At 36.3% G+C, this 72,089-nt stretch overlaps 1 protein-coding gene across 1 annotated transcript; it reads right to left on the bottom strand.

The window, feature by feature from the left end:
- Positions 1-33,711: 33,711 nt before the first annotated feature.
- LOC142351183 (uncharacterized) lies at positions 33,712-62,120 on the bottom strand. Its single transcript, XM_075403305.1, has 8 exons — positions 61,562-62,120; positions 53,801-54,034; positions 52,971-53,331; positions 48,998-49,501; positions 44,240-44,505; positions 36,490-36,743; positions 36,078-36,241; positions 33,712-34,484 (listed from the first exon to the last, which is right to left on the bottom strand). The coding sequence occupies exons 1-8, from the start codon at positions 62,090-62,092 to the stop codon at positions 34,126-34,128; spliced, it is 2,673 nt and encodes an 890-aa protein (XP_075259420.1). The 5' UTR covers positions 62,093-62,120; the 3' UTR covers positions 33,712-34,125.
- Between the last annotated feature and the right edge of the window lie 9,969 nt (positions 62,121-72,089).

Genomic DNA, 72,089 nt, shown 5'->3' with positions numbered 1-72,089 from the left:
TAGGAAAAGTAGAGAGTTCTTCCTGCGCGTCAACAATATAGACAATTTTAAAAGAGGAAGCTCTATTTTTAAGCCCAACATCCCGTTTCAGCCAGCCAGCCAGAGATTTTTGAGACAAGCAAGCATGGGTCAATTTCTAGCCGAAGTTTTTAGAAAAACAGATGTAAGCTTTTTGTAGCTCGGCAAAATGAAGTTTGATGGAGCAACATTTTCATAGCTTTGAGCGTATTAAAATGGTTGCCAATAGATAATACCAATTTTTTTTCAAAAAAATTTTCCCTGATAACATTTTAAGATATGGGAAAGATGAAACTAATTGAAAAGTTGGGTAATTTCTGCCTCCATTCTGAAAAATCACTTAGGCAGCGGAGAACGAATAGCGCAATAATTTTTGTTTTTTTTCCAAATTATTGAAAAACTAGAACTTGTATTCCATCTAAATTAACAGCTATAGTTCATTCTAGACCAATAAGCATTGACCGCAGCTTGGAGACAGCAAGGAGAGAGAGAGAGAGAAAACTTTCTTCACTTGGGAAACGATTGACAAGCAAACATTTAGAGAATTCTATACTAGAGATAATGTTTCAATAACTACACTTGACGAAACATTGACATTTTGGCGAAAACCCAGCCTTCCAAGAGTTGAGAATATTAATGGTCGCTTACCCATGATACCAGTTTATACTGACTGTGACCTGTTACTCAGGGAATTGATATCTTTACGCAAGAAAAGTAGGAAAAGTAGAGAGTTCTTCCTGCGCGTTAAGAAAATAGACAATTTTAAAAGAGGAAGCTCTATTTTTAAGCCCAACATCCCGTTTCAGCCAGCCGGCCAGAGATTTTTGAGACCAGTAAGCATGGGTCAATTTCTAGCCGAAGTATTAAGAAAAACAGATGTAAGCTTTTTGTAGCTCGGCAAAATGAAATTTGATGGAGCAACATTTTCATAGCTTTGAGCGTATTAAAATGGTTGCCAATAGATAATACCAAATTTTTTTCAAAAAAATTTTCCCTGATAACATTTTAAGATATGGGAAAGATGAAACTAATTGAAAAGTTAGGTAATTTTCTGCCTCCATTCTAAAAAATCACTTAGGCAGCGGAGAACGAATAGCGCAATAATTTGTTTTTTTTCCAAATTATTGAAAAACTAGAACTTGTATTCCATCTAAATTAACAGCTATAGTTCATTCTAGACCAATAAGAATTGGCCGTGGCTTGGAGACAGCGGGGAGAGAGAGAAAACTTTCTTCAGTTGGGAAACGAATGACATGCAAACATTTAGAGAATTATATAGTAGAGATAAAGTTTCAATAACTACAATTGACGAAACATTGAGATTTTGGCGAACACCCAGCCTTCCAAGAGTTGGGAATATTAATGGTCGCTTCCCTGGGACACCAGTTTATACTGAATGTGACCTGTTTCTCAGGCAATTGATATCTTTACGCAAGAAAAGTAGGAAAAGTAGAGAGTTCTTCCTGCGCGTCAACAAAATAGACAATTTTAAAAGAGGAAGCTCTATTTTTAAGCCCAACATCCCGTTTCAGCCAGCCAGCCAGAGATTTTTGAGACAAGCAAGCATGTATCAATTTCTAGCCGAAGTTTTAAGAAAAACAGATGTAAGCTTTTTGTAGCTCGGCAAAATGAAGTCTGATGGAGCAAAATTTTCATAGCTTTGAGCGTATTAAAAAGGTTGCCAATAGATAATACCCATTTTTTTTCAAAAAAATTTTCCCTGATAACATTTTAGGATGTGGGAAAGATGAAAATAAATGAAAAGTTAGGTAATTTTCTGCCTCCATTCTAAAAAATCACTTGGGCAGCGGAGAACGAATAGCGCAATAATTTTTGTTTTTTTTCCAAATTATTGAAAAACTAGAACTTGTATTCCATCTAAATTAACAGCTATAGTTCATTCTAGACCAATAAGAATTGGCCGTGGCTTGGAGACAGCAGGGAGAGAGAGAAAACTTTCTTCACTTGGGAAACGATTGACAAGCAAACATTAAGAGAATTCTATACTAGAGATAAAGTTTCAATAACTACACTTGACGAAACATTGACATTTTGGCGAAAACCCAGCCTTCCAAGAGTTGGGAATATTAATGGTCACTTACCCATGATACCAGTTTATACTGACTGTGACCTGTTAATCAGGGAATTGATATCTTTACGCAAGAAAAGTAGGAAAAGTAGAGAGTTCTTCCTGCGTGTTAAGAAAATAGACAATTTTAAAAGAGGAAGCTCTATTTTTAAGCCCAACATCCCGTTTCAGCCAGCCAGCCAGAGATTTTTGAGACCAGTAAGCATGGGTCAATTTCTAGCCGAAGTATTAAGAAAAACAGATGTAAGCTTTTTGTAGCTCGGCAAAATGAAATTTGATGGAGCAACATTTTCATAGCTTTGAGCGTATTAAAATGGTTGCCAATAGATAATACCAATTTTTTTTCAAAAAAATTTTCCCTGATAACATTTTAAGATATGGGAAAGATGAAACTAATTGAAAAGTTAGGTAATTTTCTGCCTCCATTCTAAAAAATCACTTAGGCAGCGGAGAACGAATAGCGCAATAATTTGTTTTTTTTCCAAATTATTGAAAAACTAGAACTTGTATTCCATCTAAATTAACAGCTATAGTTCATTCTAGACCAATAAGAATTGGCCGTGGCTTGGAGACAGCGGGGAGAGAGAGAAAACTTTCTTCAGTTGGGAAACGAATGACATGCAAACATTTAGAGAATTATATAGTAGAGATAAAGTTTCAATAACTACAATTGACGAAACATTGAGATTTTGGCGAACACCCAGCCTTCCAAGAGTTGGGAATATTAATGGTCGCTTCCCTGGGACACCAGTTTATACTGAATGTGACCTGTTTCTCAGGCAATTGATATCTTTACGCAAGAAAAGTAGGAAAAGTAGAGAGTTCTTCCTGCGCGTCAACAAAATAGACAATTTTAAAAGAGGAAGCTCTATTTTTAAGCCCAACATCCCGTTTCAGCCAACCAGCCAGAGATTTTTGAGACAAGCAAGCATGTATCAATTTCTAGCCGAAGTTTTAAGAAAAACAGATGTAAGCTTTTTGTAGCTCGGCAAAATGAAGTCTGATGGAGCAAAATTTTCATAGCTTTGAGCGTATTAAAAAGGTTGCCAATAGATAATACCCATTTTTTTCAAAAAAATTTTCCCTGATAACATTTTAGGATGTGGGAAAGATGAAAATAAATGAAAAGTTAGGTAATTTTCTGCCTCCATTCTAAAAAATCACTTGGGCAGCGGAGAACGAATAGCGCAATAATTTTTGTTTTTTTTCCAAATTATTGAAAAACTAGAACTTGTATTCCATCTAAATTAACAGCTATAGTTCATTCTAGACCAATAAGAATTGGCCGTGGCTTGGAGACAGCAGGGAGAGAGAGAAAACTTTCTGCACTTGGGAAACGATTGACAAGCAAACATTTAGAGAATTCTATACTAGAGATAAAGTTTCAATAACTACACTTGACGAAACATTGACATTTTGGCGAAAACCCAGCCTTCCAAGAGTTGGGAATATTAATGGTCGCTTACCCATGATACCAGTTTATACTGACTGTGACCTGTTAATCAGGGAATTGATATCTTTACGCAAGAAAAGTAGGAAAAGTAGAGAGTTCTTCCTGCGTGTTAAGAAAATAGACAATTTTAAAAGAGGAAGCTCTATTTTTAAGCCCAACATCCCGTTTCAGCCAGCCAGCCAGAGATTTTTGAGACCAGTAAGCATGGGTCAATTTCTAGCCGAAGTACTAAGAAAAACAGATGTAAGCTTTTTGTAGCTCGGCAAAATGAAATTTGATGGAGCAACATTTTCATAGCTTTGACCGTATTAAAATGGTTGCCAATAGATAATACCAAATTTTTTTCAAAAAAATTTTCCCTGATAACATTTTAAGATATGGGAAAGATGAAACTAATTGAAAAGTTAGGTAATTTTCTGCCTCCATTCTAAAAAATCACTTAGGCAGCGGAGAACGAATAGCGCAATAATTTGTTTTTTTTTTCCAAATTATTGAAAAACTAGAACTTGTATTCCATCTAAATTAACAGCTATAGTTCATTCTAGACCAATAAGAATTGGCCGTGGCTTGGAGACAGCGGGGAGAGAGAGAAAACTTTCTTCAGTTGGGAAACGAATGACATGCAAACATTTAGAGAATTATATAGTAGAGATAAAGTTTCAATAACTACAATTGACGAAACATTGAGATTTTGGCGAACACCCAGCCTTCCAAGAGTTGGGAATTTTAATGGTCGCTTCCCTGGGACACCAGTTTATACTGAATGTGGCCTGTTTCTCAGGCAATTGATATCTTTACGCAAGAAAAGTAGGAAAAGTAGAGAGTTCTTCCTGCGCGTCAACAAAATAGACAATTTTAAAAGAGGAAGCTCTATTTTTAAGCCCAACATCCCTTTTCAGCCAGCCAGCCAGAGATTTTTGAGACAAGCAAGCATGTATCAATTTCTAGCCGAAGTTTTAAGAAAAACAGATGTAAGCTTTTTGTAGCTCGGCAAAATCAAGTCTGATGGAGCAAAATTTTCATAGCTTTGAGCGTATTAAAAAGGTTGCCAATAGATAATACCCATTTTTTTCAAAAAAATTTTCCCTGATAACATTTTAGGATGTGGGAAAGATGAAAATAAATGAAAAGTTAGGTAATTTTCTGCCTCGATTCTAAAAAATCACTTGGGCAGCGGAGAACGAATAGCGCAATAATTTTTGTTTTTTTTTTCCAAATTATTGAAAAACTAGAACTTGTATTCCATCTAAATTAACAGCTATAGTTCATTCTCGACCAATAAGAATTGGCCGTGGCTTGGAGACAGCAGGGAGAGAGAGAAAACTTTCTTCACTTGGGAAACGATTGACAAGCAAACATTTAGAGAATTCTATACTAGAGATAAAGTTTCAATAACTACACTTGACGAAACATTGACATTTTGGCGAAAACCCAGCCTTCCAAGAGTTGGGAATATTAATGGTCGCCTACCCATGATACCAGTTTATACTGACTGTGACCTGTTAATCAGGGAATTGATATCTTTACGCAAGAAAAGTAGGAAAAGTAGAGAGTTATTCCTGCGTGTTAAGAAAATAGACAATTTTAAAAGAGGAAGCTCTATTTTTAAGCCCAACATCCCGTTTCAGCCAGCCAGCCAGAGATTTTTGAGACCAGTAAGCATGGGTCAATTTCTAGCCGAAGTATTAAGAAAAACAGATGTAAGCTTTTTGTAGCTCGGCAAAATGAAATTTGATGGAGCAACATTTTCATAGCTTTGAGCGTATTAAAATGGTTGCCAATAGATAATACCAAATTTTTTTCAAAAAAATTTTCCCTGATAACATTTTAAGATATTGGAAAGATGAAACTAATTGAAAAGTTAGGTAATTTTCTGCCTCCATTCTAAAAAATCACTTAGGCAGCGGAGAACGAATAGCGCAATAATTTTTGTTTTTTTTTCCAAATTATTGAAAAACTAGAACTTGTATTCCATCTAAATTAACAGCTATAGTTCATTCTAGACCAAAAAGAATTGGCCGTGGCTTGGAGACAGCAGAGAGAGAGAAAACTTTCTTCAGTTGGGAAACGAATGACATGCAAACATTTAGAAAATTATATAGTAGAGATAAAGTTTCAATAACTACACTTGACGAAACATTGAGATTTTGGCGAACACCCAGCCTTCCAAGAGTTGGGAATATTAATGGTCGCTTCCCTGGGACACCAGTTTATACTGAATGTGACCTGTTTCTCAGGCAATTGATATCTTTACGCAAGAAAAGTAGGAAAAGTAGAGAGTTCTCCCAGCGCGTCAACAAAATAGACAATTTTAAAAGAGGAAGCTCTATTTTTAAGCCCAACATCCCGTTTCAGCCAGCCAGCCAGAGATTTTTGAGACAAGCAAGCATTTATCAATTTCTAGCCGAAGTTTTAAGAAAAACAGATGTAAGCTTTTTGTAGCTCGGCAAAATGAAGTCTGATGGAGCAAAATTTTCATAGCTTTGAGCGTATTAAAAAGGTTGCCAATAGATAATACCCATTTTTTTCACAAAAATTTTCCCTGATAACATTTTAGGATGTGGGAAAGATGAAACTAAATGAAAAGTTAGGTAATTTTCTGCCTCCATTCTAAAAAATCACTTGGGCAGCGGAGAACGAATAGCGCAATAATTTTTGTTTTTTTTTCAAAATTATTGAAAAACTAGAACTTGTATTCCATCTAAATTAACAGCTATAGTTCATTCTAGACCCATACGCATTGACCGTGGCTTGGAGACAGCAAGGAGAGAGAAACTTTTCTTCAGTTGGGAAACGAATGACATGCAAACATTTAGAGATTTATATACTAGAGATAAAGTTTCAATAACTACACTTGACGAAACATTGAGATTTTGGCGCACACCCAGCCTTCCAAGAGTTGGGAATATTAATGGTCGCTTCCCTGGGACACCAGTTTATACTGACTGTGACCTGTTTCTCAGGGAATTGATATCTTTACGCAAGAGAAGTAGCAAAAGTAGAGAGTTCTTCCTGCGCGTCAACAAAAGAGGAAGCTCTATTTTTAAGCCCAATATCCCGTTTCAGCCAGCCGGCCAGAGATTTTTGAGACAAGCAAGCATGGGTCAATTTCTAGCCGAAGTTTTAAGAAAAACAGAAGTAAGCTTTTTGTAGCTCGGCAAAATGAAGTCTGATGGAGCAAAATTTTTATAAATTTGAGCGTACTAAAAAGGTTGCCAATAGATAATACCAATTTTTTTTTCAAAAAAATTTTCCCTGATAACATTTTCAGATATGGGAAAGATGAAACTAATTGAAGAGTTAGGTAATTTCTGCCTCCATTCTAAAAAATTACTTAGGCAGCGGAGAACGAATAGCGCAATAATTTTTGTTTTTTTTTCCAAATTATTGAAAAACTAGAACTTGTATTCCATCTAAATTAACAGCTATAGTTCATTCTAGACCCATAAGCATTGGCCGTGGCTTGGAGACAGCAAGGAGAGAGACAAAAATTTCTTCAGTTGGGAAACGAATGACATGCAAACATTTAGAGAACTATATACTAGAGAAAGTTTCAATAACTACACTTGACGAAACACTGAGATTTTGGCGAACACCCAGCCTTCCAAGAGTTGGGAATATTAATGGTCGCTTCCCTGGGACACCAGTTTAAACTGACTGTGACCTGTTTCTCAGGGAATTGATATCTTTACGCAAGAAAAGTAGAGAGTTCTTCCTGCGCGTCAACAAAATAGACAATTTTAAAAGAGGAAGCTCTATTTTTAAGATCAACATCCCGTTTCAGCCAGCCAGCCAGAGATTTTTGACACAAGCAAGCATGAGTCAATTTCTAGCCGAAGTTTTAAGAAAAACAGATGTAAGCTTTTTGTAGCTCGGCAAAATGAAATTTGATGGAGCAACATTTTCATAGCTTTGAGCGTATTAAAAAGGTTGCCAATAGATACCAATTTTTTTCAAAAAAATTTCCCTGATAACATTTTAAGATATGGGAAAGATGAAACTAAGTAAAAAGTTAGGTAATTTTCTGCCTCCATTCTAAAAAATTACTCAGGTAGCGGAGAACGCATAGCGCAATAATTTTTGTTTTTTTTTCCAAATTATTGAAAAACTAGAACTTGTACTCCATCTAAATTAACAGCTATAGTTCATTCTAGACCCATAAGCATTGGCCGTGGCTTGGAGACAGCAAGGAAAGAGAGAAAACTTTCTTCAGCTGGGAAACGAACGACATGCAAACATTTAGAGAATTATATACTAGAGATAAAGTTTCAATAACTACACTTGACGAAACATTGAGATTTTGGCGAACATCCAGTCTTCCAAGAGTTGGGAATATTAATGGTCGCTTCCCTGGGACACCAGTTTATACTGACCGTGACCTGTTTCTCAGGGAATTGATATCTTTACGCAAGAAAAGTAGGAAAAGTAGAGAGTTCTTCCTGCGCGTCAACAAAATAGACAATTTTAAAAGAGGAAGCTCTACTTTTAAGCCAACATCCCGTTTCAGCCAGCCAGCCAGAGATTTTTGAGACAAGCAAGCATGGGTCAATTTCTAGCCGAAGTTTCAAGAAAAACAGATTTAAGCTTTTTGTAGCTCGGCAAAATGAAGTTTGATGGAGCAACATTTTCATAGCTTTGAGCGTATTAAAATGGTTGCCAATAGATAATACCAATTTTTTTCAGAAAAATTTTCCCTGATAACATTTTAGGATGTGGGAAAGATGAAACTAATTGAAAAGTTAGGTAATTTTCTGCCTCCATTCTAAAAAATTACTCAGGCAGCGGAGAACGAATAGCGCAATAATTTTTGTTTTTTTTTTCCAAATTATTGAAAAACTAGAACTTGTATTCCATCTAAATTAACAGCTATAGTTCATTCTAGACATATAAGCATTGGCCGTGGCTTGGAGACAGCAAGGAGAGAGAGAAAACTTTCTTCAGTTGGGAAACGAATGACATGCAAACATTTAGAGAATTATATACTAGAGATAAAGTTTCAATAACTACACTTGACGAAACATTGAGATTTTGGCGAACACCCAGCATTCCAAGAGTTGGGAATATTATTGGTCGCTTCCCTGGGACAGCAGTTTAAACTGACTGTGACCTGTTTCTCAGGGAATCGATATCTTTACGCAAGAAAAATAGAGATTTCTTCCTGCGCGTCAACAAAACAGACAATTTTAAAAGAGGAAGCTCTATTTTTAAGCCCAACATCCCGTTTCAGCCAGCCAGCCAGAGATTTTTGAGACAGGCAAGCATGGGTCAATTTTTAGCCGAAATTTTAAGAAAAACAGATGTAAGCTTTTTGTAGCTCGGCAAAATGAAATTTGATGGAGCAACATTTTCATAGCTTTGAGCGTATTAAAAAGGTTGCCAATAGATAACACCAATTTTTTTCAAAAAAATTTTCCCTGATAACATTTTAAGGTATGGGAAAGATGAAACTAATTGAAAAGTTAGGTAACTTTCTGCCTCCATTCTAAAAAATTACTTAGGCAGCGGAGAACGAATAGCGCAACAATTTTTGTTTTTTTTTCCAAATTATTGAAAAACTAGAACTTGTATTCCATCTAAATTAACAGCTATAGTTCATTCTAGACATATAAGCATTGGCCGTGGCTTGGAGACAGCAAGGAGAGAGAAAACTTTCTTCAGTTGGGAAACGAATGACATGCAAACATTTAGAGAATTATATACTAGAGATAAAGTTTCAATAACTACACTTGACGAAACACTGAGATTTTGGCGAACACCCAGCCTTCCAAGAGTTGGTAATATTATTGGTCGCTTCCCTGGGACACCAGTTTAAACTGACTGTGACCTGTTTCTCAGGGAATTGATATCTTTACGCAAGAAAAATAGAGATTTCTTCCTGCGCGTCAACAAAATAGACAATTTTAAAAGAGGAAGCTTTATTTTTAAGCCCAACATCCCGTTTCAGCCAGCCAGCCAGAGATTTTTGAGACAAGCAAGCATGGGTCAACTTCTAGCCGAAATTTTAAGAAAAACAGATGTAAGCTTTTTGTAGCTCGGCAAAATGAAATTTGATGGAGCAACATTTTCATAGCTTTGAGCGTATTAAAAAGGTTGCCAATAGATACCAATTTTTTTTCAAAAAAACTTTCCCTGATAACATTTTAAGGTATGGGAAAGATGAAACTATGAAACTAATTGAAAAGTTAGGTAACTTTCTGCCTCCATTCTAAAAAATTACTTAGGCAGCGGAGAACGAATAGCGCAACAATTTTTGTTTTTTTTCCAAATTATTGAAAAACTAGAACTTGTATTCCATCTAAATTAACAGCTATAGTTCATTCTAGACACATAAGCATTGGCCGTGGCTTGGAGACAGCAAGGAAAGAGAGAAAACTTTCTTCAGTTGGGAAACGAATGACATGCAAACATTTATAGAATTATATACTAGAGATAAAGTTTCAATAACTACACTTGACGAAACACTGAGATTTTGGCGAACACCCAGCCTTCCAAGAGTTGGTAATATTATTGGTCGCTTCCCCGGGACACCAGTTTAAACTGACTGTGACCTGTTTCTCAGGGAATTGATATCTTTACGCAAGAAAAATAGATTTCTTCCTGCGCGTCAACAAAATAGACAATTTTAAAAGAGGAAGCTCTATTTTTAAGCCCAACATCCCGTTTCAGCCAGCCAGCCAGAGATTTTGGAGACAAGCAAGCATGGGTCAACTTCTAGCCGAAATTTTAAGAAAAACAGATGTAAGCTTTTTGTAGCTCGGCAAAATGAAATTTGATGAGCAACATTTTCATAGCTTTGAGCGTATTAAAAAGGTTGCCAATAGATACCAATTTTTTTTCAAAAAAAATTTCCCTGATAACATTTTAAGGTATGGGAAAGATGAAACTAATTGAAAAGTTAGGTAACTTTCTGCCTCTATTCTAAAAAATTACTTAGGCAGCGGAGAACGAATAGCGCAACAATTTTTGTTTTTTTTCCAAATTATTGAAAAACTAGAACTTGTATTCCATCTAAATTAACAGCTATAGTTCATTCTAGACCCATAAGCATTGGCCGTGGCTTGGAGACAGCAAGGAAAGAGAGAAAACTTTCTTCAGTTGGGAAACGAATGACATGCAAACATTTATAGAATTATATACTAGAGATAAAGTTTCAATAACTACACTTGACGAAACACTGAGGTTTTGGCGAACACCCAGCCTTCCAAGAGTTGGTAATATTATTGGTCGCTTCCCTGGGACACCAGTTTAAACTGACTGTGACCTGTTTCTCAGGGAATTGATATCTTTACGCAAGAAAAATAGATTTCTTCCTGCGCGTCAACAAAATAGACAATTTTAAAAGAGGAAGCTCTATTTTTAAGCCCAACATCCCGTTTCATCCAGCCAGCCAGAGATTTTTGAGACAAGCAAGCATGGGTCAACTTCTAGCCGAAATTTTAAGAAAAACAGATGTAAGCTTTTTGTAGCTCGGCAAAATGAAATTTGATGGAGCAACATTTTCATAGCTTTGAGCGTATTAAAAAGGTTGCCAATAGATACCAATTTTTTTTCAAAAAAAATTTCCCTGATAACATTTTAAGGTATGGGAAAGATGAAACTAATTGAAAAGTTAGGTAACTTTCTGCCTCCATTCTAAAAAATTACTTAGGCAGCGGAGAACGAATAGCGCAACAATTTTTGTTTTTTTTTCCAAATTATTGAAAAACTAGAACTTGTATTCCATCTAAATTAACAGCTATAGTTCATTCTAGACCCATAAGCATTGGCCGTGGCTTGGAGACAGCAAGGAAAGAGAGAAAACTTTCTTCAGTTGGGAAACGAATGACATGCAAACATTTATAGAATTATATACTAGAGATAAAGTTTCAATAACTACACTTGACGAAACACTGAGATTTTGGCGAACACCCAGCCTTCCAAGAGTTGGTAATATTATTGGTCGCTTCCCTGGGACACCAGTTTAAACTGACTGTGACCTGTTTCTCAGGGAATTGATATCTTTACGCAAGAAAAATAGATTTCTTCCTGCGCGTCAACAAAATAGACAATTTTAAAAGAGGAAGCTCTATTTTTAAGCCCAACATCCCGTTTCAGCCAGCCAGCCAGAGATTTTTGAGACAAGCAAGCATGGGTCAACTTCTAGCCGAAATTTTAAGAAAAACAGATGTAAGCTTTTTGTAGCTCGGCAAAATGAAATTTGATGGAGCAACATTTTCATAGCATTGAGCGTATTAAAAAGGTTGCCAATAGATACCAATTTTTTTTCAAAAAAATTTTCCCTGATAACATTTTAAGGTATGGGAAAGATGAAACTAATTGAAAAGTTAGGTAACTTTCTGCCTCCATTCTAAAAAATTACTTAGGCAGCGGAGAACGAATAGCGCAACAATTTTTGTTTTTTTTCCAAATTATTGAAAAACTAGAACTTGTATTCCATCTAAATAACAGCTATAGTTCATTCTAGACCCATAAGCATTGGCCGTGGCTTGGAGACAGCAAGGAAAGAGAGAAAACTTTCTTCAGTTGGGAAACGAATGACATGCAAACATTTAGAGAATTATATACTAGAGAAAAAGTTTCAATAACTACACTTGACGAAACATTGAGATTTTGGCGAACATCCAGCCTTCCAAGAGTTGGGAATATTAATGGTCGCTTCCCTGGGACACTGACTGTGACCTGTTTCTCAGGGAATTGATATCTTTACGCAAGAAAAATAGAGATTTTTTCCTGCGCGTCAACAAAATAGACAATTTTAAAAGAGGAAGCTCTATTTTTAAGCCCAACATCCCGTTTCAGCCAGCCAGCCAGAGATTTTTGAGACAAGCAAGCATGGGTCAACTTCTAGCCGAAATTTTAAGAAAAACAGATGTAAGCTTTTTGTAGCTCGGCAAAATGAAATTTGATGCAGCAACATTTTCATAGCTTTGAGCGTATTAAAAAGGTTGCCAATAGATACCAATTTTTTTTCAAAAAAAATTTTCCCTGATAACATTTTAAGGTATGGGAAAGATTAAACTAATTGAAAAGTTAGGTAACTTTCTGCCTCCATTCTAAAAAATTACTTAGGCAGCGGAGAACGAATAGCGCAACAATTTTTGTTTTTTTCCAAATTATTGAAAAACTAGAACTTGTATTCCATCTAAATTAACAGCTATAGTTCATTCTAGACCCATAAGCATTGGCCGTGGCTTGGAGACAGCAAGGAAAGAGAGAAAACTTTCTTCAGTTGGGAAACGAATGACATGCAAACATTTAGAGAATTATATACTAGAGAAAAAGTTTCAATAACTACACTTGACGAAACATTGAGATTTTGGCGAACATCCAGCCTTCCAAGAGTTGGGAATATTAATGGTCGCTTCCCTGGGACACCAGTTTATACTGACCACGACCTGTTTCTCAGGGAATCGATACTTTTACGCAAGAAAAGTAGGAAAAGTAGAGAGTTCTTCCTGCGCGTCAACAAAATAGACAATTTTAAAAGAGGAAGCTCTATTTTTAAGCCCAACATCCCGTTTCAGCCAGTCAGCCAGAGATTTTTGAGACAAGCAAGCATTAGTCAATTTCTAGCCGAAGTTTTAAGAAAAACAGATGTAAGCTTTTTGTAGCTCGGCAAAATGAAGTTTGATGGAGCAACATTTTCATAGCTTTGAGCGTATTAAAATGGTTGCCAATAGATACCAATTTTTTTTCAAAGAAAATTTTCCCTGATAACATTTTAAGGTATGGGAAAGATGAAACTAATTGAAAAGTTAGGTAACTTTCTTCCTGCATTCTAAAAAATGACTTAGGCAGCGGAGAACGAATAGCGCAACAAATTTTGTTTTTTTTTTCCCGAATTATTGAAAAACTAGAACTTGTATTCCATCTAAATTAACAGCTATAGTTCATTCTAGACCCATAAGCATTGGCCGTGGCTTGGAGACAGCAAGGAAAGAGAGAAAACTTTCTTCAGTTGGGAAACGAATGACATGCAAACATTTAGAGAATTATATACTAGAGATAAAGTTTCAATAACTACACTTGACGAAACATTGAGATTTTGGCGAACATCCAGCCTTCCAAGAGTTGGGAATATTATTGGTCGCTTCCCTGGGACACCAGTTTAAACTGACTGTGACCTGTTTCTCAGGGAATTGATATCTTTACGCAAAAAAAGTAGGAAAAGTAGAGAGTTCTTCCTGCGCGTCAACAAAATAGACAATTTTAAAAGAGGAAGCTCTATTTTTAAGCCCAACAACCCGTTTCAGCCAGCCAGCCAGAGATTTTTGAGACAAGCAAGCATGAGTCAATTTCTAGCCGAAGTTTTAAGAAAAACAGATGTAAGCTTTTTGTAGCTCGGCAAAATGAAGTTTGATGGAGCAACATATTCATAGCTTTGAGCGTATTAAAATGGTTGCCAATAGATACCAATTTTTTTTTTCAAAGAAAATTTTCCCTGATAACATTTTAAGATATGGGAAAGATGAAACTAATTGAAAAGTTAGGTAATTTTCTGCCTCCATTCTAAAAAATTACTTAGGCAGCGGAGAACGAATAGCGCAATAATTTTTGTTTTTTTTTCCAAATTATTGAAAAACTAGAACTTGTATTCCATCTAAATTAAAAGCAATAGTTCATTCTAGACCCATAAGCATTGGCCGTGGCTTGGAGAGAGCAAGGAGAGAGACAAAACTTTATTCAGTTGGGAAACGAATGACATGCAAATATTTAGAGAATTATATACTAGAGATAAAGTTTCAATAACTACACTTGACGAAACATTGAGATTTTGGCGAACACCCAGCCTTCCAAGAGTTGGGAATATTAATGGTCGTTTCTCTGGGACACCAGTTTATACTGACTGCGACCTGTTTCTCAGGGAATTGATATCTTTACGCAAGAAAAGTAGGAAAACTAGAGAGTTCTTCCTGCGCGTCAACAAAATAGACAATTTTAAAAGAGGAAGCTCTATTTTGAAGCCCAACATCCCGTTTCAGCCAGCCAGCCAGAGATTTTTGAGACAAGCAAGCATGGGCCAATTTCTAGCCGAAGTTTCAAGAAAAACAGATGTAAGCTTTTTGTAGCTCGGCAAAATGAAGTTTGATGGAGCAACATATTCATAGCTTTGAGCGTATTAAAATGGTTGCCAATAGATAATACCAATTTTTTTCAGAAAAATTTTCCCTGATAACATTTTAGGATGTGGGAAAGATTAAACTAAATGAAAGGTTAGGCAATTTTCTGCCTCCATTCTAAAAAATCACTTAGGCAGCGGAGAACGAATAGCGCAACAATTTTTTTTTTGCAAATTATTGAAAAACTAGAACTTGTATTCCATCTAAATTAAAAGCTATAGTTCATTCTAGACCAATAAACATTGGCCGTGGCTTGGAGACAACAAGGAGAGAGACAAAAATTTCTTCAGTTGGGAAACGAATGACATGCAAACATTTAGAGAACTATATACTAGAGAAAGTTTCAATAACTACACTTGACGAAACATTGAGATTTTGGCGAACACCCAGCCTTCCAAGAGTTGGGAATATTAATGGTCGCTTCCCTGGGACACCAGTTTATACTGACTGTGACCTGTTTCTCAGGGAATTGATATCTTTACGCAAGAAAAGTAGGAAAACTAGAGAGTTCTTCCTGCGCGTCAACAAAATAGACAATTTTAAAAGAGGAAGCTCTATTTTGAAGCCCAACATCCCGTTTCAGCCAGCCAGCCAGAGATTTTTGAGACAAGCAAGCATGGGTCAATTTCTGGCCGAAGTTTTAAGAAAAACAGGTGTAAGCTTTTTGTAGCTCGGCAAAATGAAGTTTGATGGAGCAACATTTTCATAGCTTTGAGCGTATTAAAATGGTTGCCAATAGATACCAATTTTTTTTTTCAAAGAAAATTTTCCCTGATAACATTTTAAGATATGGGAAAGATGAAACTAATTGAAAAGTTAGGTAATGTTCTGCCTCCATTCTAAAAAATTACTTAGGCAGCGGAGAACGAATAGCGCAATAATTTTTGTTTTTTTCCAAATTATTGAAAAACTAGAACTTGTATTCCATCTAAATTAAAAGCAATAGTTCATTCTAGACCCATAAGCATTGGCCGTGGCTTGGAGACAGCAAGGAGAGAGACAAAACTTTATTCAGTTGGGAAACGAATGACATGCAAATATTTAGAGAATTATATACTAGAGATAAAGTTTCAATAACTACACTTGACGAAACATTGAGATTTTGGCGAACACCCAGCCTTCCAAGAGTTGGGAATATTAATGGTCGTTTCTCTGGGACACCAGTTTATACTGACTGCGACCTGTTTCTCAGGGAATTGATATCTTTACGCAAGAAAAGTAGGAAAACTAGAGAGTTCTTCCTGCGCGTCAACAAAATAGACAATTTTAAAAGAGGAAGCTCTATTTTGAAGCCCAACATCCCGTTTCAGCCAGCCAGCCAGAGATTTTTGAGACAAGCAAGCATGGGCCAATTTCTAGCCGAAGTTTCAAGAAAAACAGATGTAAGCTTTTTGTAGCTCGGCAAAATGAAGTTTGATGGAGCAACATATTCTTAGCTTTGAGCGTATTAAAATGGTTGCCAATAGATAATACCAATTTTTTTCAGAAAAATTTTCCCTGATAACATTTTAGGATGTGGGAAAGATTAAACTAAATGAAGGGTTAGGTAATTTTCTGCCTCCATTCTAAAAAAATCACTTAGGCAGCGGAGAACGAATAGCGCAATAATTTTTTTTCCAAATTATTGAAAAACTAGAACTTGTATTCCATCTAAATTAACAGCTATAGTTCATTCTAGACCAATAAACATTGGCCGTGGCTTGGAGACAACAAGGAGAGAGACAAAAATTTCTTCAGTTGGGAAACGAATGACATGCAAACATTTAGAGAACTATATACTAGAGAAAGTTTCAATAACTACACTTGACGAAACATTGAGATTTTGGCGAACACCCAGCCTTCCAAGAGTTGGGAATATTAATGGTCGCTTCCCTGGGACACCAGTTTATACTGACTGTGACCTGTTTCTCAGGGAATTGATATCTTTACGCAAGAAAAGTAGGAAAAGTAGAGAGTTCTTCCTGCGCGTCAACAAAATAGACAATTTTAAAAGAGGAAGCTCTACTTTTAAGCCAACATCCCGTTTCAGCCAGCCAGCCAGAGATTTTTGAGACAAGCAAGCATGGGTCAATTTCTAGCCGAAGTTTCAAGAAAAACAGATGTAAGCTTTTTGTAGCTCGGCAAAATGAAATTTGATGGAGCAACATTTTGATAGCTTTGAGCGTATTAAAATGGTTGCCAATAGATAATACCAAATTTTTCAGAAAAATTTTCCCTGATAACATTTTAGGATGTGGGAAAGATGAAACTAAATAAAAGGTTAGGTAATTTTCTGCCTCCATTCCAAAAAATCACTTAGGCAGCGGAGAACGAATAGCGCAATAATTTGTTTTTTTTTCCAAATTATTGAAAAACTAGAGCTTGTATTCCATCTAAATTAACAGCTATAGTTCATTCTAGACCCATAAGCAATGGCCGTGGCTTGGAGACAACAAGGAGAGAGACAAAAATTTCTTCAGTTGGGAAACGAATGACATGCAAACATTTAGAGAACTATATACTAGAGAAAGTTTCAATAACTACACTTGACGAAACATTGAGATTTTGGCGAACACCCAGCCTTCCAAGAGTTGGGAATATTAATGGTCGCTTTCCTGGGACACCAGTTTATACTGACTTTGACCTGTTTCTCAGGGAATTGATATCTTTACGCAAGAAAAGTAGGAAAAGTAGAGAGTTCTTCCTGCGCGTCAACAAAATAGACAAGTTTAAAAGAGGAAGCTCTACTTTTAAGCCAACATCCCGTTTCAGCAAGCCAGCCAGAGATTTTTGAGACAAGCAAGCATGGGTCAATTTCTAGCCGAAGTTTCAAGAAAAACAGATGTAAGCTTTTTGTAGCTCGGCAAAATGAAGTTTGATGGAGCAACATTTTCATAGCTTTGAGCGTATTAAAAAGGTTGCCAATAGATAATACCAATTTTTTTTTCAAAAAAATTTTCCCTGATAACATTTTAAGGTATGAGAAAGATGAAACTAATTGAAAAGTTAGGTAACTTTCTGCCTCCATTCTAAAAAATGACTTAGGCAGCGGAGAACGAATAGCGCAACAATTTTTGTTTTTTTTTTTCCAAATTATTGAAAAACTAGAACTTGTATTCCATCTAAATTAACAGCTATAGTTCATTCTAGACCCATAAGCATTGGTCGTGGCTTGGAGACAACAAGGAGAGAGACAAAAATTTCTTCAGTTGGGAAACGAATGACATGCAAACATTTAGAGAACTATACACTAGAGAAAGTTTCAATAACTACACTTGACGAAACATTGAGATTTTGGCGAACACTCAGCCTTCCAAGAGTTGGGAATATTAATGGTCGCTTCCCTGGGACACCAGTTTATACTGACCGCGACCTGTTTCTCAGGGAATTGATATATTTACGCAAGAAAAGTAGGAAAAGTAGAGAGTTCTTCCTGCGCGTCAACAAAATAGACAATTTTAAAAGAGGAAGCTCTATTTTTAAGCCCAACATCCCGTTTCAGCCAGCCAGCCAGAGATTTTTGAGACAAACAAGCATGAGTCAATTTCTAGCCGAGGTTTTAAGAAAAACAGATGTAAGCTTTTTGTAGCTCGACAAAATGAAGTTTGATGGAGCAACATTTTCATAGCTTTGAGCGTATTAAAATGGTTGCCAATAGAGAATACCAATTTTTTTCAGAAAAATTTTCCCTGATAACATTTTAGGATGTGGGAAAGATGAAACTAATTGAAAAGTTAGGTAATTTTCTGCCTCCATTCTAAGAAATCACTTAGGCAGCGGAGAACGAATAGCGCAATAATTTTTGTTTTTTTTTTCCAAATTATTGAAAAACTAGAACTTGTATTCCATCTAAATTAAAAGCTATAGTTCATTCTAGACCAATAAACATTGGCCGTGGCTTGGAGACAACAAGGAGAGAGACAAAAATTTCTTCAGTTGGGAAACGAATGACATGCAAACATCTAGAGAATTATATACTAGAGATAAAGTTTCAATAACTACACTTGACGAAACATTGAGATTTTGGCGAACATCCAGCCTTCCAAGAGTTGGGAATATTAATGGTCGCTTCCCTGGGACACCAGTTTATACTGACCGCGACCTGTTTCTCAGGGAATTGATATATTTACGCAAGAAAAGTAGGAAAAGTAGAGAGTTCTTCCTGCGCGTCAACAAAATAGACAATTTTAAAAGAGGAAGCTCTATTTTTAAGCCCAACATCCCGTTTCAGCCAGCCAGCCAGAGATTTTTGAGACAAACAAGCATGAGTCAATTTCTAGCCGAGGTTTTAAGAAAAACAGATGTAAGCTTTTTGTAGCTCGACAAAATGAAGTTTGATGGAGCAACATTTTCATAGCTTTGAGCGTATTAAAATGGTTGCCAATAGAGAATACCAATTTTTTTCAGAAAAATTTTCCCTGATAACATTTTAGGATGTGGGAAAGATGAAACTAATTGAAAAGTTAGGTAATTTTCTGCCTCCATTCTAAGAAATCACTTAGGCAGCGGAGAACGAATAGCGCAATAATTTTTGTTTTTTTTTTCCAAATTATTGAAAAACTAGAACTTGTATTCCATCTAAATTAAAAGCTATAGTTCATTCTAGACCAATAAACATTGGCCGTGGCTTGGAGACAACAAGGAGAGAGACAAAAATTTCTTCAGTTGGGAAACGAATGACATGCAAACATCTAGAGAATTATATACTAGAGATAAAGTTTCAATAACTACACTTGACGAAACATTGAGATTTTGGCGAACATCCAGCCTTCCAAGAGTTGGGAATATTAATGGTCGCTTCCCTGGGACACCAGTTTATACTGACCGCGACCTGTTTCTCAGGGAATTGATATATTTACGCAAGAAAAGTAGGAAAAGTAGAGAGTTCTTCCTGCGCGTCAACAAAATAGACAATTTTAAAAGAGGAAGCTCTATTTTTAAGCCCAACATCCCGTTTCAGCCAGCCAGCCAGAGATTTTTGAGACAAACAAGCATGAGTCAATTTCTAGCCGAGGTTTTAAGAAAAACAGATGTAAGCTTTTTGTAGCTCGACAAAATGAAGTTTGATGGAGCAACATTTTCATAGCTTTGAGCGTATTAAAATGGTTGCCAATAGAGAATACCAATTTTTTTTCAAAAATTTTCCCTGATAACATTTTAAGATATGGGAAAGATGAAACTAATTGAAAAGTTAGGTAATTTTCTGCCTCCATTCTAAAAAATCACTTAGGCAGCGGAGAACGAATAGCGCAATAATTTTTGTTTTTTTTTCCAAATTATTGAAAAACTAGAACTTGTATTCCATCTAAATTAAAAGCAATAGTTCATTCTAGACCCATAAGCATTGGCCGTGGCTTGTAGACAGCAAGGAGAGAGACAAAAATTTCTTCAGTTGGGAAACGAATGACATGCAAACATTTAGAGAACTATATACTAGAGAAAGTTTCAATAACTACGCTTGACGAAACATTGAGATTTTGGCGAACACCCAGCCTTCCAAGAGTTGGGAATATTAATGGTCGCTTCCCTGGGACACCAGTTTATACTGACTGTGACCTGTTTCTCAGGGAATTGATATCTTTACGCAAGAAAAGTAGGAAAAGTAGAGAGTTCTTCCTGCGCGTCAACAAAATAGACAATTTTGAAAGAGGAAGCTCTACTTTTAAGCCAACATCCCGTTTCAGCCAGCCAGCCAGAGATTTTTGAGACAAGCAAGCATGGGTCAATTTCTAGCCGAAGTTTCAAGAAAAACAGATGTAAGCTTTTTGTAGCTCGGCAAAATGAAGTTTGATGGAGCAACATTTTCATAGCTTTGAGCGTATTAAAATGGTTGCCAATAGATAATACCAATTTTTTTCAGAATTTTCCCTGATAACATTTTAGGATGTGGGAAGGATGAAACTAAATGAAAGGTTAAGTAATTTTCTGCCTCCATTCCAAAAAATCACTTAGGCAGCGGAGAACGAATAGCGCAATAATTTTTTTTTCCAAATTATTGAAAAACTAGAACTTGTATTCCATCTAAATTAACAGCTATAGTTCATTCTAGACCCATAATCATTGGCCGTGGCTTGGAGACAGCAAGGAGAGAGACAAAAATTTCTTCAGTTGGGAAACGAATGACATGCAAACATTTAGAGAACTATATACTAGAGAAAGTTTCAATAACCACACTTGACGAAACATTGAGATTTTGGCGAACACCCAGCCTTCCAAGAGTTGGTAATATTAATGGTCGCTTCCCTGGGACACGAGTTTATACTGACTGTGACCTGTTTCTCAGGGAATTGATATCTTTACGCAAGAAAAGTAGGAAAAGTAGAGAGTTCTTCCTGCGCGTCAACAAAATAGACAATTTTAAAAGAGGAAGCTCTACTTTTAAGCCAACATCCCGTTTCAGCCAGCCAGCCAGAGATTTTTGAGACAAGCAAGCATGGGTCAATTTCTAGCCGAAGTTTCAAGAAAAACAGATGTAAGCTTTTTGTAGCTCGGCAAAATGAAGTTTGATGGAGCAACATTTTCATAGCTTTGAGCGTATTAAAATGGTTGCCAATAGATAATACCAATTTTTTTCAGAATTTTCCCTGATAACATTTTAGGATGTGGGAAAGATGAAACTAAATGAAAGGTTAAGTAATTTTCTGCCTCCATTCCAAAAAATCACTTAGGCAGCGGAGAACGAATAGCGCAATAATTTTTTTTTCCAAATTATTGAAAAACTAGAACTTGTATTCCATCTAAATTAACAGCTATAGTTCATTCTAGACCCATAAGCATTGGCCGTGGCTTGGAGACAGCAAGGAGAGAGACAAAAATTTCTTCAGTTGGGAAACGAATGACATGCAAACATTTAGAGAACTATATACTAGAGAAAGTTTCAATAACTACACTTGACGAAACATTGAGATTTTGGCGAACACCCAGCCTTCCAAGAGTTGGGAATATTAATGGTCGCTTCCCTGGGACACCAGTTTATACTGACTGTGACCTGTTTCTCAGGGAATTGATATCTTTACGCAAGAAAAGTAGGAAAAGTAAAGAGTTCTTCCTGCGCGTCAACAAAATAGACAATTTTAAAAGAGGAAGCTCTACTTTTAAGCCAACATCCCGTTTCAGCCAGCCAGCCAGAGATTTTTGAGACAAGCAAGCATGGGTCAATTTCTAGCCGAAATTTTAAGAAAAACAGATGTACCTCGGCAAAATGAAGTTTGATGGAGCAACATTTTCGTAGCTTTGAGCGTATTAAAATGGTTGCCAATAGATAATACCAATTTTTTTTTCAAAAAAATTTTCCCTGATAACATTTTAAGATATGGGAAAGATGAAACTAATTGAAAAGGTAGGTAATTTTCTTCCTCCTTTCTAAAAATCACTTAGGCAGCGGAGAACGAATAGCGCAATAATTTTTGTTTTTTTTTCCCAAATTATTGAAGAACTAGAACTTGTATTCCATCTAAATTAACAGCTATAGTTCATTCTAGACCCATAAGCATTGGCCGTGGCTTGGAGACAGCAAGGAGAGAGACAAAACTTTCTTCAGTTGGGAAACGAATGACATGCAAACATTTAGAGAATTATATACAAGAGAAAGTTTCAATAACTACACTTGACGAAACATTGATTTTGGCGAACACCCAGCCTTCCAAGAGTTGGGAATATTAATGGTCGCTTCTCTGGGACACCAGTTTATACTGACTGTGACCTGTTTCTCAGGGAATTGATATCTTTACGCAAAAAAAGTAGGAAAAGTAGAGAGTTCTTCCTGCGCGTCAACAAAATAGACAATTTTAAAAGAGGAAGCTCTATTTTTAAGCCCAACATCCCGTTTCAGCCAGCCAGCCAGAGATTTTTGAGACAAGCAAGCATGGGTCAAATTCTAGTCGAAGTTTTTAGAAAAACAGATGTAAGCTTTTTGTAGCTCGGCAAAATGAAGTTTGATGGAGCAACATTTTCATAGCTTTGAGCGTATTAAGATGGTTGCCAATAGATAATACCAATTTTTTTTCAAAAAAATTTTCCCTGATAACATTTTAAGATATGGGAAAGATGAAACTCATTGAAAAGTTAGGTAATTTTCTGCCTCCATTCTAAAAAATCACTTAGGCAGCGGAGAACGAGTAGCGCAATAATTTTTTTTTCCAAATTATTGAAAAACTAGAACTTGTATTCCATCTAAATTAGCAGCTACAGTTCATTCTAGACCCATAAGCATTGGCCGTGGCTTGGAGACAGCAAGGAGAGAGAAAAAAAATTTCTTCAGTTGGGAAACGAATGACATGCAAACATTTAGAGAACTATATACTAGAGAAAGTTTCAATAACTACACTTGACAAAACATTGAGATTTTGGCGAACACCCAGCCTTCCAAGAGTTGGGAATATCAATGGTCGCTTACCTATGACACCAGTTTATACTGACTGACCCGTTTTTCAGGGAATTGATATCTTTACACAAGGAAAGTAGAGTTTTTCCTGCGCGTCAACGAAATAGACGATTTAAAAAGAAAATCTATTTTGAAGCCCAAAATGGAAATGGTTGAAGTATTTTGTTGCTAAAAAGTCATTTAGGCAGCGGAGAACAAATAGCGCAATAACTTTTGTTTTAATGTTTTTTTTCAAATTAATGAAAAAAAAACACTACAACCTGTATTCCGCGCGTAGTGAATCTGCATCTTCAGGTATGTCTTGAGGATACAAAAAAACTGATTCTAGCAAATTCATTAGACTCACTCTGAACAAAAATCGGTCACCTTTTTTGCAAAGTGAGTGCTATCAGCCAGGGTCAGTTATCAATGATCTCCAGCATCTTTACTCACTTGAGATCTGAATTTAGTGTTCTTGGTTTGTATACAATTCACCATTACAGTTTTTTTTCTGAAAAGAACAAGATGTTGACCTTCGGTCATTTTTTTTATCTCTCAGCGAACAGCTTATATAAATGTTGGAGAAATTTACAAACGAGGTAACGACATTATTGAGATTCTCCTCGTATTTAGAACTCCTCAAGACCGTCGCTACACCAATGGCGTTCCTAGAAATTTGGACGAGAAAATCGACCCTGAAGCAGAATTTCTTCTTCCACGATTTGGAACCAGGGCAAAAGATTTTCCGGCCGTCTTATTTTGCACACTCTGTAATGACCCTTGCAGAGCAGAGTCTCATACATGGCTTCGAAACAACTGACCGGAGTGATAAGGCAAGAGCACGGTTTTTGATGCACAACTGTCCACATCCTTTTTAGGCCAGCCGGCCAGAGATTTTTTGAGACACGCAAGCATGGGTCAATTTCTGGCCGAAGTTTCAAGAAAAACAGATGTAAGCTTTTTGTAGCTCGGCAAAATGAAGTCTGATGGAGCAAAAATTTCATAGCTTTAAGCGTATTATAATGGTTGCCAATAGATAATACCAATTTTTTTTTCAAAAAAATTTTTCCCTGATAACATTTTAAGATATGCGGAAGGATGAAACCAATTGCAAAATTAAGTAATTTTCCGTCTTCGTTTTCAGGAACTGTAGGAGCTCAACGAATTCAACAATGTCCCAGACTACAGGTCGCATATAGAAAGCTTGATACGGAATTTCGATCTACGTTAGTGCTTTGTCGAAAGGAATTTTAAACGAGGTTCATACAAAACAAAAGCACGCAAGGCGGCCAATAAGACGTGCCGTGAATTGTCTTTACCACCATTTCTGAATTAAAGGCTGCCCAGGGCTACTTCCGCAAGCATTCGGTTCTAATTGCGCCATTCACAACTTTGACGTCCTAGAAACACGAGAGGTTGTTGGCAGTGGCTGTACCTCGGCAAAATGAAGTTTGATGGAGCAACATTTTCGTAGCTTTGAGCGTATTAAAATGGTTGCCAATAGATAATACCAATTTTTTTTTTCAAAAAAATTTTCCTTGATAACATTTTAAGATATGGGAAAGATGAAACTAATTGAAAAGGTAGGTAATTTTCTTCCTCCTTTCTAATAATCACTTAGGCAGCGGAGAACGAATAGCGCAATAATTTTTTTTTCCCAAATTATTGAAGAACTAGAACTTGTATTCCATCTAAATTAACAGCTATAGTTCATTCTAGACCCATAAGCATTGGCCGTGGCTTGGAGACAGCAGGGAGAGAGACAAAACTTTCTTCAGTTGGGAAACGAATGACATGCAAACATTTAGAGAATTATATACAAGAGAAAGTTTCAATAACTACACTTGACGAAACATTGATTTTGGCGAACACCCAGCCTTCCAAGAGTTGGGAATATTAATGGTCGCTTCTCTGGGACACCAGTTTATACTGACTGCGACCTGTTTCTCAGGGAATTGATATCTTTACGCAAGAAAAGTAGGGAAAAGTAGAGAGTTCTTCCTGCGCGTCAACAAAATAGACAATTTTAAAAGAGGAAGCTCTATTTTTAAGCCCAACATCCCGTTTCAGCCAGCCAGCCAGAGATTTTTGAGACAAGCAAGCATGGGTCAATTTCTAGCCGAAGTTTTTAGAAAAGCAGATGTAAGCTTTTTGTAGCTCGGCAAAATGAAGTTTGATGGAGCAACATTTTCATAGCTTTGAGCGTATTAAGATGGTTGCCAATAGATAATACCAATTTTTTTTCAAAAAAATTTTCCCTGATAACATTTTAAGATATGGGAAAGATGAAACTAATTGAAAAGTTAGGTAATTTTCTGCCTCCATTCTAAAAAATCACTTAGGCAGCGGAGAACGAGTAGCGCAATAATTTTTTTTTTCCAAATTATTGAAAAACTAGAACTTGTATTCCATCTAAATTAACAGCTATAGTTCATTCTAGACCCATAAGCATTGGCCGTGGCTTGGAGACAGCAAGGAGAGAGAGAAAAAATTTCTTCAGTTGGGAAACGAATGACATGCAAACATTTAGAGAACTATATACTAGAGAAAGTTTCAATAACTACACTTGACAGAACATTGAGATTTTGGCGAACACCCAGCCTTCCAAGAGTTGGGAATATCAATGGTCGCTTACCTATGACACCAGTTTATACTGACTGACCCGGTTCTCAGGGAATTGATATCTTTACACAAGGAAAGTAGAGTTTTTCCTGCGCGTCAACGAAATAGACGATTTAAAAAGAAAATCTATTTTGAAGCCCAAAATGGAAATGGTTGAAGTATTTTGTTGCTAAAAAGTCATTTAGGCAGCGGAGAACAAATAGCGCAATAACTTTTGTTTTAATGTTTTTTTTCAAATTAATGAAAAAAAAACACTACAACCTGTATTCCGCGCGTAGTGAATCTGCATCTTCAGGTATGTCTTGAGGATACAAAAAAACTGATTCTAGCAAATTCACTAGACTCACTCTGAACAAAAATCGGTCACCTTTTTTGCAAAGTGAGTGCTATCAGCCAGGGTCAGTTATCAATGATCTCCAGCATCTTTACTCACTTGAGATCTGAATTTAGTGTTCTTGGTTTGTATACAATTCACCATTACAGTTTTTTTTCTGAAAAGAACAAGATGTTGACCTTCGGTCATTTTTTTTATCTCTCAGCGAACAGCTTATATAAATGTTGGAGAAATTTACAAACGAGGTAACGACATTATTGAGATTCTCCTCGTATTTAGAACTCCTCAAGACCGTCGCTACACCAATGACATTCCTAGAAATTTGGACGAGAAAATCGACCCTGAAGCAGAATTTCTTCTTCCACAATTTGGAACCAGGGCAAAAGATTTTCCGGCCGTCATATTTTGCACACTCTGTAATGACCCTTGCAGAGCAGAGTCTCATACATGGCTTCGAAACAACTGACCGGAGTGATAAGGCAAGAGCACGGTTTTTGATGCACAACTGTCCACATCCTTTTTAGGCCAGCCGGCCAGAGATTTTTTGAGACACGCAAGCATGGGTCAATTTCTGGCCGAAGTTTCAAGAAAAACAGATGTAAGCTTTTTGTAGCTCGGCAAAATGAAGTCTGATGGAGCAAAAATTTCATAGCTTTAAGCGTATTATAATGGTTGCCAATAGATAATACCAATTTTTTTTTCAAAAAAATTTTTCCCTGATAACATTTTAAGATATGCGGAAGGATGAAACCAATTGCAAAATTAAGTAATTTTCTATCTTCGTTTTCAGGAACTGTAGGAGCTCAACGAATTCAACAATGTCCCAGACTACAGGTCGCATATAGAAAGCTTGATACGGAATTTCGATCTACGTTAGTGCTTTGTCGAAAGGAATTTTAAACGAGGTTCATACAAAACAAAAGCACGCAAGGCGGCCAATAAGACGTGCCATGAATTGTCTTTACCACCATTTCTGAATTAAAGGCTGCCCAGGGCTACTTCCGCAAGCATTCGGTTCTAATTGCGCCATTCACAACTTTGACGTCCTAGAAACACGAGAGGTTGTTGGCAGTGGCTTCGGAGTTTTCGCAACGCAAGATATCAAAGAAGGTGAGACTTGAGCATAGAAAGAATAAAAAAAAAGAACAAGAAAACGTTAGTTTTTCCGGTATTCAGATAGGAAAGCATAAAATTTTCAAGTTAAAACCGTCAACACAATTGCCTTTGTTAAGTTAATTTGAAAGTTTAGCTCAAAGAAGGCGAAAAACGTTTCGTGTCAGTTATCTGGCCTCGACTGTTGAAATGATTTTTTTATGTACTAGGTGCAGTGGTTTCTGACTAACACGGGAGGTGCTTGAGTCTCAACGAAGTCCAAAACGAAAGACAGCAAAGAGAGTAGAAACTTTCTTCAGTTCGGACATGAATGACACGCAAACATTTAGGGAATTATAAACAAGAGATGTTTCAATAACTACACTTGACGAAACACTGAGATTTTGGAAAACACCCAGCCTTCCAAGAGTTGGGAATATTAACGGTCGCTTACCTATGACACCAGTTTATACTGACTGTGACCCGGTTCTCAGGGGATTGATATGTTTACACAAGGAAAAGTTGAGTTTTTCCTGCGCGTCAACAAAATAGACGATTTCAAAAGAACCTCTGTTTTTAAGCCCAAAAAGGAACTGGTTGAAGTAATTTGTTGCTTCAAAAAATCATTTAGGCAGCGGGGAACAAATAGCACAATAGTTTTTGTTTTGTATTTTTTTTCAAATAATTAAAAAACACACTATAACCTGTATTCCGCGGGAAGTATAATAGCCCGTAGTTAATCTGCATCTTCAGGTATGTCTTGAGGAAACAAAAAAAAACTGATTCTAGCAAAATCACTAGACTCATTCAGAACAAAAATCGGCCAGCTTTTTTGCAAAGTGAGTGCTATCAGCCAGGGTCAGTTATCAATGATCTCCAGCATCTTTACTCACTTGAGGTCTGAATTTTGTGTTCTTAGTTGGTATACAATTCGCCAATAGAGTTTATTTCTGAAAAGAACAATATGTTGACCTTCGTCCATTTTTTTTATCTCAGCGAAATGCTTATATAAATGGAGAAACTTACAAACGAGGTAACGACATTATTGGGATTTTCCTCTTATTTAGAACTCCTCAAGACCGTTACTACACCAGGAGAAAGTCGACCCTGAACCAGAATCTTCCATAATTTGGAAACAGGGCAAACGATTTTCCAGCCCTCATATTTTGCACACTCAGTAAGGACCCTTGCAGAGCAGAGTCTCATACATAGCTTCGAAACAACTGCCCGGGGCGATAAGGCAAGAACACGGTTTTTGATAGAATTTTCCACATCCCTTTTCCGCCAGCCAGCCAGAGATTTTTGAGACATGCAAGCAAGCATGGGTCAATTTTGAGTTTCAATGAAAAATTTCTGGCCGAACTTTACCTAAGAACAGGTGTAAGTTATTTGTGGCTCGCCAAAATAAAGTCGGATGGAGCAACTTTTTCATAGCTTTGAGCGTATTACAATGGTTGCAAATAGATGTTACCAATTTTTTTTCAAAACAAAAACCATTTTCCCCAGAAGACATGGGGAATGATGAAACTAATTGAAATGTAAGGTAATTTTTTGCCTTCTTTCTCAAGAACTGTAGGAGCTCGACGAAATCAACAATGTCACAGACCTCACGTCACATTTAGAAAGGTTGGTCCGGAATTTTGATCTACGTGAGTGATTTGTCGAAAAGAATTTTAAACGAGGTTCATACAAAACAAAAGCACGCAAGACGGCCAATAAGACGTGTCATGAATTGTCTTTACCACCGTTTCTAAACTAAAGGCTGCCCAGGGCTACTTCCGCAAGCATTCGGTTCTAAATGCGCTAGTCAGAACTTTGACGTCCTAGAAAAACGAGAAGTTGTTGGCATTGGCTTCGGAGTTTTCGCAACGCAAGATATCAAAGAAGGTAAGATTTGAGCATAGAAAGAATTACAAAAAGTAAACAAAAAAAAACCTTAGTTTTTCCGGTATTCAGATAGTGAAAGTAGAAAAATTGTAAGTTAAAAACCGTCAACACAATTGCCTTTATTAAATTATTTTGAAAGTTTAGCTCAACGAAGGTAAAAAAAGTCTCGTGTCAGTTATCTGGTCTCGACTGTTAAGAAATTTTTTCATAACTAGGTGATGTGGTTTGTGACTAACACGGGACGTCCTCCAGTTTCAACGAAACGAAAAACAGCAAGGAGAGAGTAGAAATTTTCTTCAGTTCGGAAATGAAGTACACGCAAACACTTAGAGAATTATATACGAGGGATAATGTTTCAATAACTACACATGACAAAACATTGAGATTTGGGAGGCGACCCAGCCTGCCAAGAGTTGGGAATATTCAGTGGCTTCCCTACACCATTTTATACTGACTGTGACCCGGTTCTCAGGGAAGTGATATCTTTACACAAGGAAGGTAGAAAGTTTTTCCTGCGCGTTAACAAAATAAACCATTTCAAAAGAAGAAACTCTATTTTGAATCCCAAAATGGAACTGGTTGAAGTAATTTGTTGCTAAAAAACTCAATTAGGCAGCTGGGGAACAAATAGCGCAACAATTTTCGTTTTAATATATTTTTTAAATAATTGAAAAAACACTAACCTGTATTCCGCGCGTAGTATAATAGCGCGTAGAGAATCTGCATCTTCAGGTATGTCTTGAGGAAACAAAATGAACTGATTCTAACCAATTCATTAGACTCATTCTGAACAAAAATCGGCCAGCTTTTTTTTTGGAGTGATATCAACCAGTGTCAGTTAACAATGATCTCTAGCATCTTTACTCACTTGAGATCTTAATTTTGTGTTTCTGGTTTGTTTACAATTCACCAATACAGTTTGTTTTTCTAAAAAGAACAATATGTTGACCTTCGGTCAATTTTTGTTATCTCGCAGCAAAATACTTATAAAAATGTCGGAGAAATTTACAAACGAGGTAACTACATCATTGGGTTTTCCCCCTTATTTAGAACTCCTCAAGACCATCACTACACGAAATGCATTCCTAGAACTTTGGAAGAGAAAGTCGACCCTGAAGCAGGAAAATTTCTTCCATGTTTTGAAACCGGGGCAAACAATTTTCCAGCCGTCATATTTTGCACACTCTGTAACGACCCTTACAGGGCAATCTCATATATGGCTTTGAAGCAACTGGTCGGGGCGATAAGGCAAGACCACGGTTTTTGATGCAGCAGTGTCGGCATCCCTTTTCAGCCAGCCAGTTGTAGGAGATTTTTTAGACCTGCAAGCATGGGTCAAGTTTGAGTTTCAATGAAAGATTTCTGGCCGACATTTCAAGAAAAACAGGTGTATGTTATTTGTGGCTCGCCAAAATAAAGTTGGATGGAGCAATTTTTTCATAGCTTTGAGCGCATTACAATGGTTAAAAAATAGATGTTACCAATTTTTTTTCAAAAAACAATTTTTCCCCACAAAAAATTTTAAAATATGGGAAAGATGAAACTAATTGAAAAGTTAGGTAATTTTCTGCCTTATTTTTCAGGAACTGTAGGAGCTCGACGAATTCAACAACGTCCCAGACTCCAGGTCACATTCAGAAAGGTTGATCCGGAATTTCGATCTACGTGAGTGCTTTGTCGAAAGGAATTTTAAACAAGGTTCATACAAAACAAAAGCACGCAAGGCGGCCAAAAAGACGTGTCATGAATTGTCTTTACCCCCGTTTCTAAACTAAAGGCTGCACAGGGCTACTTCCGCAAGAATTCGCTTCTAATTGCGCTAGTCAAAACTTTGACGTCCTAGAAAAACGAGTTTTTGGAATTGGCTTGAGTTTTCTCAACAAAAGATATCACAAAAGGTGAGATTTGAGCATAAAAAGAATAACAAAAAGTAAACCAAAAAAACAGTTAGTTTTTTCGGTATTCAGAGAGGGAAAATAGAAAAATTACAAGCTGAAAACCCTCAAAACATTTGCCTTTATTCAATTATTTTGAATGGTTAGCTCAAAGAAGGGGGGAAAAGTCTCGTGTCAGTTTCTGGTCTCGACTGTTAGAATAAGTTTTTTGTACTGGGGGCAGTGGTTTCTGGCTACCACGGGAGGTCCTTGAGTTTCAACGAAGTTTCAAGCGAAAGACAGCAAGGAGAGAGTGAAAACTTTCGATTTTCTCTTCCGATCCACCTGGATATACAGAAGCGAAAAAACTACACGCCAGGTGAGACACAAAAAGTAGCTGTAATAGATGGAAGTAGCTGTAGCTGTCATCCCTAAAGTAAAGAATTTTCGAACGCTGAAAAAAATCAAAAAGACTAATAAGTCAGGTTACCTACTATTTTCTAAACATAGCTGGCAGATTGCCAGAAAATAGCCGCAATAGATTTGTAGATCGTTATATTTTGATTTAAAATCTGTATAAGTTATTGCTGCCTCTATTAGCTGATCCCATTTGACCTTATCTCTTGGAATTAAAGTAAATAAAAGTCAATTTCAAAGTGAGGAAGTCATTTTTGAGAGTGAGGTAAGTCAAGTGTGACCAAAATTTAATCACGCGAATGAACAAAAAAACTCGCTCCACTAAGAGCGAAAAATGACGTCACGCATGCAATTCAGTTGAAATTGCATGAACGAATGAACAAAAAGTGGATGTGGCGTCATATGGTCGTAACAAAAATCATGACGACGAAATAAAAAAAAAACCAAGAGAAGGCCAATAATACCTCCAGCTATCGGTTTGCGGCTATTAATAACTCCACTCAAAAAGGAAATAAACCTTATTAAATTGCTTTTTCATGCAAAAATAATTTTGAAAAAAAGATAGGACCACAATTCATTGCCAGACACAGGCCTTTTAAGTCGAACGCACAGACGATGTTTAAAACATTCTCATTGAAACGTCTAGAAATTGCGAACGCCACGAAAAAATTAGGAGAGAAAATTGCAGACAGAAATCATGAAACTAAAAAGAAAGCGCGACAGAAAACACGAAAACGCAAAATCCTCCTTATACTACGAGAAAGTACAATTGGCAAGATCCAAGCTCAAAAAACCGACCCTGAAGTATCATTCACTTGCCGATTTGACTGACTAATTTAAAATTTTGCGATGTACAACTTTAAATACAAAAATTCGATCATTGAAGTTCGGCTATCAAGCTTAAGAATAACCGTTTTGCGACGGATGATCTAGGTGCAAGTTTCAAGTCATACATCATGTTTGTGGCCAATAAAAATTCAGATAACGACATCACGAGTGCTCAACCGGTTTATCGTTTTTACTATTATCGATAATACAAAACTAATGCTTATGTATTACACAACCTGCCGAGAAATAACGACTATGGTGCTAGTACGGCAGAACGAAAAGCAAAAATTGAGTCATTCGATAGAAAGTGAAATCAGTTAGTTGTTCAAACACACTAATAATATTGGGTACAATACATGTTCGTCATTGATAGAATTATTTCAAGCCCCGCATCGACATGACTCACAGCGAATAAAAACGAGATAATCTTATAAAGCTCGAAATGAGTTTTAAGACAGTCAATGAGTGTAATTTATGAACTTAGATTAACTGTCCAGACCAACTGTTTCGAATCTACTGTTCGACTGTCCATGGCAATACTCCGAAAGAGATACAATTCTATCTGAGCTATCGTAGTTTATAGTTTTTTAGTACGCATATAACGTACATTATACAAATTGGACAGCCATGTTTAAAATGACCAATTAGAAAGCCGATTTTGTTTACAATTACATGGAAAAACATTCAGAGTATTCATATTGCGGGAATATAACAGGAAGGGGGTGAGATAATTGAACTCAATAAAAGGGGGTCATTAGAAAAGCGAAAACAAAAGTAACCTAACTGAATCAATATACACGTTTAGCACCAAGTCAGGTAATAATTGCAGTGAAAACATTCATCGAAAAAAAAGACGACGGCTTCACTGCAAAACTGACCAAAGAAAACATATAATGTCATCAAGTTAGCAAAAATAAAGAAGGCTAATAATAGTATTAAAGAAAGATTTTTGCATGGGGTTAGTGTCTGAGTTAAATTTATAATAATCAAATTAGTTAGTACTAGACCGGTTTTAACACAGTGAGAGCTAAACATTTGTTATCTGTAAAACCAATTAATTTAAATGTTCCCGAAAACTTGTGCACTTTAAAAGTACCAACATTCGACAAATTGGTAGTATATTTGGCTCTTACTGAAACTTAGATGAGTAAATATCAATCAAAAACGACGTTCAATTGCAGCAGATTACTTGATTGGAACAAAGTGATATGACTTAAAATTTGGGGAGCAACACTTTTAGGGAGAGAAAAAACAATGAATTCAGATCTGTTTCCTTTCACACATTGATCAGGTTTCAGTGAATCTTTTCGCGTGAACTGAACAAACAAAAGGAATCTCTCATTTAACAGCGAGAAAGGAAAAAGTCCAATTTACGCAAAATCTCAATATCAGAAATAATTTCATGCGATTGCTAACATTTCATGCGTACCTTAAAGTTCCGTGCCCTTTTCCTTGATAATTGAAAATAAAAATATTAAGCTCGTAGTAATTGTCCACATTGCGAGCACCTAACTTTTTCCAGGAAAAGGAATCCAGTTAATTATCATTCATGTCTTTAATTTACATGATGAACAGGCTTTAGTTGATAATTATTGTTATATCTATTAATACAATAGGAGCCACCAAAAGAGCTATATCTTGACAACTGTACAGCAAACTTAGCAAGTAGAGTCACAATGAGTAAAAAAATGTTAGTCGAAATGATCACAACGTCTGTTTGATGTCTGTTAATAAGTCTGTAAATGAGTAAAGAAATATGAATTAAGTGATCTAACTACAAAGTGTATTTCACATATTCATGCTGGAAAGTCTTCTGAATCAGTTTAGTCAGTGAAATGAAAGATTTCAAATTGAATAGCACATTTAATGTGTTTGCACTTCAATTAACTTCCAACAAAGTTTTTGAGAATCAGATAATGTACTCTTTTCAACGTTGGAAATTTTGATTTAAAAAATTGGCCTGATATTGCAGTGAGCTAGTCACGAACCAATAGCGCCACTTAAGCATCGTCAATTTTCAAATCAAACCTGACCAAGTTTTGATCCGGGCTTATTTGGACCTGCTGATCTGGGAACCAAACGTCGTCGTATCTGACTGGACACTAGAGAGATATGCACTGTATAACTTCTGCAGAAAGGATCGATCATTCTGTATTAGATGAAGCATTGCTTGTTGCATTTGATCAATGGTCAGAACCTCCGAATGATGTTCTGTGGTTCCCTGTGCACTTCCAGGAAGAGTGCTGTTCGGCAGCATTGCATTTTGAAAGACACCCACATGCCTCGTGATTGATTCTGTACTTGATAATGGACCTGGAAATAGGAGCCGACTGACGTCAGTACTGCCAAAATTCACAGCTGTTGACTCGTTGCTGTTTTGGCTACTGATTGATCCATTAGTTAGCTTAGCTAAAACATTCAACGAACACTCGCTTCCAAGCTGAAAACAGTTCAAGGACATCAATATCAAGCTGCAATTCAGTCACGAAAGAGCAGATAATAACAGACCATGAGGGGGGGGGGGGGGAGGGAGGAGTAAGCAATAGTCAAAATATAAATGGCTTTCAGCTTATCCCATTGAATGTGGTTCAAACGAATTAAAATTCAACACTCACAAATTCAGCGAGTTCTCATTCAAAAATACAAATGATTCGTCGATCGAGTTATTTACAAAAGATCTTACTATCAAAAACGATAAACAAATTAAAGACCTCGGATTAATTTTTACGTCCTTTCTGACTTCGAACTGTTACCTCGATACGGCCATAAAGGGATTTCAGAAATTGAATCGATAAAGAGTAATGCCACACAGCACAAAAGAAACGGTCAAATGCACATTAGTGAAAACCTATATATTCTCTGCGGTCTTTTATGCGTCAAATATCTGAAACCCAGGACTTCAGTATCTTCAAGAGTTGGAAAGATTATTACCGTGATCATGTTTAAAATGGATAACTTACAGTTCAAACGTGGGAGACAACGAATACGTTAAGAACCTCATTCGCTATCGCCTAGTGCCAGCCAATTATCTCCTGATTTTTAACGAACTAACGAACTCATTCTACTTAACAAGATTCTATTGGTTTTAACTTCTATGAATGCCTCAGATCATTGGCCAATGACTTCTGAATGTGCCAGTGATCTGAGGCATTCATAGAAGTTGATCTGGATAAAGACCAGATCAAGCGAAAAATTGTGTATTAAGGCCTGACAAACTTTTCGGAAACAATCTGAAGAATATTATTTTAACACAGTAACCCAATGCAAAATCAGTTCAACAGACTTCATAACTATCCACCATACAATAATCAATGCCAGTGCCAAAGCGAAGTGAAAAAATTTTGGGAAGGGGGTGCTTAAAAAGATACAAGTACAAAAGTTACCCTTTAGGATGGAAAGTTTTCGAGAAAATTTATTTAGAAACTTTATTTCGACGAATCTGGGGACTACCTGGTTTTTACCATCTAGCTGGTTGTAACTATGTTTGGATGAAATCATTATTATTATCATTATTTCTCAACTATTGTCCCAATTATTATTTCTCAATTATCTCTCAACTAACGTCGGGCGAATTTGTCTCAAATGACCGGTGAGCGGTTGGCTCCGTCAGTAGCTAGCCACGGTTTAGTGAGGCTAATTTTAGCCTAATTGAAGGGGGCGCACCAGTGCACCGGGGGGGGGGGGGACATGGGGGAAAGGTGGGTGGTCTTTGGTCAACCTAAAAGAACCGCCCTTCACATCATAAGCATAAGTCTCCAAAACAGTTTCTGGGAATCGCATACTTGGGGACTAGTGAGCTGAAAGTGGCTACTTGTTTATCCCGTTTTTGAGGACGAAAAGACAAATGGGTCAGACGAAAAACCGGTCAAGCGAAAAATCGCACAAAAAAGAACAACAGGACTAATATAACTGTTATAAACTTTGTTTGAGAGCAATTAATCAACAGCACTAAAAAACGGTTAAATTTTTTTTCAGAGAAATTAAAAACGCATATTTTCTTACCTCCTTGGTGGCTTGAGTTATTGTTTGCAACTGATGTAAGCGCCGTTAACATTCCATTGGCGGGATTTGCCATTCCCCCATTTTGCATTGAAAGGGCAGAAAATGGGTCATCAGCAGTAGCGGAGGTCGCATCCGAGAGAAATCTTGCAGCAGATGAAGCACTTCTAAATCAATTTGATTGTTTAATGCTGGTATCACTTGCATTTAGTATTCTGAGTTCTCCGAAACATTGACTTCTTTTACGTTGGTAATACTTTTGTCTTCGGTCAAATCTCAGACAACAAATTTTCTTTAAAAAAAATTCCCACGCTATTTATTCGTTGGTCTATTGTTTTGTACAGACTTTGAAATCAATTTCTGGCATACCAAAATTGCTGGCATACCAAAGAGGTTTTGTTCATATCTAGCTCACCTATTGTACCCAGTGTAAATGCACCTCCCGTCACTATATTCCTGTTTATTGACAGCAGCGTCTGCATTGATGCCATTGGCCACTGTCGTTTTACAATTCTGTCCAGAAGTATTTAAGTTTAAAGATTTGTTGTTCACTTCGTGCTCTGCGGGGGAGACAGAGAGATCAGAACAGCTGCTACTACTGTTGTTCTCTTCATCTTCATCACTCATAAAGTGACTAGGAGCCATTAATTGCAAAGCTTGGATCGACTCCTAAAAACGGGATATGCTACCAAAAAATATTCAGGTTTTTTTGCACTCATGATTAAAATGTGTTAGTGCACCTTATACAACTATGCGGCAATTGTCCTTATGACAACGCCCGCATATCACAGTCCAGACCTAATAATGAACTCATATGCAACCTAAGCATCAATTAAAACTTTTCACGCCTTGAAGTTCTGCTCAGCAGCTGCGGTGAACCGTGCACTTAACGCCTGCTAAAGCTTTAAGGGAGCTGCTCATAAACTTCAATCGCTCAAGATTAAAAACAATTAAAACATAGCGGGCAGATTGCGCAAAAATAGACGCCACTGAACCCGACCGTCGTTGGGATTGAAAGAGTTCGAAAAATAAGGGAAAAACTGATTACAGCCTAAAATTTTGAACAAAATAAGTGTCAAAAAGTGTTCTAATTTTTCCGGTAGTTTCATTAGATTCGGTAAACATTGTGCATTCAAGCTTTTATCTTACTAGTATCTTCTCAACCAGACTCAATTCGAAAAGACCTGTTAAAAACTAAAAAATGGTGCTCAAAAAATGAAATGAATTTAAATGAAAGTAAACGTCAGAAACTCCCAATCAAAACGAAAGAGAATAAGGAGCAAACTTTTACTCTAAACTCCAAATGTCTTCTACATAAAGGGGAACAGAAGGATCTGGGAAAAATCATGACCCCAAAGTTGTCGTGGAAACTGAGTGCTCACAAAAAAGTACAAAAGAGAATTGTGTCATTTATAGCGGGCAAAATGACTAAACTAAATGCGTACGTTGGATATGTGATACCTGCCATAAGCTATGTCTCACCTATGTGGCTCGCAAATAAAACCCAAACCAAATCAATAGAACGCATTCAAAGGAAAGCTATATCACGGAAACTAAGCAACAGTTCTGAAAGCTAAAAATAACGATCAATAGAACTTAAACTGCTTCCACTGTCAAACTACTTTGTAATGCATGACTTAATGATGCTTCTATTGGTGCTAAATGGAAATTATAACATGAAAATTCCAATTAAATTCCGATCACTCAAGTACAAGACCAAACGAGCAAATCATGATACCAAAAACCAGAACTAAGAAAGCCGACAAAAATTTTTGGAAAAGAGCCAGTTGCTTACTTAACATACTGAAAGTAAAAAAAAAGTGAACCGCGAACAATTAGAAAAAAAAATGTCTCACAAAATTGTACTGCAATTATTTTCACAAAGGCTATTCGGAGACCAAACTGTCTTCCTGGGCAATCAATTGCAGCTGCGGAAATTGAAACTCACTGCAGAAAATCAGCTCAGCCGTAAATAAAGGGTGAAAACCCCAGTGAAAAAGTCACTAAAGCCTAAACTCTCCCTCGCTCTCTCTAAATTAGAGATCAAGCTCAATATTAGTACCAGTCAGCTGTATACTCTCAAGAACGTCGATAACTTAATACAAGAAGTCTTTAAAAACCATTAATAGCGCCGAGCTTTAATGTCTTATCCGGTTTCTTTTGATTCTGACGTTTGACCTTAAACGTGTTTGAGTAAATTTCGTAAGAACTCATTTCAATTGAAACAGTGAGCGAGTGAGGCAAGTCAGAAGTCAAGGGTTAATGTCATGACATGCAAAACAAGAATCCTGATTTAACGGCGAAACGAAATTAAAACATAGCCAAGAGAACACAGGAAAGGCTGGTGCAAAAAACAATACAATGTTCGAAAAGAAGTCAAGTGTATGGGAGAAGCTGGCTTCAGCTAAACAAACCAATACTTATCTTCAGTTCATAAAAACAGAGAACGAATAAAAATAGCCTCTGAGAAGCTGACGGCGGCTATTAATAAAAAAACAAACTGGCACACGCTGAAAAAAACTGCTCTCGGACGACATGAGGGCAATTTAATTCAGAGAGGTTGTAGCCTAGATAATTCTTATGGGTGAAAAAAATTCGACTAAGGAGGGGTTCGAATCACTGACCTCCCTCACAATAGACTGAAGCATTAATAACTCGGCAACCAAGGCCTTGTAATACCAAATCACAGCAACAGAACCATTTTGCAACAGAACTGTTTTGTACGGAAAAAAAGGTTAAACAATTTGTATTAAAAGACACACGTATACAAAGAATGCTTCAAACATCGTTTGACAACAACTGAAAATGCTGATGGAGGTAATATTTGCAACTCCCCGTCTAACAGGTATATTATTAGTAACTACCAGAAGAACACGACGTAAATATAACGCCAAGACTAATATCACACAAAAGAAGCTAAAAACTTTGGCCAGAGAGAATGAGAAATGACGTCACGCGCGCAAATGCCAATAGTGAGAGGCAATGTCAAGCTTAAGAAAAGTTTAACAGGCCCATAAAGATCGATAAACTCGGAACATAGTAACTTTTAGATAATCTGAAGAGAACTTCTAATTTTATCACAAAAATTGCAAAAAAATAGCGATACTTAAATCTTGATTACCATTCCATTGCCCTGCCAACGATTCAGTAATTTATTTTTAAACCCTAGAGGACGTTCACTGGTCCCTGGAGGTGGGACAACTAAGCAAAAAATTTTTATAAAAAATATAGAAATCGAAGGTGCAAAAAAATGCAAACATTCATGTAGTTAAATGTTGAAAACCATACCATTGTCACTAGAAACTATGCAGTAAGCTACTATCAAACCCTATAAGAGGTTCTATAGCCCCTGAGGCCAAAAAATTATTTTATTATTTTATTATCATTATAAAATTATTGTTTTGCGTGTTCTTGTGTGCAGCACCAAAATATATAGCTCACAAAAAGGATCATAAAAAGTAATTATGTCTTGTAGAAGACCCTTATCAGCTTTGAGAAACGTCAACTTAAGACTGATCAAACATAAAAAAACACGAAATTCTACCGTTTTGGGCTCAAAAATGAGCCGTTCTAAGCACCGCTCTAAAAATGAGCCGCTCTAAGCACTTCAAGAACAAATAAAACCAGCTAAGTACTTCTTAATGCTCACTGGGCGCTAACTGTTTATCCCATTTGAAAACTGCCTTCGATAACAAACCAAACAAATACCAAGGCGTCGACGAAAGTAAACAAGACTTAATCGAAAAACATTCTAGAAAAAGTGATATCTAAGTTATTATTCCTAACACTGACCAAAAATTTGAGAAACGGCAGCAGACACCAAGCTTGTAGAAATCCACTGCAGACATAATAAAATGACAACGCAAAATAAATCTGGCGAAAATGATTTTACGAAAGTGGTATCAAAGTCTATGAAACACGCAACTTAATGCAACTCCAATGCATTATCTAACAAAAAGAAAATATGAACATCAATAAAAAACAATTGGGAGAACAGGCAACAAAAGGAGCAGCAAACGCCCGCAACAAACACAAGTTCGAAAATACTAGTATTTGGTGTCGAAACCAAACGAAATAAACGTAGCTATAAACGTAAACCATTAAAAAAAAATCTAATTATGCCTAATGAGAGAGCAAATATGGCCTACCATTATTGAGACAAACCGACGGGACAAATAACAATTACAAAAAACTTCAATCAAAAAAATCTTAAATTTTGAGAAAAAGTGGTGTTCAAGTCATTAAAACCAGAAGATTTAAAATTAAGACCGAGATAAGCCCAATTATGCATAACCAAAAAGCCAATCAGAACTAAATTAATGAAATTAAGTTAGAACAAAAAACTACAAATAAAGTTATACAAAAATCTATTTTTTGAAAGTATGTGATGTCAAAGTAGCTATTTTTTTCAAAATTAGTGAAAATGATGCTAAAAACATTAACTTGGGCTCAAATTAGTAAATACATTTAAATCTGCCTCGATAGACCTATCATTAACAAAAAGACCTCACAAAAAACTGGCAAAATGTTTTATTTCAATAAAACAAATTGCGAAAAACATTAGTTGCCTCTTGAAAGGTTTAAACAAGTGCAGTTATGAACTAGTAGAACATACGTATCCCCTTTTAAAAGTATTCGTAAAGAAAAAAACAGCAAAAACACAAGTCATATTTCCGCACGTAAAAAAAATTTACGCAAAAAAACCGCAAATCTGCTTAGCCCCATTCTCTCACTTCACTTTAAATAGCACTTTGAGAAAAGTCACGCCGCTTAACTACTCTTTTTTGCTCATCTTACCAGTCCAATGTGAGTAAACTCAATACGCCAATTGACCTCTCGTTGAGAAGAAAAAAGGTAAGACAAGGTGAAGAAAAAAAGGTTAAAAAATCAATATTCAAAAAACATAGCAGGGCAAGTCCTGAAATACAATTCAAAGAAATGATCGAAAAACTTAGAGCTACTGCATTTGACCAGCAGACCAATTGGAAATGCCATCCAAAACGACACGCAGTCTCAGAAGTTTAGAGAAACAAAAATAATCAAACATAATTAAAAAAAATAACCGATCATAATCTAAACATACCCAGCAGATTGCCGGAAAATAGCCGCCGTTGATTCCCATAACTCTATTCGGATTGAAAGAAAAAAAATATCAACAAAAATTGATTTTTGTACAAAAACATTTTTAAGTGCGATTTATTTTGATGTCAATTTGTAAATCAACATACTCCTGTCTCTCAGTGAGAGGCTACAGCGTCTAGTATCAATGCCAATAAGCATTATAGATAGTAACTTATGAGAGCAAAGTTCAAGTACCGGGCATCTAAAAATGGGCTTTATGGGTTTATCCCGTTTCCATTTCTGACTTTGATTTTTTTATACTGACTCTCTTCATTTTGAATTGCTTTGCTGAGCAGCTGCTGTTTAAAAGGACTTTGAGCAGAATGACAGAAGAGTGAAATTATCCTAGAGAAGTCAAAAATATTTCACGCAATGTCGAAAAAGCGGCAAAATGAGTAAAGCGAAAAAAAAGTTCGACGAAGTAAAAAAAAGGCGCTATAATAGCCGGCTGAGAAGATGAGGGCGGCTTTTAATAAAGTATAACCATTAACCCACGCAAAAAACTTGAAAGTGGTTATTTGCTTACTAAAGATGAAAACATGACACATGACAAATACTTCAAAAATTGAAAATTACCCCAAAGTTTACAAATTTTGCGAAATTACTATGTTCAGAGCCAATTTTTGTTTCTCCGATCTGTGCAATAAACCACTTTCAAGACTAAAAACAGTTAAATTGGCACACGAAGTTCGATAAATTCAGAAACCGACAAAAAATTGCGATAGATTTGAAAACAATTGCAAATTATATCCAAATGTTGTTAAACATTCCTGATATTGATATCTTCAGAACAATTTCTTCGTCTTCAGACACTATCCAATAGCCCAATTTTGAGCCTAGAAAAATTTAACAGGCCCATAAGGATCGATAAACTCGGAACATAGTAACTTTTAGATAATCTGAAGAGAACTTCTCATTTTATCACAAATTGCAAAAAATTCGCGATACTTATTCTTGATTACCATTCCATTGCCCCTGCCAACGATTCAGTAAGTTATTTTAAACCCCAGAGGAGGATCACTGGTCCCTGGAGGTGGACAACTAAGCAAATTTTTTTAAATAGAGAAACGGAAGGTGCAAAGAAATGCAAACATTCGTTTAGTTAAAGGTTGAAAACCATCCCATTTTCACTAAAAACTATGCAGTAACCTAGAGTCAAGCCCTACAGGAGATTCCCCTGCCCCCGGGGCTGAAAACAAAATATCAAAAAGCTCTATAAAAACTGTAAAAAATATCATCTTGCGTTTTTACGTTAGCAGTGCGAAAACACATAGCTGACAAAATGATCATTAAATGTAATTATGCCTTGCAGAACACCTTTATCAACTTTGAAAAACATCAATTTAAGACTGACCAAACAAAACACTTGAAAATGGCAACGTGAAAATTAGCACCATCTTTGTGCTCAAAAACTCCTAAAAATGGCCATCCAACATTAAATTAAGGCCTTCTCAGCACCTGCATCAATCTCAGCACTTGATGGTCTACTAAAACCAATTAAGTGCATCCAATTAAAATTGGTGCCCGCTGAGCTTAACCTGTTTGTCCCCTTTTGAAATCTCAGTTATGTAAAAACCTGTTTATCCCCTTTTGAAATCTCAGTTATGTTAAAAGTTGTTAAAAGACAGAGCAACAATACAACCCAATTCTTGGATTGTAAAAAATACAGACAGAGCAAAAATGCAATCCAAATTCTTTGGATTCAATAAAAACAGAGCACCAATACGATCCAAATTCTTCGGACTGTAAGTGCACCGCAATATAGTCCACTCAGCTTACAGCTTCGCAGCTATAGTAATAAATAAATCAGTCTTTTCATGATTTTCTGGGCCACTTTTCAAAACTTGTAAGACCTCATAAGCCAATTATCCAAAATTCAAGATTCTTTTAATATCTGAAAAGAAATTTACGTTCACAAAGAATTAACAATTTGCATATAATCTAGCCAGTATACCATGTTTGCTTACTTAGCACTTTTAAATATGGCATTTTGAAAATTGAGGTAAAACTATAGAGACCAATATATAGTTTAAAAATTGTACTGTGAACAATCAAGGTGCTGAAATGCCAAGAGGTATAATGTCAGTGCACTTCATTGTAAAAAAACTTTACCGCATGCTCTCAGAAGTTTGATTTGCGAATATCAAGATGAGATTCACTTTTTTTCCAATCGATATGTCTGTGCGACAGTTTCAAGCAGCATATTGTGGCGTGTGTAAGCAAATACCCCAAAGTTTCAGCAAATAGTTTCTGTACTTAACTTATAGCCTAACTAGCTGTGCGACAAAATCTTCAAGTTCTCATTAGATCTTGGACAATAAAAATTTGTTTGCAAGGCAGAATTGTTATCGTGCAAGATTTTTGTTTAATCTGTAAGACGACTAATTTTTTTTTATCGTGAAGAGAGAATCACTGATGTGTAGTTATTTGCAAACAGTTTGCAAGTTTACAGAATATTTTCCTGCTCTTTATTACTCCCAGATACGTAGGCACATAACATCAATGAGCAAAAAAAATCTTGTTCGATTTTTTCAGAATTTTGAAATTAAAACATAACCGACTAAACGTCGGAACAATTACTCTCGAACGACTAGTGGGAGCTCTAATGAATTGCATCCTGCTTCAGTCGGTGGGGGGAGGTGGAGCCTAAATGGGACTAAGAAGTTCTATAGTGGGCTTCAAATAACCACATTAGAGGTTAACATATACCAATATTAAGATTTAAAGTAAAAAACGACACCAGTTTCGACGCACTTTTCATTTGACTTTTAGTATTAAATTGCCGCCAATTGAGTTCAGCTGCTTGAAATTGCGATTGAGAGAGAACTTTAGATCACGCGAAACGCAAAAAGTCAAGGGCGTAAAAGTCACTCGAAAATTCAAAATTGTCAAGCGAAAATTTTGCATAAAAAAGACACACGTTTACAATAATTGCTATGAACTTCGTTCAAGAGCAATTAATATCAAAAATCTCTTTTAATAATCAAGCTTGGCGTCTAAAAATTCTTCCGTTAAAAGTGAGCTCTTCTGTCTATGTCAGTAACCTCAGTAATGATAGCAAAATCATCATCAGCTGAATGTTTTGCGACTGGAGGAGTGGCAGTGAAGATACCATTGCAAACATCACTGCCACCAATAACCGCTCCAAAAGAGCCCTGATTTCCACCCGAGCTACTAGCTCCACTGCCTAGCGATGAATCATCTCCGTAATAACTGAAGGAAGTCCCTCTTTGAGTGGTCATAATTGACATAGCGTTGTTCGAAGCCGGCTTCGGAATACTAATTGATGACGAGGATACTCGATCGCTGCCTAGAAACAATCAATGTTGATAACTTACTACTCATAGTCAGCAGAGATAAATACGGTAGAGCTCATTAATATTTAACTAGTTAAGCACGTAAAGAGTTAAGCCAGGGGTCATTTCTTTGCTTTTGAGGGTTACTTCAAGGTTAATTTGAGGGAAGAATGAGATAAAAGGGAAGTTCCTTCACGGCGCGCAGAAAGGAGCCAACAAAGTAATTGAAGCAAGCTGTTCAATTCCGTTTTTTGTTTCACGTTTGATCAATTAAAAGGTTTATTCAGCCCCTCATCTTAAAACTTTTTCGATTCAAAAAGCCGACCACAAAAAAAAACAAGTGACAACTTGCAATTGTCCAGTATACATCAAGGCGAGAAGACAAAATGGCTAAGCAGAGAAAGCCAAATCATGAATATAGCTGGCAGAGTGCCAGAAATTAGACGCAATGGCTTCGTAGATCTGCAGTCTCAAAAAGAAAGTAAAAAGACAGACCAAAAAAGAAACTTATTCGTTTCATAAAGGTCCGAGATGTTTAAATTTTGATTAAGGATCTGCATAACTTATTGCTGTTTCTATGAGCTGCTATCAAAATAACCTTCAATTAGAGTGATATACATTCACTTGACCTTATCTCTTTGATATAAAGTAAAGAAAAGTCATTTTCAGAGTGAGGAAGCTATTTTGGAGAGTGAGGTAAGTCACGTGTGACCAAAAACTTAATTACGGGAATGAACGAAAACCTTGCTCCACTAAGAGTGAAAAATGACGTCACGCACGCAATTCACTTCAACAAATGAACAAAAAGCAGCTAAGAAGTGATTGTGACGTCCTATGGTAGTAACAAAAATCTTGACGACGAATAAAAAAGCATAGCCGGAAGAATTCCCGAAAGGACTCGATGTGTCCTCCACCGAAAATCTGTCTTCTCAAACAGCTAATATCTCCATACAGAACGCATCAATGCAGAAAAAACAACAGTTTAAGTCAAAGAACAAAAAAATGCCAGAAAAAATGCACATGAAAAATTAGGAAAATTCTATTTAATTTTCATGTAGTACAAGTACACATAAAAAAGATAACCGTTGTTTCATGCAATGAAAACCAGTTATCCAACAACAAAATTAAACACATAGTTATCCAAATCCCTAATGAGTCTACAAACAATTCTTTTTGAAGAAAACGAGAAAAAAAGAACAAGTTGTGTGAAATTACTCAATTTTTTGTCAATTGCAGAGAAAAAGACAACTTTGTAGCAAAATAACTTGCATCTTTTGTAGTAAATAGAGCCCACAGGCATCAGGCTTTACTCCAGAATTTAATAACCAATAATTTCAAAACGATAGAATGGGTAAAAATGGGCGCTAAGACTAAAAATCAGCAATATAGTTGAAAAACCATAAAATTAATCAACAAAAACTCTATTAAACAAAAAAGAAATTATTAAGGGGTTTCAAATGCATGAAATATCAAAGACAAATTGCCAGACGCACCAATCTTTACCGAAAATCCCAAATGACCCCAAAAGAAAATAAATTAAAAAAAAGCCAAAAAAGAACTAAATAATTGTAAAAAAACGTAATCATCGAAGAAGTAAAACTCATTGCTAGACTCTCAAAACAGTGATATCAATTTCAGAGGTTCGTATGTTATTACGGCTTCTATTAGAAATTATTTCCATAAACCATTAATTATCAGCAAAAATCTGGGCGAATTGGACGAAAAACGGTTAAAAATGGTTATCTGTATGCGGCATTCAGTCAAAAAAGAGTTTTCAAAGTCAAAGGGTTATTTGCAGATGAAAAAACTTCTCTCACTCAGATAAAAATTAATTCATCCGGCAATTTTACTCTTTCGCTTTTAGGTCAAAACGCCGTCTGAACGAAGAGTACTTCCGGTAAAAAAAAAAGATTGCCGGAAGAATTCCGGAAAAGACTGAAGACACCTTCGCCAAAAAGTCAGCCTGTTCAATTTCTAGTTTCTGATCGCAGTTAGCATCAAAGAAGAGAAAAGACTGTCTTAATTGAATAAATAAAAACAAATTTAATTAAAAAGCAATTAAAACGAAAAAAAAATTAAATTAATTTTTAATTTTGTAGAGATAAAAATACAAAGGAAAACAAAATTTCAAGTAATCGAGACAATATAAATGCTCACGCAAATTCGGTTCAGCCCAAAAAAGCACAAAACATCTCTAATTTTGAAAAATGCAAAAATTAAGAAACTTAGAACAAAATTAACAATTTTTTGCAATTTTTGGTCGAAATTCAAAAAAAATTACTTGGTACTAAAGAACCTGGACTGTAAGAAACTGCCCACCAGCATTAATCTTACATTCAGTGACAAGTGAAAGCAATACAATACAATAATAGGCCAGAAATCGCCAAAAAAGCCTTAAAACCGCAGAATTTGTTGAAAAACCATCAGAATAGTGAAGAACTCCCTTTAACTACCAAAAAACCTTCGAAATGCAATCAGAACAACCTTAAAATTATAAATTTAGTGTGAAATAAGTTCTTAGTTAATATAAAAAATTTTTAAAAGAACGCTTGAAAAAGCCACACGTGAACAACAAATTTGATCGCTTAGCGAACATTTTTTCACACCTACATTTTTTGCTCTGTTTCGAAAGAAGGCATGAACAAAAGAACATCTGTCTGTCTGCCTCTTTCTCTCTCTCAACCTTTTCGCCGCTCTTCGAATTTGTTCACTGAAACAACTTTTACCGACTTCGTTCACTCCCTGAACTTCCGGCATTTTTGCTCGCTCACTCATCAAAACATACCCGGCAGATTGCCGGAAAATAGCCACCATTGATTCCCATAACCAAGACTGGGATTGAAAAAAGAGAAACTAAAGAAAAATGAGCTTTGTAGGCAAAAAATTTCAAAAAGGAAACAATTTGGATGTTATTTTAAAGCTGAACATACTCCTGTTTGGGATTGAGACAACACAGGGGCTAGTTTTAACACCAATAAGCATCAGAAGTGGTAACTAAGAACAAAGTTCGAGTAAATCTAGGGAGGCGCACCTAGAATTGAGCTTTATGGGTTTATCCCGTTTCCATTCCTGATTTTGTTTTTTGATGCTGACTCTGTTCAGTTTGAATTGCTTTGCTTAGCAACTGCTGTCTAAAAACACTTTTAGCAGAATGAGAGAAAAGTGAAACTAGCCCAAAGAAGTCAAAGGTTTCACTTAAAATGTTGAACAAGCAGTAAACTAAGGTAAAGCGAAAAAAAATTCAGTACGACGAAGTAAAAAACGTAGCAGGACAATACCTGACGTGCAATTCAAAGAACTTTCATTGACTGAACAAAAAACTAGACCTGGAACAGAGTATGAGTGAATTGGGAAAGCCATTTTTAAAAAAAATAAAATCATAAAAAGAAAAAAACAGAAAATTAATGTCAAAATTCCGCATATGAACCAAAAACCACTAATGAGAAATGCAAATTTAGCTCAAACAAACATAAACCGACAAATGTCGGAAGAAATTCTCTTGAACGACAGGCGAGGCAATTTAGTTCATGGTCTTTGGTCTAGACCAATTGTTCTTTATGGGTGCAAAATACCCCACCGGGAATCGAACCACTGACCTCTAGATCCATGGCCAACCGCACTAACCAATGCGCTACAAATAACTTAATTTTCCAATGCTGCAATCGATTTTATATTAGCAACTTCGGAGCACTAGAGACCACTCAAAAATGGAGAACGATAGTGTGAAAAAGTCACTTGAGAAGTCAAAGAATGTTCTAGAAGAAAAGCGCTTTGTCAAGCGAAAAATTTGCATAAAAAAGACAAACGTTTACAATAATTGCTAAGAACTGCGTTCAAGAGGAATTAAAAAACTAGGCCTAGAATGTACGAAGATTGGATTGGGAAAACGCTTTAGAAAAAAATCCGATCCAAAAAATCGAAAAAACAGTAAAAACCAAGGTGAAATTGCCGCATGTCAACAAACCACTAGCGAGAAATGGAAATTTAGCTCAAACAAAAAACTAGGCCTAGAAAGTACGATGAATGGATTGGGAAAACGCTTTAGAAAAAAATCCGATCCAAAAAATCGAAAAAAACAGTAAAAACCAAAGTGAAATTGCCACATCTCAAAAAACCACTAGCGAGAAAGCGAATTTTTGTTCAAACACCGTTTTCTCAATCTACTTTAAAATTAGAGCGAAAAAATTTCACACCACAAAACCACTCGCTTTTTCGCTCCATTTCCTGTTTCGGTGTGACCAAAATCACTACTCCAATTTGACTTCAAAAATCATAAAAATGTGTGAACAGATCTTAAAAAAAGACCGCCCCAATACAATTCAAATTCTTTAAATTGTAAAAAAATAGGATCGCTATAGTAGACGGCTGAGAAGCTGAGGCGGCTATTAAAAAAACAGAAGACCATAAAGCCTCTTGGAGTCTAAAAAAACCTTAGGAAAACCAATACTCCTCTTCGAAACGAAGGCCAAAAATAGCCTCAAATATCGCTTCGCGGCTATTAATAACCTGTAATGCTGTTGGAATCTCCATTAGCACCAACCACATTTGACGATTCCACACTTTTATCACGGTTCTCTGGCATCTTGTGATTGTTTATTGCAAAGTTTAGTTCCTTCGATACGTCTCGAAAAACGTTGGATTCCTGCTGAAGTTGACCACTTAAGTTTGCTCCAGAAATAGAATTTTGGGATAAATTTTGACCGGTCATATTTGCTCCAACAAACAAATTCTGGGATAAATTTAGGGATGTCGTGAAGAGATCGGGGTTGTTGTTGCCGTGGCAACCAGAAAGAGAAGACATGGTAGCGTTTGCTGTGGGTTTTGAACCAATAGCAGCAAAGCTGTCGCGATGGCTTCTCATTTCTGCACTTTGGGAAAGGGACTGTGAGTTAGGAGCAGAACATTCGGAATTGCTTGGATCTTTGGCAAAGAGCTGGTCAACTTTGATATTCGAAAACTGCGGAACCGTTGTAGCTTCTTTTGTCAATTCAATCGAAAGTTTGCGTTGTTCTGAAAACAAAAGAGCTTGTTTATAAATTTGAAAAAACTATTCGGTCTTTGTTCATCCAGAAGCAGCAACTCGAAAATATTCATTGGTACCTACTATTTCAGTCGCTATTTGTAAAAGCCTTTGTATTTCAAATACTTCAAATTCTTGTATCAGAACGCTCTTTTTTATTATTATTTTTTAAAAAAGAACAAATCAATTTGCAGGAACGATAAACATTCAAAAACGCCGTCTAGTTAAAACAAACGTTTATATATTGGCTTTAAACATTTCTAAATAAGGATGGCATATTTGTGAGATCGGAAGCATCTTTTAACAGTTTGAAGAGATAATCCGGATTACCAGTGGCAACGACTATAGATTCTAATTTTAAAAAAGGGTAATTTCGTTGCTAATGACATTGAAAAAGACGCCTGTTAGGCAAAGCTGCAGCTGATGTTAAGGGCGAGTATTTGGTTGCATTATTGGTAACAGAACAGTTGGTAGGATGCGTTACCTGTGGCATATCAGGTACCAAACATGGACTGATACACTGATAGGCGAGCAAGCCTCAAGATCTTTGGGTTGCTTTTGGTTGATGCCATGAGGACTTTCAACTCAATCAACAGAAACGCTGCACGCTTAAATACTGGGAAAATGTTGTCGCGTGTCTCTACTTCTTTATACAACAGTTATCAGGATGAGTCACAAATAGTGCCTAGTAACGCCAAAGCAGCAATATATAGTCCAAATGCTACAACACAACAGTTTCTTTGTTTTAAGAAAAAAATCGTTAACGAAAAGTAAATCAGCTGGCAGATTGTCAGAAAATAAGCCGCAATAGCTTCGTAGATTTGCAGTCCCAAAAAAAATTGTCTTTCCATTGAAGTCTGATATGTTATATTTTGATTTAAAATCTGTATAAGTTTTTACTGCCTCTATTAGCTGCTCTCAAATAACCTTCATTTAGAGTGACACACACCCATTTGACCTTATCTCTTTGAATTAAAGTAAATAAAAGTCAATTTCAAAGTGAGGAGGTCATTTTTGAGAGTGAGGTAAGTCAAGTCTGAACAAAAATTTAATCACGCAAATGAACAAAAAAACTCCCCACTAAGAGCGAAAAATGACGTCACACACCCACTCAGTTAAAATTGCATGAACAAATGAACAAAAAGCAGATTTGAAGTGGCTGTGACGTCATATGGTCGTAACAAAAATTGCGACGACGAAATAACAACATAGCTGGCAAATTGCCAGAAAATAGCCGCAATAGCGTCATAGATCTGTAGTCTAAAAAAAAAAGAAAACAAAAAAGACAGACCGAAAAAGAAATTATTCTTTTCATTAAGGGCTGAGATGTTAAATTTTGATTAGGAATCTGTATAATTTATTGCTGTTTCTATTAGCTGCTCTTAAATAACCTTCAATTAGAGTGACAAGCACTCATTTGACCTAATCTATTTGAATTAAAGCAAAGAAAAGTCAATTTCAGAGTGAGGAAGTCATTTCTAAGAGTGAGGTAAATTTAATCACGCGAATGAACAAAAAACTAGCTCCACAAAGAAAGAAAAATGACGTCACGCACGCAATTCAGCTGAAATTGCATGAACGAATAAACAAAAAGCAGATGTAAAGTGGTGGTGACGTCATATGGTCGTAACAGAAATCATGACGAAATAAATTTAAAAAACCAAGAGAAGGCCAATAATAGCCTCAGCTGTCGTTTCGCGGCTAATTAAAACACAGCAGGACAAGTCCTTGAACACAAATCAAAGAATTGAATCAAAAACTTAGGAGTACTCTACCTCACCAGCAGATCAATCGAACAATGCCAGCCAAAACACAAACGAATCATCTAGCAAAAATTGAGAAACTAAAATAATCAAACAACCTAAACAAAAATATACTCATTGCTAAAACTCTTGAAGCTTATACCCCTAGGGCAAAATTTGATCCCTTTTACCTATTTCAAAAATATGTTCAAAACCAATTTTTGTTTCTGAAATCGTCAAGTATTATCTCTGCATGACCTGAAAAAAATCTTTGGCCCTTGAAGATCGATCAACTCGAAAATTTAATGAAATCTTGCTGAAAATTGCGATACTAATATCTTCAGAATCATTTCTGTGTCTCTAGAGGCTATTCAGTAACCCAAATCCAAGCCTCAAGAAATTCATTGGCTCAAAGATCGATAGGCAATAATTTTTAGAAAAAATTTCAGATTCCAAAAAATAGAAATTCGGGCTATTAAAATGTTGAAAACTGCCCCTATCAACTATTTGATAACATACTACGAAACCTTGCATGAGGTTATCTGGCTACTGAGGCAAGAAAAACTGAATAATAGACAAATGTTTTGAAAAATTTTTAAAATTCGAAAGGCTAAATAGTTGAAACTGATCCAATGAAACTAACAAATCCATTGAAACTAACAACCATGCAGTAACATTTAATCAGACCGTGGAAGAGGTTTTCTGGCACTTTACACTGGACAAATATCAAAAATTGACATACAATTTTGAAAAAACATTAAAAATTGGCAATTTTATCCAAAAAATGATTACATTCGAGACATTAAAATGTTGAAAACCAATCCATTGTTACTAGAATCAAACCCTATTATCAAACCCTAAAGGAGATTACCTGGTCCCTGAAGCTGAAAAGACTCAAAAAATGAAACATTTTCTTGAAAAAAATTGCAAAAAAAGTACCATTTTGCGTGTTTGTGTTTGTAGTACCAAAAACATATAGCTCGCAAAATGCCTTCATCAACTTTTAAAAATTTCAACCTAAGACTAAAACAAAAAATTGACAAAAATTACAAAAAAAAACATGAAAAATTGCACCATTTTGAGCCCAAAAACTGCTTTTAACCTTAAATTAAGGCCATCCCAGCAGCTGCACCACTCTAAGCACTTGAAGGAATATTAAAGACCACTTTGGGTCTCTAATGAAACATAATGCCCGCTGGGCTTTACCTGTTTATCCCGTTTTGAAAGAAGTCATTGAAAAATGTGTGAACACATCGTAAAAAAACAGCGCCCCAATACAATTTAAATTCTTTGAATTGTAAAAAACCAAAGCTATCGCTGTGCGGCTATTAAACATAAACCGACTAATGTCGGAAGAATTGCTCTAGCACGACAGGCGAGGCAATTTAATTCAGGGGCTGTAGCCTAGATCAATTTTTCTTTATGGGTACAAAAATAGTTCATGATCCGGATTTGGCAGACGGGATTTGAACCACGGTCCTACCCCTCCTTCACCAGAAGCACTGCGCACTCGGCTATCAGGTCCTTTTTTCCTTTGCTGCAATCGATTTTATTTTAGGAACAGGCTTTACTTCGGAGCGAGAGCAATAGAGATTACTCAAACAAGAAGAACGAAAGCGTAAAAAGTCACTTGAGAAGTCACAGCATGTTCTAGAAGAAAAACGCAAAATGGTTAAGCGAAAAAAGAGCAATTAATAATAGAACATTTCATACAGACCTTTGGTATGGTCATGTGAAGCTGGTCGACTTTGCGAAGCCGAGTTCTGGGATGAGAACATCTGCTGTAGTAGAGGGGGCATCTTCTCATCACACCCAGTGGCTCCATTCTGTAATATTCCTCCCATAATTGACTGCTGCTGGTGTTGCTGTTGGAGGTATTGCTGACCGATGGCTCCAGTGGCAGAATTGGATCTGAGAAAGGGAACGAAGGCACTGTTGGCTGTCGATCCAATCGAGGCAGAGTTGCACTGGTTAGAAGAGGGGTGAGTTGAAGCCTCTTTGGCGGCTTTGACTGAGTTGAGGAATGAGGTTCCGTCCATTCCTGCACCACTTCCATATCCACTTGATGCAGAACCAGTCTAAACAGCACTTCATCATTTAATCATCTCATTCTTTTTTACTATTGAATAATTTGATTCAACTTAATCGTTTTCTGAAAAAAATATGGGAATTTTGTTCAATCTTAGTTTCAATAGCCAGGAGATAAAAAATATATGAAAAAGACATTGCTAGCAGAGAGTGCGACTTAGTGAGGCTAGATTCAGCTTGAGGGGGTGGGGTGAGCATGGGAGATGTGCTGATCGCGGGTGGGAGGCGAGCGTGCGGGGTTACAGGTGGAATGAGGCGGAGGGGTGGGGTGGGCGTGAGAAGTGGGGGAATTTGTCTCCCGACATGGTCAGAAATTCTACGAAAAAGTTGGTACTACGAAAACTTGAATACGACCTTCTCGAGTTGAAGAAACTAAAGCAATCGCAATATATGGCCGAGATAATACGTCGTAACTATAAGCACACATCTGACATTCCCCAATACTGGCAAAGCTCTAACCTGGGGTACTTTTGCACCCGATGATAAATTGTTGCTACTGTTGTGAGCTGATGATTGCGATGATTTTGCTGTCATATTGGCTACTGATGTTGCTGTAGGACTCGCAGATAACAAAAGTGATGATTTAACATCGCTGTAAGAGGAGGCACTATTCACTCTGTTCTTCCGAGCACTGTTGTGGTTAGGAGTGCGTTTGCTGTTGTGATTGCTGCTGTTGGCTTTAGGCGGCTTGCTCTAAAAACAAAAATCATGGAGTTAGAAACCGGAAAAGATACGATGTCAGGGAAAATTACCAATACCAAACCCAGACGTCTAGATGGTACGCTGCTCTTCCAAGTGTCTGACTACGGGTACGATATGACAAGAAACAAATATCCTTGGTAAAAGTAAAAAAAATGAGATGTCACAAGATACAGACCGATAGATTAAAACCAAGTCAGGAAAAGAAATATTTTCTGTTTCTTTACAAAGCTTCAACACTCAGCTATTTTCGGCGCAAAAATCATTAAAATTTTAATTATTGCGATAAAAATCAATTAAAGAACTCATCCGTACTGAACTGCAAGTCAAGATCAGTACTGGGCCAGTCTAAATGCATGTCTACACGCACATATCAGTTCCGTGCATGTCTAAAAACAAGTCTGCGAGTCTTTGCCAAGACTTGGAATACACTTGCAAGTTGATTCCTAAGTCAAAACCAACTTTTCAAAATTTTTCGAATGAGAATTTCGAAAATTTTTGTAACGTGCCGCGATTTTCAGTTTTATGTTCAGCAAGACTTGCATTTATACTGACAAGTGTAAAAAGTGACATGATCATAGCTCTGAATCAGAACTGATATTGACTTGCCGTTCAGTCCGGGCATCTTATTTCTTTCCCGAATAATTACATCACAGAACTCGACGATGGAATGATGATTCATTTCAACCTTGTCCTTGATATATATGCCCTTTTCCTTTGGAAAAATTCAGCTACGCATTTAGCTACATTAAAGAACAGTTAATACTGTTGATTAATTGAACCAAACTTTATATCACTCATCAATTAAGTAGAAGGGAGTCTTGTTTCCCCCCTATTCTTGATGCAAAGGTGGGTCAAAATCACAACTATATTGCATATTGCCACTCTAACCGACACTAGACGAAAGGGACTGATTGTCGTGACTGAAATTGTTATAAATAAGCAACAATCAACATTGCAACTTTCTCCCTAACCGAGCATTAATACAGAAAAGTTCTCCAGAGAAATATTGTTAGAAAAATTCTGCGGCGACCAGAACTTCAAATCGAAAATTATGCTAAACGATCCAAGAATATTTTAAAATATTTTCAAAAACATTAAAACTCAGGTATGAATTATTTATCCCAACACTTCATTTGTTTAACAGAACACCGGAAATCAGAGACCAACTCTCTGATATCTTTTAGATTGATGTGAAGAACATCCGGCGAAATATGTCTATCTAAATTTCTTATACTCGATTATCTCGATCAACGGTAGCAACTGTTTATGTTCATAATTACGTCCAAATTGACTAATTAGAGTCATATCCGTTACGATTATTTGATAGAACTTATTCTTTTCGACTAGTCAGTACATTTTGTCATATATTTGAACAGGTCACATCAGCACTGATGCTTTGCTCAAAAAGGTTAATTGTGCCTGCCGTAACAATTACATTTCTGACACTACGATCTTATATCGTTAATGAAACTGTCAGTACAAAGCGCCACGATGCAGCCTCACGCTTAAGAGATTGTTGTTGCATTTCAATGAAAACACGAAGGACGATCCCAATATGCGTTTTTTATAAGATCCCTGACTGTCTGAGTCCTTAAAAAGCCCCCACCACCCCCGCCCTCTAAAAGAGTAGACTAGTTGTTCGAATTGGGGAGTCAAGAAAACTCCTGTATACAAATATAAAATCTGACAATGGTCAATAATAGCGAAGGGCATCACATGTGCCACTTAATAGCGGTTGGTGAAAAAAATCAAACAAAAATTCATACAAGAGTTGTTCTGTGCGTGGCACAGAATGTTCCCACATTCGCATTTGAAATCATAATATATATCAAAACAATATATCCAAAATTATATTCCAGAAACGTTTGTTTTACATTCAAAAAGAATGAAATTAACAATCGGGGAAAAAAATTCAGAGGAACCAAGCAACCTGAGTGAGAAACCTTCGATTACGAAATACCTTGTTGCACTTAAATTATGATAAATACTATCAAATGAGTTTTCCTAAAACGTGTGCTAACTAAATTTTAGGCTTATGTGTCGTTCACATAGGGGATTGTACCCGTCATTGAAGGATCGAGTGGATCACTTTCTGAACTGTTTTGCAGTTGCCACAGTTGCAGAGCAGGGTCCAGGAACAGGAGTTGACCTCAAAGTAGCAATTTTCGAAATAATTCCAGTAAACTTCTATTAAGAACTTATCAACGTCCTTCAGTTCAATATTTGTGCATTTCCTGAAAATATTTTTTAGTTTGCTGGATCTCACAAAATATTTCATCGGTCTTTGTACAAAATTTATTGATTTCTATGAGCTCATTTTGTGCATTGATTAGTTTTTAATTTTACAATTTGATGTTGTAAATGCCCTGCAAGAAGGTTACAAGCCTTACTAGTTCAAGCAAGGGGTTCGAAGTAGTACGACAAAGGCAGAGGCTTGAGTTCTGATAGCCTCTTTTTGTAATTCACTTCCCAACTACTTGAAATCCAAGCTCTCTTTTGGATACGTTCTATTTCTTTGCATTCAATTTTCTTAACAAACCAAACCATTGAGGCGGAGCTTATAACTAGTATGACATATCCCACATTAACATTGAGTTTTGTCCAAGAGTTCGCTAAAACAGAAACGTTAAGTTTAAGAAAGTTGAACGCATTTGAAGTTTTTGGACGACGCTTTTGTCTATTCGCTTTCCAGTAGAATTTGGTCAACATTGTCACACCCACGTTTTTCTGCTCAATTCTTCTCAAGGAATTTTGAATTTAAATTAAAATGATGCTCGCTGCTCTGGTAAAATATAGCATTTTTTCAATCAGTTTCATTACGCTTTCTACGCACCAGTAATCGATAGATTCAAGATCCGATCGTACAGCTGCCGGTTGTGTTGTTACTAACTTAAAGTCATCAGCATATTCAAAAGCTTCGCACACTTTCACTCGCTTTGGTAGATTGTTAACATAAATAATAAAAATAGAGGACCTAATGACGATTATGGCAGGACAGCAGTAGTAACTGGGGCAATTTCGGATTTACAGTCTATTATTTCAACATAATGTATTCTTTCAGTAAGGTGGCTGGCTATTATTTTCAGGAAGTTACCACCTATGTGCAGCTCCACTTTTGCGAGTAATTTATCGTGTGGCACACTATCGAAGGCTTATTTAAAATGTAGGTAGAGGATATATAACTTATTTTCATTTTCATCAAGACTTTTGTAAAGAAGCTCGAGGAAAATTAGTCGCTGCATCACAACAGACCTGTGTCTCCAAAATCCATGTTGGACTTATCGAGATATGGCTTAACTATTTCGTAAATTTGATTGAAAATTAATTTCTCTAAAACCTGCGACACAATACAAAGTAAGCTGATTGATCTGTAGTTCTCAATCAAGGCTCGGTTTTCGTCTTTGAAAATCGGGATTACTTCGCTCCTTTTCCAATATGATGGAAAATGCCCTTTGTTCAAAGCCACTTGGAATACTATAAGCACGGATTTTGAAAGAGCTGGCAGGTTTTTTTAAGACTGTATTACCAATACTGTCAGGTCTACATGCTTTGTTGGTTTGAAGTTTTGCCAGTATCTCTGATTTTTTCTTCGTCGATGTTCACTTTGTTATATTTTTGATCTAACACATTTTCATAGTGATTGTATTACATTTTTGGAATACACTGGAGAATAAATCACTAAATTATTGGCACTTCAATATCCCTTCGTTGGTTGTGTTATTCTGCTAAGACATTGTTTCCGGATATCTATTACAAATGAAGACAGATTTAAGGTATTTTTGGAGGTCAGAGAATCCGACCTCCAAAACTTCTGATTCGATAATAACTTTTTTCATGCCCTCATCTGTCCTGAGCAAAAACGTTTTGGTCAAAAACACTGGTAAATGTGGCTGTAGAAGTTACAATAGTTTAAAAAAACATGACCGACAAACGTCGGGCGAATTGCTCTCAAACAACCGGCGATTGGTTAGCTTTGTCAGTAGCTAGCCAAGGTTTAGTGAGGCTAGCTTTAACTTGTTTCGACTTTGCAATTTCTAGTTTTCTTGCCTTGTCAGAAAATAAAACAAGTAGAAAAAACTGATAATCTAAAAATATTGCAAAATTTAAAAGAAAAGTTTCGAGATTTCACAATGGAAAAAAATGTTGAAAACAATTTTCAGTCTCTGGATTTCTATCAAGTAACCCATCTGCAAGACTTCAAAAGTTTTGTTGGTCAATAAGGATAGTTAAGTTTGAAATTAATTGCGAATTTTAACAAAATCTTGCTCAAAGTCAAGATATTAGAATCTTCAAAACCTATTCATTGTCTCAAGAGACTATCCAGTATCCTTATTTCAAGCTTTAAACAGTTTTACCGTCTCAAAGATCCATAAACCTGGATTATGGTGATAATTTTTCGAAAATTTAAAAAAAAATTATTTTTTATCAAACAAATCCTAAAGCTGGAGTCATTAAAAAATTGTAAACCATTCCAATAATTCCAGAAACTAAACAACAGCTTATATTCAAGCCTTGGAGGGGTTTCCTAAGACACTGTTGCCGGAAAAATTAAAAAAATCAAAAAACTTAAAATTGCAAATATATATTTTTAAAAAAAATTGCTTAAATTCGTGATAATAAAATCCTTGAAAACTTCCCATTATATCCAGAAACCAGGCAGTTAGCTATTATCAAACCCTAGAGAAATTTATGTGGCACTTCAGGCTGGAGAAACTTAAAAATTTTTTAAAAATGTGAGAAAAATTGCAAGTTATTTAAAAAATGCTAAAACTACAAACCAAGTAATAGCCAAAAAAATACCAGTAACTTATTAACAAACCCTAACGGAAGTTTTGTCAAAAATGCTAAAATTCGTGATAACATCTTGAAAAATCTTCCATTACATTTAGAAACTATACAGTAGCCTATTTTTAAAACCTTGAGGAGGTTTCCTTGTTCTTGAGGCAGAAAACACCTTAAAAAAAAACAATTTAAAAAAAAAACTTGAAAAAAAGCAAGTCTTATAAAAAAAATGCTAAAATTTAAGCCATTAAAATTTGAAAAACTAATCCATGGCCAAACAATTGTCAGTGAATTATTAACAAACCCTTAGGATGTTTTCTGGTCCCTGGAAAGAACTGAATAAGGAATAGAAAATGTCAAAAATTTGAAAAAATTGCACATTTTGTCAAAAAAGCTAAAATTTGTGATGTTAAAATGTTGATACCATTCCATTACCACTAGAAACTATCCAGTAACCTATTATTAAAACCTAGAGAAGGTTACTTGACACCGAGGGCTACTCAAAATCAAAAGGTCAAAAATTTTCAAAAAGCTTGAAAAAAAGTGTGCAAAATAGTATAAATTTGCGTGTTTTCACCGAGCGGTTGTTCGTCAGTAGCCAGAAACGGGGAGGGGGTGACCCGAGGGCTGATGGGGGAGAGGTTGGGGCAACAGCGGGGTGGGGGGTAACAGCGCGGGGGGGGGGGGTTGGGGCAAAAGTGGGGGGGGGGGTCAACAGTGGAGGGGTCTTCAATCTCTAAAAGCACCCTTCACACCATAAGTATAAGTCTCCAAAACAGTTAAAGCTCAAAAGCTCTAAGAGCACTTATTGCCCGCTGGGCGCTACCTGTTCATCTCGTTTTTGAGGACGAAAAGTCAAAAGGGTCTGACGAAAAATCGGTCAAGCGAAAAATCGCGTAAAAAAAGACTGACAGGACTAATATAATTGCTAAACTTTGTTTGAGAGCAATTAATAAGATTTTCATGTTTTATCTAGATAATCGACAACTAACCCAAACCATTAAGGAAACAGAAGTTCCCCGTCATGTCTATTCAGAGAATCTTCTTGTTTCAAGCTATTGCTAGCCGTACTGTAACACTTTGCTTCAGAAATGCGAAAAAATACTGGAAACTGAAACGATTTTTTTTTACAAATTAATTGTCACATTAAGGTTCTCCTAACCCTCGAAAAATTAGATCGTTTCAACAATTGCCCCCCCCCCCTTTTGCAAAAGGGGGGCTATTCTTGAATAGAATTTAAGCGAGTGATTTATTAACCAATCAGAGACGAGCAAAAACTATCCGTGTATGCTCATACTGTGTTAAACTGGATAGAATAAAATGCGCCATGCTAGGGCAATTAGCCGAATTGGAATACAAAGTGAAAAGAATTTCCGACTGGCGGGTCGGTGGGCCGCCGCGATAACCGACCCGCGATTTCCGGATTACATCCCGTAGTGCGTGAGGCATGGCCGTGAACAGCGGTCCGCAATTGCGCTTAAACCATTTTTCGGCTATCTAAACTGTAGGCCAACTAATATTGTGGTAAAGTATAGCACAGAAGAGGAGGCGATTCTCTACTAGGTACCAAAGGGGGGGGCAATTGTTGAAAAGATCCGAAAAATTTAAAAGTTGCAACTAGATTTTTTGGACCACGAAGATCTTTTATTGAACAACTTGATGTTAAACATCTCGTAAAATATTGCACTAGTTTGTCTGATCAACTTATTTCTACCAGGGTTCAAGACGCAGGGTTTACCAAAATCCATTCAAATTCAAATCTTCCCACAATACTTTGACAAACTTTCAAATGAATGCCTGCGCAACATCCGAACGTGCTTACAACAGAACACATTCCAGTTGGATAAAGTTTGTTCTTATTATTGTAACGGATGTCAGCATTGTAAGCACTTAGCTAGCGGGCTGATTTTTATTTGGGTTTTCCTATAGCATCGGAAATTCAAGTCTTTCTTTCATTTAAAGTAAAACATACCCGGCAAATTGCCCGAAAATAGCCGCCGTTGATTCCAATAAGCATGATTGGGATTGAACGAATAGAATATATTGAAAAAAAAAAGATTTTTAAACAAAAATATTTTTTAAGTCCGATTTATTTTGATGGCATTTCGTAGTTGAACAGACTTCTGTTTCTTAGAGAGAGGCTACAGGGGCTACTATCAACACCAATAAGCATTAGAGGTGGTAACTAAGACTTATAGGAACGACGTTCAAATAGCGGGCATCTAAAATTGGGCTTTATGGGTTTATCCCGTTTCTATTTCTGACTTCAATTTTTTATACCGACTCTGTTCATTTTGAATTGCTTTGCTTAGCAACTGATGTTCAAATTCACTTTAAGCAGAATGAGAGAAACTAGCCTAGAGAAGTCAAAAAGATTTCACGCAAAATGCTGAAAAAGCGGCAAAATGGTAAAGCGAAAAAAAGTTTGACCAAGTAAAAAAAAAAATACGAGCGCAATAATAGCCGGCTGAGAAGATGAGGGCGGCTATTAAAAATGAAACCAATTCCTGTGAACGTTCAATTGGACTTTTGGAAGGAAATTGCCGCCAATTGCAATCAGCAGCTTAAAATTCATGAGAGCAATTTTGCTTATATAAAACCAAGTTGGAAAGAGTCACTGCACTGAAGAAATTAAATGCTGACAATAAATGACAAAATGTATTTAAAAAAGACCATCAGGACCTAAATAATTGCCACAAGCTTCGTTTGAAAGAAAACAATTAAAAAAAGAATCACCTTCGATTCCGCTGATTTGAGCATATTTAATATGGATCCATTTAACTCTTCTCCGTTTGAGTTTGAGGACAGTTTGTGAGCACTTTTGACGTGATTGGACTTCGAACTGAGGTTCATAATGTCATGATTAACTGCTCCTCCAATTTCTTTTGAACTTTGAAGTTTGGAAATACATGACGTCAGCGTCTTATAGACCTTTCTAGAATCATCTTTTTCGTGAAACCAGACAGCGTAAATGCCCTTGGCGTTTTTATAAAGAAGGTAGGGAAAGTTGAGTTGAAGTCCAACATCATGGGATAGAAGTTCAGAAAAATTTTGCTGACTTTTTGTATTCATTAGAGTGAAGCCAAAACTTGGTCGCTTAGAGCGTTCAAAAACAAAAATTTTTCCTTCAGTATCTGTTTTGATCCATTTCGTTTCTCTGGTGTTAAAGTTGTAGAGAATACAATGCCCAGAATGACACAAAACTTTTTCTATTGTGTCATCTCTTCTTTGGAGAGCTCCTAGCATAATATCTCGGGCAATTGCCATATTGAATCTAAAAAGAGAAAAGAAAGGCTAGCCCATTCTAATGGTTGTTTTTTTTCTTGATGTTATGTTGATGGCTACAGAAGAAAATTGTGTCCCCAATTCTGGTTTATTGTTTGTTTTCTGGTCTTCAGGTTGTCCTCTGGAAAAACGCTCTTCAATTTTAAAAAAAGAGGTCAATTAAAAGAAAGCCCCTCCCGTACAAGGGTAGTCAACTCGGGGCAGCAAGTTAACTCCTATGTTTATCAAGTCAAGTCCTATATTTATAAATCCTGACAGTAGTCAGAAATTTAAGCGAAAGATAGAGAAAGTGACAAGCATCAGAATTATAATCAAAATAGATATGATAAATAGCAATCAAAATAATATAACAGACTAATGTCGGGCGAAATGCTCTCAAACGATTGGCGAGCGGTGATCTTCAGTGGTACCCAGCTGGGGCTTAGGGATGCACCAGGTGGGTGTCACTGCCGTGATGAGGGAGTCAAGCGATAGGGGGGCCCAAATCACCGTGATGGAGGAGGGTGGACGTGGGTGCGGCGTTGATTGAGCGGGGTGGGGGCGGTTGCGGCTGACTGATGGGGTGATAGAGGGGTGTAAAACTTTTAAGATCAATAACCGCCCTTCTTCACACCTTGATAGTTGCCTCAAAATACTTTCGTATACTTAGAGATTAGTAAGGCGTGAAAAATCAAGGAATCTTCCGCTTTGACTCCCGACGGTTTCCAAACAAAACTTCTGAAGAGATCACCTTATCTATTTGGTTCACTGTTGTATCCTTTGTTCAGTTGTTATTTTATGCCGTAAGTCTCCGGCAATATGGAAGGTTGCTCGTATCACTCCGCTCTTCAAAGGTGGTTCTCGCAACAACATCAAATTTTATCGGCCAATCAGCCCACTTCCAAAAGTATCCCTGCTATTTGAAAGAATTATATTCAATTATCTTTATTCATGCTTGAGTAAGGAGCTTCACCCACAGCAATTTGGCTTCTAGTCGCACAAAGAAGCAGTCCTGCAACTTTTGGATTAACTCGAAAAAGTTTTTAGCTCTAAATCTCAACACAAGTTTGCAATTTATTTTGACTATGAGAAGGCCTTTGATAAGGTCCCACACACTATCTTGGTTGAAAAACTTCGCCGTTTTAAGCTTGATGGTAGTTTTTGCACACATTTGGAGTGGTACCTTTGCAACAGGTATCAATTTACACAAGTCAATAAGTCGAAGTCAAAACTTCTTCCATGACTTAGCGGTGTACCGCAGGGCTCCGTACTGGGTCCCTTTTTATTTTTGGTTTTCGTGAACGATTTACCAAGCATTTTCCTTGATTCCATGGTTTGGTTGTTCGCAGATGCCCTTAAAATGCTTTTCACCGACCTGAATTTCCATGACGATCTTTGACGCCTTTATTCTTGAAATATCTGCAATGGAATGATTGCAAATGCATGTAAGACTAAATGTTTGCACTTTAATGGCTCAGCCAAGATTTCTACGACACAACATGAAGTACTGGAAAACGTCTCTTCACACAAGGATCTGGGTGTATACATCAGTAATGATCTGAAATGGGATTTCCACGCTACTTCTAAGCTCTGTAAAGCTCGTCAATGTTTCTTCAGTTTGAAAGCGAAAATATATTTCAATACTACGTCTCATGTCAAGCTCCGCCTTTACCGGAGCCTTGTCCTCTCCGTACTTTTAAATGGGTTTCCTGCGTGGTATCCAGATGTATCCATGCTTAACAAATTAGAGAATTTCCAGCTTCTTATGGATATTCGGACGAAAATCATCTTACCTGAAGCAACCTAAAGACAACAATTTTCTGCCACTCTGCTATCAACTCGAATATATTACTTTCTCTTTTCTATCGCAACTGATGTTAGATAAGTACAACTATGATCACTCACAGTATTTAGTATTTGAGGAGCCTTCACGGTGTTTGCGCGGATCATCCACAAATGTCCTGGAATTAAAGAACCACCATAAGCACGCTAGCATCTCATTCTTCGGTCTTTCACTTTTAATTGCCAAATATTTTTTCAGAAGCAAAATCATCAATGGCTTTGACAGCTACAACAAGAAAGCTCCGAAGAGCTACCTCATGCGAAAAACATTCGATCCAGACATTATATGTACATTCTTTGTTTGCTGTGTCTGTAATTCATGCAAACTTATCAAGAGTATATGCTAAAATAATAATGGTTCTCGAAAGAGAATAAAGTCTTTCCCTCTCTCTCTCTGAGAGCTGCTGGGTCACTGAATGCCCTCCGAGCGCTACTTCTTATCCCATACGAAAATGCCGTCAAGCACAAAATCACATTTAATAAAGACCAGAAGGCTATAATAATTGCTCCAAACTTCAATTGAGAGCAATTAATAAGCCAATTTTATTTATTGCAACAAGTAAAATAAAATTATAACCATTTGGTTATATATAATTGAAACACAAAGTTCTTCATCGCTGAAACAAATTATAATAATAAACATCAATCAATTTCTTAAAGTATCACATGAAATTTTCTTTCGATTTTCTTCCTAAAATTAAAAATAACGTTTAAAAGCACCTACGTTACGATTTAAAGGAATTTTCTCATGTGGTGAGAGCAAGAAATCATTCAACATTTTCATAAAAACGGTTTAACTTTTTGCCAATCGAAGCCACTGTGTTAACTTATTCCACTTTTATAATGCATTCCAACGTCGGTTTTGACATTGTCTGACCTTGAATTGTTTATTTTTGAGTATTCTAATGGAGACTTAGATACTCGTAAAAATTTTTTCAGAATTTTCAGGCCCGGCTGTATCATCATGAAATTTGATAAGCGTCATTTTTGCTATTATTAGCTCAGCTGGTAGAGTCTGTGTTTGGATTAGCAAATCTCTCCGTCTGTCATACTTTTTGAGTAGAAAGCAAACATTTAAACCCCAGTTAATCTGTCGGTTAAGGCGTTTTAGTTTTTTTGCAGATAAATTTTGAAAGATTGCCAAACACGACAAAAGTCAAAGCACAAGTTTTTTTAGAAGAATGCGCGCGTTCAGGGGTATTTGATATATTTTTAGGTATATTGATCTTTTAGCAGGAGCCATGTTTTTAAGGTGTTGTTCAGCTGCTCATCGAAACTGAGATTACCCACAATTTGAATACCAATAAATATGCTACTTTTTGTGTTGTGAGAACACCGTTCTTTTAATAAGAAAATCTGAATTCAGAATTTTTGCGCGAGAAATAGTTTAATTGGGTTTTTTGTAGGCAAAAATCGTTTAGTCATTTCTCCATATTTATCTGCTTTTTGAAAATTTTTGTCGACTTTTCCATGTAAGCTACTTTACCGTCCTCAACTGACAATACTTGTGTCATCTGCGGATTGTATTACTTCAGCCGTTGTGTTCATATTAGATGTGAAATCAATCACATATAAAGAAAAGTGAGTGGTCCTAACACAGTTCCCTGTGAGACAACGTGATTCAAAAATTCACAATCAGATAAAACCTTTTTTCTGCGGTTGACTAGAAACGAATACAGCAATTTTTTCGCTTCCTGGGAAAAATCCTACATTTTAATTTTATAAGAAAAATCTTATGCGAAATGGAATTAAACGCTTTTACCAGCTCTAGAAAAATAGCAACAGTTTCTTTGCTTTGAGCTCAATTAGACCAAACTGTTTAAACCAGTTAAAAAACTGCATCTGATGCTGACTTTTTTCTGAAATCCAATTAACTCTTACCAATGAAATCTGTCATCTGAGTCAGAAAGGGGCGCCCAATATTTTTCGCAAAATTCGGAGTTACAGAAAGTGGTCGATTGTATGTGCTATCTTATTAATCGCATTTTGAAATTTGGTGTTAAATCGGCGAGTTTCATTTCATTTGTAAAAATTTTTTCTTTAACGCACTCATTTAATGCGAGCTGTAGATGTACGCCTACAGCTAATTTGCAATTTTTCATGAGACTAATTGAGTCTAACCAGGTCCTGCTGCTTGATTATCGTCCATCAAACCAATGTCTGAATAAATATTTTTTCCTTTCAAAGTTCTGAATGTGAATTTGGGTATATTGAGTTTATGAGGGTATTTACAAGAAATATCTGAACTTTTGAAGACATCTAAATTTGCAAATTATCTATTTAATTAATTAACAACTTTTTTTTGGTTCCCTTGAATATTCACCATTATCTAATCTGATTTCATCAACCTTGTCATTGTTGTCACTCGGATTAGTCTTCTGTTTATAGAATTTTTATTGTTCTTTACATGTTGGCAGTTTTTTGGAAGAAAATGATGCTGTATGCTTTCCTATATTTGTTGTACGCTTCCCTTAATCTCCTTTTGACTAAATTTCTTAAATGCTTATATTCTTTGTACGTCTCGCCTCTCCAGAAATTGAACCCCTCTTATAACAGTTTGAATTAATACGTGTTTTTCAACAATGTTCTCTAAAACATTGATGAATGAATCAAACATATCGTTGCCATTGGTACATTCTCCGCCATTCGGCAAGGACAAGATCTCTGTTAAATTTAGACTGAGAAAAGTTGAGAATTTCTTAAACTTTTCAAGTTGTCACTCTCAGATTTCAATGAGAGGTTTTGTTTGAATATAACAAGAAAATGTTCGGATATAAAAGGAGTTGTTGTTACAATGCAGGCAATTATCTGTTCTTTTGAAATGAAAAAGTGAACAGCAATGAAAAACTATAAATGTTCTATCAGTGCATCTGGCTGCATCCCTTTTTTTAACAACTTTTAATCCTGAGTTTATAGCAAAGATGTCCAGTTTAATTTTCTCTGTCTTGCTCAGATAATTCAAGTTGTAATATCCCTGCAAAATAACGTTATCTGTAATACTATATGCCCGAAATGGTTCGGTACTTAAGCGATCAAGAAACTACTCCCCAAGACTCCCCAATAATATTTGCTATCATTTTAAATTTTTTTGATTTAATGACTGAAAAATTTCTCTCGATCGACGAGTGAGGCAATTTTCTTCAGGAGCTGTAACCTATACAGTTCTCTTTATGGGCGCAAAAATAGTTGCAAACGCCGGGATTTGAACCATTGACTTCCAGATCCCTCACCAGAAACCCTGTCTACTGGGCCATCAGGCCTCTTTTCGCTATGTTGTAATCGATTTTCATTTTAGCAAAATGATTCACTTTGGAATGAGAACAATGGAGATGACTACAAAAGGAGAAACAAAAGCGTAAAAAAGTCACTTCAGAAGTCAAGGAATGTTCACCAAGAAAGACGCAAAAACAGTCAACCGAAAAATTTGCAATAAAGAAGGCCAAAAAATGTACAATGGTTGCTACGAACTTCGTTGTAGAGCAATAAATTTTTTATAGTGACTTTGAATCAAAATTAGAACAAAATATAGAAATATATAGGAAAACGACCTCCTTTAGTAGAATAAAAGCTAAAATATAAGTTGCCCCACTGCGTGAATATTGGAGGTTAGGGGCCTTCTCAGCATGATGCAAACTGGAATTATTCAAATCTGAGTTTTTGATTTAAAGATAAAAAAAAGAGAGGAGATAAAAAGCGTTGTTGTGACTAGGTAGGCAATTATCTGATTCTTCGATATCAAACAGTGATCAAAATTGCAAATTGTGAGTCAGTAAATCTAATTGCATCCCTTAGTTTAACCATTTCTAATCTTGAAGATGACGCCAAAACGATTATTTTTTTCTGTCTTGCTCAGATAATTCAAGTTGTAATCTCCCTGCAAAATAACGTTATCTGTAATACTATATGCCCGCAATATTTCGGTACTAAAGCGATCAAGAAACTACTCCCCAAGACTCCCCAATAATATTTGCTATCATTTAAAAATTTTTTGATTTAATGACTGAAAAATTGCTCTAAATCGACGAGCGAGGCAAATTTTTACAGGGGCTGTAGCCTATACAATTTTTTTTATGGACGCAAAAGTAGTTGCATACGCTGGGATTCGAACCATTGACTTCCAGATCACTCACCAGAAACTCTGCCCACTGGGCCATCAGGCCTCTTTTTGCTATGTTGTAATCGATTTTCATTTTAGCAAAATGATTCACTTTGGAATGAGAACAATAGAGATGACTACAAAAGGAGAAACAAAAGCGTAAAAAAGTCACTTCAGAAGTCAAGGAATGTCCACCAAGAAAGGCGCAAAAACAGTCTAGCAAAAAATTTGCAATAAAGAAGGCCAAAAAATGTACAATGGTTGCTACGAACTTCGTTGTAGAGCAATAAATTTTTTATAGTGACTTTGAATCAAAATTAGAACAAAATATAGAAATATATAGGAAAACGGCCTCCTTTTTTAGACTAAAAGCTATGATATAAGTTGTCCCCCACTGCGGGAATATTGGAGTTTAGGGGCCTTCTCAGCATGATGCAAACTCGTATTATTCAAATCTGAGTTTTTGATTTAAAGATAACAAAAAAGAGAGGAGTTAAAAAGCGTTGTTGTGACTAGGTAGGCAATTATCTGATTCTTCGATATCATACAGTGATCAAAACTGCAAACTGTAAGTCAGTAAATCTAATTGCATGCCTTAGTTAACTATTTCTAATCTTGGAGATGACGCCAAAATGATTATTTTTTTCTGTCTTGCTCAGATAATTCAAGTTGTAATCTCCTTGCAAAATAACGTTATCTATAATACTATATGCCTGCTATTGTTCGGTACTTAAGCGATCAAGAAACTACTCCCCAAGACTCCCTAATGAAATTTGCTATCTTTTTAAAATTTTTTGATTTAATGACTGAAAATTTGCTCTCAATCAACGAGCGAGGCAAATTTTTCCAGGGGCTCTAGCCTATACAATTTTTTATGGATGCAAAAGTAGTTGCATACGCCGGGATTCGAACCACTGACTTCCAGATCCCTCACCAGAAACTCTGCCAACTGGGCCATCAGGCCTCTTTTTGCTATGTTGTAATCGATTTTCATTTTAGCGAAATGATTCACTTTGGAATGAGAACAATGGAGATGACTACAGAAGGAGAAACAAAAGCGTAAAAAAGTCACTTCAGAAGTCAAGGAATGTTCATCAAGAAAGGCGCAAAAACATTCAAGCGAAAAATTTGCAATAAAGAAGGCCAAAAAATGCACAATGGTTGCTACGAACTTCGTTGTAGGGCAATAAATTTTTTATAGTGACTTTGAATCAAAATTAGAACAAAATATAGAAATATATAGAAAAACGCCCTCCTTTTTTAGACTAAAAACTAAAATATAAGTTGCCCCCCACTGCGTGAATATTGGAGGTTAGGGGCCTTCTCAGCATGATGCAAACTCGTATTATTAAAGTCTGAGTTTTTGATTTAAAGATAACAAAAAAAGAGAGGAGTTAAAAAGCGTTGTTGTGACTAGGTAGGCAATTATCTGATTCTTCGATATCAAACAGTGATGAAAACTGCAAATTGTAAGTCAGTAAATCGAATTGCATCCCTTAGTTTAACAATTTCTAATCTTGAAGTTGACGCCAAAATGATTATTTTTTTCTGTCTTGCTCAGATAATTCAAGTTGTAATCTCCCTGCAAAATAACGTTATCTGTAATACTATATGCCTGCAATAGTTCGGTACTTAAGCGATCAAGAAACTACTCTCCAAGAGTCCCTAATAAAATTTGCTATCATTTTAAAAATTTTTGATTTAATGACTGAAAAATTGCTCTCAATCGACGAGCGAGGCAAATTTTTCCAGGGGCTGTAGCCTATACAATTTTTTATGGGCGCAAAAATAGTTGCATACGCCGGGATTTGAGCCATTGACTTCCAGATCCCTCACCAGAAACTCTGCCCACTGGGCCATCAGGCCTCTTTTTGCTATGTTGTAATCGATTTTCATTTTAGCAAAATGATTCACTTTGGAATGAGAACAATAGAGATGACTACAAAAGGAGAAACAAAAGCGTAAAAAAGTCACTTCAGAAGTCAATGAATGCTCACCAAGAAGGGCGCAAAAACAGTCAAGCAAAAAATTGGCAATAAAGAAGGCCAAAAAATGTACAATGGTTGCTACGAACTTCGTTGTAGAGCAATAATCTTTTTATAGTGACTTTGAATCAAAATTAGAACAAAATATAGAAATATATAGGAAAACGGCCTCGTTTTTTAGACTAAAAGCTAAAACATAAGTTGCCCCCCACTGCGTGAATATTGGAGGTTAGGGGCCTTCTCAGCATGATGCAAACTCGTATTATTCAAATCTGAGTTTTTGATTTAAAGATAACAAAAAAAGAGAGGAGTTAAAAAGCGTTGTTGTGACTAGGTAGGCAATTATCTGATTCTTCGATATCAAACAGTGATCAAAACTGCAAATTGTAAGTCAGTAAATCTAATTGCTTCCCTTAGTTTAACAATTTCTAATCTTGAAGATGACGCCAAAATGATTATTTTTTTCTGTCTTGCTCAGATAATTCAAGTTGTAATCTCCCTGCAAAATAACGTTATCTGTAATACTATATGCCTGCAATAGTTCGGTACTTAAGCGATCAAGAAACTACTCTCCAAGACTCCCTAATAAAATTTGCTCTCATTTTAAAATTTTTTGATTTAATGACTGAAAAATTGCTCTCAATCGACGAGCGAAGCAAATTTTTCCAGGGGCTGTAGCCTATACAATTTTTTTATGGGCGCAAAAATAGTTGCATACGCCGGGATTCGAACCATTGACTTCCAGATCCCTCACCAGAAACTCTGCCCACTGGGCTATCAGGCCTCTTTTTGCTATGTTGTAATCGATTTTCATTTTAGCAAAATGATTCACTTTGGAATGAGAACAATAGAGATGACTACAAAAGGAGAAACAAAAGCGTAAAAAAGTCACTTCAGAAGTCAAGGAATGCTCACCAAGAAGGGCGCAAAAACAGTCAAGCAAAAAATTTGCAATAAAGAAGGCCAAAAAATGTACAATAGTTGCTACGAACTTCGTTGTAGAGCAATAATTTTTTTATAGTGACTTTGAAACAAAATTAGAACAAAATATAGAAATTTATAGGAAAACGGCCTCGTTTTTTAGACTAAAAGCTAAAATATAAGTTGCCCCCCACTGCGTGAATATTGGAGGTTAGGGGCCTTCTCAGCATGATGCAAACTCGTATTATTCAAATCTGAGTTTTTGATTTAAAGTTAACAAAAAAGAGAGGAGTTAAAACGCGTTGTTGTGACTAGGTAGGCAATTATCTGATTCTTCGATATCAAACAGTGATCAAAATTGCAAATTGTGAGTCAGTAAATCTAATTGCATCCCTTAGTTTAACAATTTCTAATCTTGAAGATGACGCCAAAATGATTATTTTTTTCTGTCTTGCTCAGATAATTCAAGTTGTAATCTCCCTGCAAAATAACGTTATCTATAATAGTATATGCCTGCTATTGTTCGGTACATAAGCGATCATGAAACTACTCCCCAAGACTCCCTAATAAAATTTGCTATCATTTTAAATTTTTTTGATTTAATGACTGAAAAATTGCTCTCAACCGACGAGCGAAGCAAATTTTTCCAGGGGCTGTAGCCTATACAATTTTTTTATGGGCTCAAAAGTAGTTGCATTCGCCGGGATTCGAACCATTGACTTCCAGATCCCTCACCAGAAACTTTGCCCACTGGGCCATCAGGCCTCTTTTTGCTATGTTGTAATCGATTTTCATTTTAGCGAAATGATCCACTTTGGAATGAGAACATTAGAGATGACTACAAAAGGAGAAACAAAAGCGTAAAAAAGTCACTTCAGAAGTCAAGGAATGTTCATCAAGAAAGGCGCAAAAACATTCAAGCAAAAAATTTGCAATAAAGAAGGCCAAAAAATGTACAATGGTTGCTACGAACTTTGTTGTAGAGCAATAAATCTTTTATAGTGACTTTGAATCAAAATTAGAACAAAAAATAGAAATAAATAGGAAAACGGCCTCCTTTTTTAGACTAAAAGCTAAAATATAAGTTGCCCCCCACTGCGTGAATATTGGAGGTTAGGGGCCTTCTCAGCATGATGCAAACTCGTATTATTCAAAT

Source organism: Convolutriloba macropyga, chromosome 12, assembly GCF_964194025.1.
Source record: "Convolutriloba macropyga chromosome 12, txConMacr16.3, whole genome shotgun sequence".
Taxonomy (NCBI): Eukaryota; Metazoa; Xenacoelomorpha; order Acoela; family Convolutidae; genus Convolutriloba; species Convolutriloba macropyga.
The sequence above is the reverse complement of the archived record's forward strand: the minus strand, read 5'-3'. Positions and strand labels throughout refer to the sequence as shown.

Coding starts and splice junctions, on each gene's coding strand:
- LOC142351183 (XM_075403305.1), bottom strand. CDS start 62,092: ATGGCAATTGCCCGAGATATTATGCTAGGAGCTCTCCAAAGAAGAGAT. Junction 54,035..61,561: donor TCAAATCAGCGGAATCGAAG/GTGATTCTTTTT, acceptor TTTTGTTTTTAG/AGCAAGCCGCCTAAAGCCAA. Junction 34,485..36,077: donor TAACTCAAGCCACCAAGGAG/GTAAGAAAATAT, acceptor TGAATGTTTTAG/CTAAGCTAACTAATGGATCA.